At 34.3% G+C, this 72,089-nt stretch overlaps 1 protein-coding gene across 1 annotated transcript; it reads left to right on the forward strand.

Annotated features, from left to right (window-relative positions):
- Positions 1-6,927: 6,927 nt before the first annotated feature.
- Positions 6,928-50,527, forward strand: LOC132757474 (general transcription factor 3C polypeptide 3-like). The gene is made up of 24 exons (XM_060748753.1): positions 6,928-8,179; positions 14,934-15,168; positions 17,621-17,773; positions 18,081-18,115; positions 21,587-21,710; positions 22,022-22,098; positions 22,670-22,784; positions 24,375-24,396; positions 25,624-25,692; positions 26,034-26,082; positions 26,712-26,858; positions 27,442-27,622; positions 28,037-28,068; positions 34,976-35,096; positions 35,613-35,702; positions 36,979-37,052; positions 37,924-38,028; positions 41,175-41,261; positions 41,705-41,803; positions 42,273-42,348; positions 42,685-42,809; positions 45,905-45,992; positions 46,480-46,550; positions 48,696-50,527. Exons 2-24 carry the CDS (start codon positions 14,952-14,954, stop codon positions 48,804-48,806), a joined length of 2,268 nt encoding a protein of 755 aa, XP_060604736.1. The 5' UTR covers positions 6,928-8,179; positions 14,934-14,951; the 3' UTR covers positions 48,807-50,527.
- Positions 50,528-72,089: the final 21,562 nt, after the last annotated feature.

Raw genomic sequence — 72,089 nt, forward strand, 5'->3', positions numbered from 1 at the left:
AATTGTAATCTACAACAACTGGATATGTGAATGTTTCTGCAGAAAATCAGACAAATTTTCATTTGTCAAATATTTTTGTGATGCCCATTTTATTAATTAAAAAAATCAACAAAAAGGAAGCTTTGTTTTGTTCAAAAGTGTGTAGTAACAATTTATATGCTGTTTATAAATTAAAATAACTTAAATAATGTATACTTTAAGTGAGATGGAGATATATGCCAGCATGTATACGTTGGTCACAATGAATTTTACCTAAAGGGGGGGTGGGGGTGGAGAGAATCTTGAAGAGCTTGAAGAAAACAGCATAATTGTCTGATTTATGGTTTTGGAATTATCCTTTATTTTCATATAATTATTGTACAATTTTATGTACCCTCTGAATTTTTATTTTACCCCCAGTTTTCAAAGGTAAGGGGTAAAAATACCCCCAATGAAAAATAGAAGTGGAAAAACTGATAACCTGTCATTTTTTCAACAGAATTGATTAATTCATGTTCTGGTGTAAATTGGTGATAGATATATTCAGGTGTTAAAATGTCCTGATAATTTTCTTAAATGGTGGTCAAAAATTTTAGCTTGTGAATACAATTAATCATAACTATCATCTGATTAATCTGTTCTGATTGTGTTACTTGACAATTTTTCTGCATTAAAACTTGTACTACCTAAGGCTATTGTAATAGCGAAACAAACATTATGGAATATAAAAGGAAAAAGTAACAGAAGTATATATACCAGTAATATAATAAAAGGGGGCTGACCTGACCTGTGCCGAGTTTGTATAGGGTAGAGTTAGTTTTAGGGCCGAGCTGACGCTGATTCGGGTCAACTATGTTCTGGGATTTTTAAATCAATTCAACAACAGCTCTAAAGTTCAATCATGCTTATATATTCATCTTGACTTGAATTATTTTGCCTTCTATAGCAGGGGCTGTTATAGGGCTGATTCCTCAAAGAAAAATTATTAAAAATCATGCGGTTTTCCCCAAAAGTGAATTTACATCAAGTTTTTTCTGCCCCTTTTCCAAATATACTGTGTAATTTTTCCCCAAAATTAAGGGCAGGGCTGCTTCCACAACCTGTGAAAAAAAGCCAGGGGTGTGGAAATCCCATGCCCGACTTGTCCGACTCGGGACTTTATGCCTGCGGACAAGTAGATTTTTCCATAGAACTTGTCCGTGGACAAGTGAAAATCTGAGCCAGTAGGAAAAACAAAATACTGTTTTTTTGTCGCTTATCAATGGGGAACATTTATTACAGTAAGTTAAGTTATGATTCTTGGTTAATTATAAGGAAATACACTTTTTTATATCAATCATTTCAACCCATGGAATAACTCTTGTTAGAAAAGCAAGCTCCTTGATACATGCAGGTCATATGGAGGCAACCGCTCTTTAAAGTAAATTTTAAAATGCATATTTGGTAACAATTGTAAAGTTGTTTTGGTTCAAATATTTTCAAAAGGATAATTGTTTGGCTTTTATAAGAGTTGTAGATTATTTCCTTAAACTACAGAAATGATGTCTTGTCTTTACACAGCAAATCTGTTCACACCTTTATACACGAAAGGACAGTGTAACCTATAATTAACTTTTGTTTAAACACATGGCCAATGTATTGTATTTTTATATGGGCAAGTACAGTTAAGCTGCGGACAAGTAAAAATTTCTGGCCAACTTGTCCGTGGGCAAGTGGCAAAATTTCATTTTTCCACACCCCTGAAAGCCATGGGTTGTTACATCAAGTAGGTACAAAACACCCTGAAATAAGTATAACAATAGGTAAATTTAAAGTAAAATAAAGTAGGAACAATGCCTTATACCGGTGCCTCATATTTCTATGGTACTTACTGTTTAACAAACACAACAAAAGATAGAATAATAAAGTTCAGAAAAAAAAACCCCACAAAGATAGAATAATAAAGTTCTGAAAAAAACCACAAAGATAGAATAATAAAGTTCTGGAAAAAACACTACATATTGTAGGAAAGACATTTCAAATACATATTAGTTTATTCCATTTAATGTTTACATGCTGCAAACATGCACACACAAACACTCATCTGCAGCCTAAGTGTTAGTTGTTTATCACTATTTACAAGGCAGTTATGTTTTTAACAGTTTCAAAGGCAGAGTTCCAGATAACGTGCGTATCGGCGTATTTTACGCTTCAAAATCAACTCAATACGCACCATATTTCAAATTTCTTGCGTTAATTTACGCATGCTATAAATTAAATACGCAAAGAATAAAAAATCGAAGCGTTTTTGGTGTGTACTTTCATTTTCGAAACAGCTGATTCCGTTTCCGTTTAACATTTGACTGTGTTTCTTTTTATATGCCCGAAAGAATTTCGGGCATATTATGTTATACCCCCTGGCGTCCGTCTGTCCGTCCGTCCGTCCGTCCGTCCGTACGTCCGTCCGTCCGTCTGTTAGCAATTTGGTTTCCGGAGCATAACTTTAGTTCCATTTGGCCCACAGTATTCAAACTTCATAGGATGATTGCCCATATTAAGTAGAAGACCCCTATTGATTTTGGGGTCACAAGGTCAAAGGTCAAGGTCACTATTAGCTAAATACTGAAAATGGTTTCCGGAGCATAACTTAAGTTCCATTTGACCCACAGTATTCAAACTTCATAGGATGATTGCCCATATTGGGTAGAAGACCCCTATTGATTTTGGGGTCAAAGGTCAAGGTCACTTTTAGCTAAATACTGAAAATGGTTTCCGGAGCATAACTTGAGTTCCATTTGACCCACAGTATTCAAACTTCATAGGATGATTGTCCATATTAAGTAGAAGACCCCTATTGATTTTGGGGTCACAAGGTCAAAGGTCAAGGTCACTATTAGCTAACTACTGAAAATGGTTTCCGGACCATAACTTAAGTTCCATTTGGCCCACAGTATTCAAACTTCATAGGGTGATTGCCCATATTGGGTAGAAGACCCCTATTGATTTTAGGTTCACAAGGTCAAAGGTCAAGGTCACTTTTAGCTAACTACTGAAAATGGTTTCCGGACCATAACTTAAGTTCCATTTGGCCCACAGTATTCAAACTTCATAGGGTGATTGCCCATATTGGGTAGAAGACCCCTATTGATTTTAGGTTCACAAGGTCAAAGGTCAAGGTCACTATTAGCGAAATACTGAAAATGGTTTCCGGAGCATAACTTAAGTTCCATTTGGCCCACAGTATTCAAACTTCATAGGATGATTGTCCATATTGGGTATAAAAAACCCTATTGATTTTAGGGTCACAAGGTTAAAGGTCAAGGTCACTATTAGCTAAATACGTAAAATGGTTTCCGAAGCATAACTTAAGTTCCATTTGACCCACAATATTCAAACTTCATAGGATGATTGTCTATATTGGGTAGAAGACCGCTATTGATTTTGGGGTCACAAGGTCAAAGATCAAGGGATTTCTATCACCTTTAAACTGGAAACAGTTTTCGCTCAATAACTCTAGTATTAATCGAACTACAGCTGTAAAATTTTATAGGATTAACAGCTTTATACCCCTGACGTCTTGGTGTCCATCCGTTGTAGCATTTTTACTTACAAGATAACAACTTGATGGTGGTGCTTTGAAAACAGCAACTGTATATATACATGAATGTTCTTCAGCTATAAAGGAGGATTGCTTTTTGAAGGAGGTAATACTGTATTTAATTCCCATGTCTTCCTCACTAAAAGAAAGAGTACTTTCGGGCATATAATGCTCCGCCTAGCGGTGCTCTTGTTTCCATTTGATACCCGCCCAAATGTTTCCAACTATTTTTCATTCTGTAAACCAGTCAAATTATGTCTTTATCGCATAGGCGCTTCCTAAAATGGGATGCTTGATTTCCTTTATTATTGCAAGCGTTTATTAATAAAGACTTACATCATGGCTGCTTCCAAGCCAAAGCACAGGAAAATTGACAATTTTTTTTAACACGACTGAGTTGCCTGCTAAAACAATTGTAAACCCAATTGTTGAAGACATTTTAGATATTGTATTTAAAGTGAAAAGGGCTCACATAACTGTGAATCGCTATACAACACTTGAAAATTGTTAAAAAAGTTATCCGTGGCTGCAAATTATTGAAGTGCAAATGAAATGTCTGACTTGTCATAAATTTAAAGCTGGCAATGTATGGGCTAATTATACAGAAATCAGCAATTGACAGGTGATAATTTGTAATGTTATAGTTTATGTATTGTCACCAATTTTTGTTGTAAACAATGTAAAATAAAGTTAAGAATATAGTAAAAGCCTTTCAATTGAAGTGATTCACGCTGAAGCCTGAATATCAGAGAATGGTGTGTTACTTTTAATGTAATAAACCTGTGATGCAGCAAAAAAAGTAAAGTAATTTAATTGTACTCTTTAAATTTATGATATATCTAAATTTACCCTCACATTCTGAAAAGTGGGGGTAATTACCCCCAGTGTCAAAAAATTATCTGGAACTCGGTCAAAGGTAAAAACCATCATTTAATCATGACCTTAGATTTTCAGTATGTCTACAATTATGTCAAGGTCTGCAGGTCAAGATTTCCTCTGCCATTTACCAAATATTTCCCTGGTTGTTTATTGTAGACAGTTACTGTAAAAGGAATGAAAACTTTACATGTATGTGAAATGATGAAATATTTTATTTTTTTTTTTGGCTTCATCTGAATTAAATAATAATCAGTTGCGTGCTCAACATATCAGTGAAAATACAATAAAAAAGTTAAACTCCTGGCAGATGCATGAAGTCTTGGAGTCCGTTGAAACTGTAAACTGTATACCTTGGAATTATGAGTAACACGGATATATGAGGCAAGAGTATACATTGATTATTATCCATATCTTATGTAACGATAATGTTCACGTCTAGAACATAATCATCAACTTGTCTAGTGGCTGATCAGTCATTTAAACATAGCAACAGTCCTTACATATCATATGCATAATTATTGAATTAAACAAATTTAACACATTAAAAAGGTCAATATAAAGTGAAATTAAGTAGGAACAATGCATTATACCATTATAACATTTTATACAATACACACTACATCAGATTTAACCTACCATCTGAGGAATGAGTCCAGTACATCAATCTAATAAATTACACCTCCTCCTCTCTATAACACCAGTGAGTGTTAACTGCAAGGTAAAATATTAATGGTGAATAAAAGAGAAAAGTTGACTTGATAGATACATGTCATTCTGAAACTCTTACTTAATTACAAATTTCACAATCAATGGACTGGACCAAATACTTAATAGAACAGAATTACAATAATGCAATACCTAATATTTACAGCAACAGTCAGGATAAATACATACCAAGTTAAGAAATAAAGAACTTGACCACAAAACATTAATCTTTCCACTTCTCTTCACAATAACAAAGACACAATGACTTCCCACTTAGAAATCACAGTACATAAAAATACCTTAAAATCAGCCATCCATGAACCAATCATTTGATTTCTTAGCAAACTGACCACAGATCATAACCAATAGTGTAATCTCCCTTTGAAAAGTTTCAGACAAGACTGGCAGATTTGTATCCCTTTGGTTAATTATGAAATTGCACAGTAATGCAAGAGTTTTGTACCTTACACCAAAGCTTTAGTTATTTTTAGGCGATATTCGGTCATATTTCCTATATTAGTTTATTATTTTTCCAATTCACAGGAACCCCATTTGAAAGTTACGAAAATATTGAATAACAAATTTTAAAATGGCTTCTTCACTGTTATGGTGCTTAAATGTTTGAAGATGCTGTCCTAGGCAGTGATTCTTTGCATTCATTTAATCACTGCAAAATTTAAGACATGCATTTTTTCCAAATTTTTAAGAAAAGATTGCTGAAATTCCCATTTCCATGGATATGGATCTTTTTTCCAAAATCCTGGAAAAAGACCCTGCATCATGTCGTCCTTTCTTCTACATTTCTACATTGTTTTATTAGTGATAGACATCCTGCAAAAGCTGACAAATGTACTGTTTATAAAAATAACTGAAAATTACTATTTATTACTTGAATATAATATGTCTGTAAAATTGATTGACCCATTACTTCATGAGCATTTTGTGAAAAATGGCTGTTTTCATTGAAAAGTCTCCCACTACAAGTTCAAATTGCTATAATACTATAAAAACTGCTTCAACACTAATCAAACTTGGCACAAATGTTGACTGGACCATTGCCCTTGCAACAACATGCTCGGGCTTAAATTTTCTGTTACCATGGCAACGAGGGGACATCTCAAAATTGCCAAAAATCACTATTTTGCGTTGATTTTTTCCATTATAATTGTTTCAAAGTGCTGCAACTTCTCAATGGATTGAGATAGAGTCAAATGCTTTTCAGCGTTGGTTACATGTTACCTTATGATCAATCTGGGGTCATTTATAGCCTCTCACAAGTCCAAAATTTTCTTGGCCACCGCCCCCCTTCACACCCCCCTAACAGAAGGGGGCACATCCCCCTTCTGGCAACCCCCTGATGAATCTTTTGGTTGGGGGGCCGCGCCGAAAAAGTGGTCACTTTTTTTAACGACATTTCTCAAACAAAAACAAGTGTTAAGGGCCTAAATAATGCATATTTTCACCATTTGAGACAACAAAAGAGGGGGGGGGGGTGAAAAAGGCGTTAAAAGGCGTGTATATGAAGTAATGGGTTAACTGACAATAGTGAGAGAATGGTCATTTCTGATCATTGTGAAATGTACTGGGTTTATGCACTTTAAATTAATTAATTAAATTAATACGAACAACACTTAATTAGATGCAAATGGGATTATTGTGATAAAACTTGTTGTGTAATATGATATACTCTCTAGTCACGTGGGTTTAACTCAGTGTAGATTTGTCTCTCTGATAACAGTTTGATAGAATGCTGTAACATGTAAACATAATTTTTTTTTTTTATGCTCTAGTACTTGGAATAAAACTTATATATATTTAACAGTGTTATGGTTATAACTGACCATCGGTCATTCAGATAATAGTACATGGTGTCAGAAGTTAAAACAGAGAGGCACATGTGCAACAAAAGTACAGAAGAAAAACATGGACTTACATTAAATTGTAAACAATGAAAAGGATTTACATTAAATTGTAAAAAAAAGGACTTACATTTAATTGTAAATTAATAAAACACTGTTGATCGGATTAACATTAAATTGAAAATTACTAGCTTGACTACATTATATTGTAAAGAACTAAAGCATTGAATTTTAGAAGAAATTTCAGAAAAATGGAGCAGTTGCAACCTCCAGAAAACTTTGATTTTTCAAGCCCAAAAAAATGGAATAAGTGGAAACAAAGATTTTCTTTCTACAGAACAGCTTCAAAACTTCTTAAAGAAGATGAAGATATACAAGTCCCTACACTGGTATATACCATGGGAAAAGAAGCTGACAATTTATTAAAATATTTTGAACGATCAGAATGTTAAAAAAAATATGGAACTGTCTCAACAAAATTCGACGAAAAATTTTAATCCAAAGAAAAATATAATTCACGAACGAGCATAATTCCATAAGAGAAACCAAAAGCCAGGTGAAACAGTAGAGACATTCATTAGATCTTTATACAAGTAAATAAGAGATCGAATCGAAGTTGGAATTTTAGATAAAAATTTGTCAGAAAAACTGCAGCTTGAACAAGACCTTACTCTCGAAAAATGCGTAACAATGGTAAGAAACAGCGAAATAGTTAAAAACCAAATTCGATCACAAATGGATGTAGCTGTAACAGACGAGGCAAAGCCAAAACGATGTTTGGTACTGCAACCACACGTTTCTCGACAGCAGGATGCGACGTAGAAATTTCCGGGAACACAATCTAGACAATCGAAGAAAATCTATGATAAACAGTGTTCAAATTGTAATAAATATCATGCAAGAGGACATTGTGCAGCTTTTGGGAAAGTATGCCGGAAATGTGGACATTATAATCATTTCGCAGTGTGTTGTAAAACTAAAAAAGTACATGAACTGTGTGCAAATGACGCATCATCATATTTAGTAGCCCAACAAATTGTGCGCTTTAGGGCTTTTTTATATAGACATCTATGAAATATCAGATTATAAAATCGGTCTGTCTTGCCGTCGAAATATTGAGACTACATATTTAGGAACTATTGACTGTGTACCAAATGAACTTTGGACAATAAAACTTCAGGTGAGAGATTTGTTTGTCTTCTTTAAATTAGACACTGGTGCTGATTTGACTGTTATTCCTGAAAGTCTTTATAATACTTCAGGCAAGCCAAAATTGAATAAAACTCACAGATTGTTATACGGCCCAGGTAACAAAAAATTGATAGTCATCGGTTCATTTACACAGACTCTTTCACTCAACAAGAAAATATATACATTGTAAGAGACATAGATAGATGTCAGGGCCAAAAAACCCTTTTTTGTAGAGGCCGAATATAGGCTGCTTCCCCAACCAAAATAGCCTCTTTTTTCCCCCAGTTCGGTCCTCAAAACTCCCCATTCTTGAAATTTCCCATAGAATTTAGAACAAAATTAAATGAAGGTGTTTAATTAAGGTTTTTTACTGCCTTATTAGTATTTCTCAGTGCTTTTTGCTTTTCTATTTTGAAGAACTTGTTAAAAGTTTGCATTAAATTTGAGACTCCTTTTCCCAAAGTATGCCAAAATCACGAATAGATCTATTTTCCCCAAGAAAAAGGATGAGGCCCCTGCCCCAAAAATGGTGTTTAGGCCTTGGATGTTTATTAGGGAGACCTGCTATAAAGAATCTCAATTTAATTCAATTAAATTTGGACGAGATTCAAACCATTGAAAACATCAAACAGAAGCATCCTAATCTATTTTGCAAGCTAGGGCAATTAGATGGTGAATATAGTCAGTATCATTTGCGTCAAGGGCATTTACACCCACAGAGGTTATACAGTGTTCCTGAAGAAGCACTAGGCGTAGTTACTGGGGCTGAACGACATAGTGACCTTTTGATTGGAAAACATTGCCATATCAAAACTGACTGTAAAAGTCTTGTTAGTCTTTTAGGACTGATCTACCGGTAAGGTAGTCTCAATTTTTCGACGGCAAGACAGACCGATTTTATAATCTGATATTTCATAGATGTCTGTCTTTAAGGGCGACCATCGTATATATAAAAAAAGCCCTAAAGCGCACAATTTGTTGGGCTACCGGTAAGGGTACAAAGATTTAGAATGAGACTGCTATCTAAGATTCTCCTAATCGATAAGCTTTGTGTCTGGAAAATTGATGTATATGTATAGGTTAGTGTTTAATAATATGTATTAACAAAAATAATTGGTCAAGCCTGCCTGTGGCAGGGGACCAATTATTTTTGTTAATGCATATTATTAAACATTAACCTATTTAATGATCAACATTATTATGACCCCCAAAAACGAAGTTTGGGGGGTATATAGGAGTCACCCGGTGGTCGGTCGGTTGGTCGGTCGGTCGGTCGGTCCAGACGTCCGTTGCATTTTCCTTGTCCGGAGCATAACTTGAAAACTAATGATTGGAATTCAATATAACTACATACAATGGTCAAGCACATTGAGAGGAAGTGCAGTGCACAAGAACCATAACTCTATCTTGACTAATTACAGAGTTATTGCCCTTTGTTAATTTTCCTTGTCCCGGGCATAACTTGAAAACTACTGGTTGGAATTCAAAACAACTTCATACAATTGTCAAACACAATAAGGGGAAGTGCAGTGCACAAGAACCATAACTCTATCTAAAGTAATTACAGAGTTATTGCCCTTTGTTGCTTTTCCATTGCCTTCTTTTTTTTGTCCGGACCATAACTTGAAGACTAATGGTTGGAATTCAATATAACTACATACAATGGTCAAGCACATTGAGAGGAAGTGCAGTGCATAAGAACCATAACTCTATCTAAAGTAATTACAGAGTTATTGCCCTTTATTACTTTTCCATTGCTTTCTTTTGTCCGGACCATAACTTGAAGACTAATTGTTGGAATTCATTATAACTTCATACAATGGTCAAGCACATTGAGAGGAAGTGCAGTGCACAAGAACCCATAACTCCATTTTGACTTATTACAGAGTTACTGCCCTTTGTTTTTTCCTTGTCCAGAGCATGACTTTAAAACTACTGGTTGGAATTCAAAAACAACTTCATACAATGGCCAAGCACAATAAGGGGAAGTGCAGTGCACAAGAACCATAACTCCATCTTGACTAATTACAGAGTTATGCCCTTTGTTACTTTTCCATTGCTTTCTTTTGTCCGGACCATAACTTGAAGACTTATTGTTGGAATTCATTATAACTTCATACAATGGTCAAGCACATTGAGAGGAAGTGCAGTGCATAAGAACCATAACTCCATCTTGACTAATTACAGAGTTACTGCCCTTTGTTACTTTTCCTTGTCCAGAGCATGACTTGAAAACTACTGGTTGGAATTCAAAACAACTTCATACAATGGTCAAGCACAATAAGGGGAAGTGCAGTGCACAAGAACCATAACTTAATCTTGACTAATTACAGAGTTATTGCCCTTTGTTACTTTTCCTTGTCCAGAGCATAACTTGAAAACTACTGTTTGGAATTCAGTACAACTTCATACAGTTGTCAAGGACATTAAAAGGAAGTGCAGTGCACAAGAGCCATAACTCCATTTTGACAAAATACAGAGTTACTGCCCTTTGATACTTTTCCTTGTTCCGGAGCATAATTTAAAACGTACTGGTTGGAATTCAAAACAACTTCATACAATGGTCAAGCACAATAAGAGGAAGTGCAGTGCACAAGAACTATAACTCTATCTTCAGTATTTATAGAGTTATTGCCCTTTGTTCTTTTTCTTTGTCTTTCTGGACTTATTACAGAGTAATTCAATTAAACTTCATCAATGGCCAACCACATTGAAAGGAAATGCAACATACATGAACCACAATTATCTTTAATTGCCCACAACCATAACTCTATGTTTCAATTCCATTACAAGATATTCTGTTACTAGTAACATCCTCATTTTTGAAGCAGACTTGTGGGGGTATTAATCACATTTAGTGATAGTTCTAGTTTTTTCAACCAAAAACAAGGCATTTCACTAAATCACCGATAGCTCCGCCCTTTCGCTCTACAAGATGTCTACACCTTGTCAAGTTTCTAACATATCACATTTAGATAAGCTAAATAAATGCCCTCTCAACAAATAATCAGGCACATTTTTTACTGAAATGTCACAGAATTTATACCTGTCTCTATAGAATATCTGGAAAAAAAACAGCGAGGAAAATGATGCAATTAGGTAAAAACAATGGAGTTAATGAAATGTGTACATCCTTTATAAATAAATGGAAAATGTGAGAAAATACATTAGATTAATAATTTATACAAATTCGTTATTAGCTTTAAGTTATTCACTAACATTTAAAATCTCTATTGATTTGCTCATTCAATCTAGGTTTACAGGTGGAGGGGGTCCATTTACAATGAGTTTTCCAGTCATTGTATTCTTAAGATCAAGGATTGTTAATGCAGTTCATTCCATTCAACTGAAAGAAAATTATGTCTTGGTAACATTTTCTAGAAAAAAGAAAGAAGTTTAAAACAGTCAGTAATTTATAACAGACATTTTTCTTAGATTTAAAAGGAAATAAAAACGTTACTATGTAATCATTTGTCTCTGCATGCCCAACATGTATTATCTATGTAATAAATTAATTGATTGTATCCTCACATTTAGTAACATCTGACCTCGCTTAATTGTTTTTTACTTGGCATTGTTTTGCTAACCTAGATATTTTACAATTCAGAGTGCAAATCACACCTCAAACTCCTCCCTAATATAATGCATTATTGAAATTTGTTAGACTGGTTAGACGACAGATTAAGTAAATTTTATTTAGTTAGTACATATTAACCACAGTTAGACTTAGCAGAAATTTGAAAAATAGTACAATGTGATTGGACAAAAAATAATGTTGATCATTAATCCTGATTACTTGTCGCATGCTGAATGTGACACCTTAACATTTACTGACTATCAAAATTGTAATGAAACCGAATTGTATGTTGACTCAGTTGTCACCAGACTCCCAGCTACAGAAAAAAGGCTGGAGGAAATTAAATCAAAACAAAAATCTGACTATATGTGCAGCAAATTAATTGAATATACCTATAATGGGTCGCCTAATACAGAATCGTGTGAAATTGCCAAATTGTATAAACTTTATAGGTCAGAAATTACTGTGAATAAAAGTTTGTTAATGAGAAATGGCAGACTTGTTATTCCACCAGACATGAGACTAGACATTCTGTCTATGTTTACACCAAGCTCACCAAGGCATTTCAACATCATAAATGTAGAGCAAGGGCAAGGCACTGTGACATACAGCAAATGATTCAGAATTGTGACATTTGTGCAAAATTTCAAAATGACAAAAGAGAACCAATGATATCTACTCCATTTCCTATTTATAGAAGTTGGTCAAGATTAGGTTCAGATCTTTTTCATTGGCGCGAACATATGCTTTTCTCTCATCGATTCGTGACTCTTTTAATATTTGGAAAAATTGCACCTGCACAACAAATATCAGACATACATACAGTTCAATTAGTGCACTTGTTAAATAAATTCATTATCTAAAAGTTCAAAAACTTTAAATTACTTTTAAAAACAACTGCTCAAAGATTAGAGCATCTGAACATGTCAACCATGAGTGTCTTGCTCAGCTGGACGCTTACCCATCGATTCGTGAAATCCGATTCACTCTGTGACATCATCAATATATAGGGGCTCACACCACTAAATATTTGCATGGTTATTTTCAGCCCGATCTGATCAATATATGTTTCAAAGTCTTAAGTAAATTTTTGTAGCATAATGAATATTTTTTTGGCTTAATTGTAAGTGTGTTTGATAAATTAAAACATCAATATCGAATATTTTAAAGTAATGAGGTCATCAGCTGATTGTAGGGTACGCTCATTTACACCTGTTCAATTTTGCATTTTGATTGGATAGAATTGTCAAATAGAGTGTCTAATAAAACTTGTGTAGTTTACGGATGGTGTATGTCCTTGCAGAAGTATTTGTATCAGACAATTATTTAGGTCACGAATCGATGAGAAGGCACAAATCGATGAGAATTAGGCATACATATTTATCAGTAGTAGATTACTTTTCACGATATATAGAATTATTGTCTTCGGTGGCGGTAGTTCAATATTATCGAGACAATAAATAAACAATATAAACTATAAAGTACTTCAAAATAGAGAGAAAACATACTGTGCTAACGCTAAGCAAAATTTTGACATAAAAAGATGTGCACAAAATTTGCCTTCATTAAAGAAAGGGGACAGAGTACATATATAGAAGGTAGAGTAATTAAGAAAGCTTAGCGACCACGATCTATTATAGTTAAGACACCGAAATCTACCGTAGTTTAGTTAAGTTGCATAAACGAGTTGACTTTGATAAAGAAATAGGTATTCCTTTCAATGAAAATTATAAGACCTCAAAAACTTTATTGTCTACAGTACCAACTAATTCAGTGTCTAATTATGTAGATAAACAAGTGTGGTGCAGGTGTAATTACTAGATCAGGCAGGCTGAGTAAACACCCAGATAGAATAAATTTGTAATGTTGATCTTGATTTAACAAATGTTTACATGTTGACAGGATTTAATGATTATTCAATAATGTGTGTTTAAAAACATAATTGATATTTAGGTTACATTTCACATTTTCTCACAGAGTTTAAATTGTTGTTAATGAAATATTTGAGGTAATAAATGAATGAACTTACAGGCTTTTTAGTAAGGGGGTGTTGTGTAATATGATATACTCTGGTTTAACTCAGTTTGATAAAGAATGCTTTAACATGTAAACATGCTCTAGTACTTGGAATAAAACTTATATATATTTAATAGTGTTATGGTTATAACTGACCATCGGTCATTCAGATAATAGTACAAAACTTAGAAAAATCATATGATTAAAAAGTCAGTAATACATTGTACTTATTGCATGTGCATGGGTTGCCATATGATCACATTGCTGTGTTTATACAATCAGTGTGGTCACATGGTTATTTACATAATTAACTCCTCACTTTGTTCAAATTTGAATTGTTTTTAAATAAATATAAGAACCTATTTCTTTGATACATTTTGAAATTTCTTATCTAGACTGATAGATTATTAACTTATTAAGCTTCATATAGGATTTTTTCATTGGTAAAAAACATTTTTACATCAAATACTTTCAAAAATCTGTCTCTTTGCTGAATACAATACAGTCTGAAAATTCAAGGGAAACAACCCACCAGCCATTACCCCCCTTTTATACCTAGGTTGGTTCTTAAACAGCTCTGAGTTTAATTTCACAGTAAGAAACTTTAATTTACTTTAAGATAAGATTTGTCAGTGTTATACTGTTAGGACTGTATATAAGATAATATCAAAGTTACAACAATTTAAGCAAATTTCAAAACTTTGGCATAGACAGGTCAAGTAAAATGTTATCACTGCATCAATAGAAAAACGTAGTCAGGCTTTCACAGGTCAAACTGCTGCCATAAAATCTATGAACATTTACAGGATTGGTCAGTACCAACCCTAGTAGCACATAGCACCGGCATGTATCCCTTTACTGCACAAAATAGATTCTGGAGCTAAAATTATAAAAATCTTGACCGGCTAACACAGGTCAAACTGCTGGCGGGAATTTGATGTAACTTCACAGGAGTGATGCAGTACTAACCCTGGTTGTGCATATCACCAGCATGTCCTGCTTCTTTGCACAAAGAGGATGCCAGAGCTAAAAATAGAAAAATATTATCAGGCTTTCACTAGACTTTGTATTTGTAAATCTGATTGGAGATTGTTAATAGACAAGTAAGATTGCACTAACATATTCTCCCATATTTTACTATTTTGTGTAGGTACGAGGTCTGGTACAGATGTCAGATGATGAAGAAGAGCCTTTGATAGATGATTCACTTCTTGTTACCAATGTGACAGCTGAGAGTCTGGGATTCACCGTTCCTCAAGGAAAACACGATTCTGATCCTGGTCCGGGAACTTCTAAAGCCACAGTTGTACAGACCACTGATAGAACTGGCGCCACCATCCTAACATTTCCTGCCAGTATGGAACTAACATTGCAATACCTGTCTGGTATGAAATTTAACAATTATTTAATGACTCATTGTTTAGTTTTCATATATACAAAAGATTGCTTTGAAATTTAATATTTGTGAGACATGTTTTCAGTCTCATGTTGTTAGAAATTAGATAAGTGGTTCCATGTTGGCGTCCAATTATCATCTGATTGATAAATAAGTGTATTGTTTGAATTATAAATGTTGACATATCAAGGCTCATTCCCATGGGTTGGGGTTTCCCTATCCTGAGTATCCTCTATCTAACCCAATGAAAGATTCTATTAACCCTTTACCTCAAATATACGCGACACAACGCACTTTCGACCCCCCCCCCCCTTTTTTATGCCACCGCAGCATCTGCGATGCGGTGGCATATAGCGATTCACACTGTGTGTGTGTTTGTTTTTGTGTGTGTGTGTGTTTATATAGATTATATAGTGAACTTAAAAAATCTTCTTGTGAAAAACCACTAGTCCAATTTAAACCAAACTTGGCAGGAATGATCCTTGGGTGAAGGGCTTCCAAAGTTGTTCAAAGAATTTCATTCCATGCAGAAATCTGGTTGCCATGGCAACCGAAAGGAATTATAAGAATAAATTTAAAAAATCTTCTTGTAAAGACCCAAAGGCCTAGAGCTTAGATATTTTGCATAAGGCATTGTCTGGTAGACCTCTACCAAGATTGTTCAAATTATAGCCCTGGGGTCAAAATCGGCCCCGCCCCAGGGGTCATTGATTTTCACTATATGTACATATAGTAAAAACTAAAAATACCTTCTTGTAAAGACCCAAAAGGCCTAGAGCTTATATATTTTGCATAAGGCATTGTCTGGTAGACCTCTACCCAGATTGTTCAAATTATAGCCCTGGGGTCCAAATGGGCCCCGCCCGGGGGTCATTGATTTTCACTGTATGTACATATAGTAAAAACTTAAAATACTTTCTTGTAAAGACCCAAAAGGGCTAGAGCTTAGATATTTTGCATAAGGCATTGTCTGGTAGACCCTTACCAAGATTGTTCAAATTATAGCCCTGGGGTCAAAATCGGCCCCGCCCCAGGGGTCATTGATTTTCACTATATGTACATATAGTTAAAACTTAAAATACCTTCTTATAAGGACCCAAAAGGCATAGAGCATAGATATTTTGCATAAGGCATTGTCTGGTAGACCTCTACCCAGATTGTTCAAATTATAGCCCTGGGGTCAAGGTGACCTAGATTTTGATAATGTGACCTACTTTCTTGTGCTTTGATCTACAGCTATGAAATTTGAACCATGTGCACAGATTAAGATGTAAAGTGGACTTTGATATCAGCTTACCTAGATTTTGACAAAGTGTCTTACTGTGTTGTCCTTTGATGTAGTCATGAAATTTAGGCTGCGTGAAATATGACCTTCACCACCAAATTCACTAGACTCAAGTGCATTGATATATTCCTGCTCTGATCTTTTATTTGATTAACAATAGATTTAATCACTAATCTGATAATAAGAATTAGATAGGTCAGGGATCTATGCATTATGACAATCTTCAATTGTATAGAAACAAAAAAAAATCTGTTCCTACACTACTATTTAGTGTTGTATTAATGCGGTGGCATAGCATTTTTCTCAAATGCAATCTTGTTTAGGCCTGAAATAGTGAAAAAATATCCTATTTGGGCCCCAAACACATGTTTTCTTAGAGAAATGTTGCTAAAAAAAGTGAGCACTTTTTTCGGCGCCGCCCCCCCCCCCCCCCCTCCAAAAGATACATCAGGGGGTTGCCAAGGGGGATGTGCCCCCTTCTGTTTGGGGGGTTAGAAGGGGGGCGGAGTCCCCCTCATCGCCAAGAAAATTTTGGTCTTGTGAGAGGCTTAAAATGACCCCAGGTCGATCATTAGGTAACGTGTAACCAATGCTGAAAAGCCCTTGACTCTATCTCAATCCCTTGAGAAGTTGCAGCACTTTGAAATAAATTTTGATGGAAAAATCGAGGCAAAATAGTTATTTTTGGCAATTTTGATATGTCCCCTCATTGCCATGGTGACAGGAAATTTAAGACTGAGCATGTCGTTACAAAGGCAATGGTCCAGTCAACATTTGTGCCAAGTTTGATAAGTATTCACTATTGAAGCTTTTTTCATAGTTTCATAGCAGTTTGAACTTGTAAGAGGAGGCTCTTCAGTGAAAACGGCCATTTTTCACAATATGCTCATGGGGGAAAGGGTTAATCTATCTGGTGTTTTGTAATATTGGCATTGAAATCCTTTTAAGTTCCATAATCAAAGCAAGGCAGTTTTATTACCCAAAATTAATTTCAGGTTAAGGATCAGCATACATTGTGGCTTTTAACAGGTTTTGTATATAAATTAACACATTTCAAAAATGACTTCATAAATCAGTAATAAACATTTTCTGTTTGAAACTGTAACATCACAAGTCTGATTAGATATGTTAAGGTGACAGTTTTTGTTTATTTCAGGTAAGATATCATTTTTGGAGTTTAGTGAGCAAATGGAGAAAGAGAACCAGGTACCTGATGCAGCCACTGACACTGGGTTGGAGGATGTACAGGGAACTGAAGATGTGATGGACACAGGGGAGTTTTCTAAAGATGATCAGGATAAAGATAAAAGTAAATATGCATAAAACATTTATGTAGGAAAAATGTTGAATATTTTTTACTAAGTTTTATTGTAATATTTGCATTGTTAAGATGTGCAGTGCTTTGTTATAAGATAGGAATATTGACCAAAATGCCTTCTTGCATCAAACAAATGTATCAGTTTTATTTTCAAACCATTCATGTGTCCTGTTAACGTACAAGGAGGATTTCTTGGCAAGATAAATGTCAGACTTGCACAAATAATAAATCATTATAAAGGTATATAGAGGCAATTATGTGTTACATATATGAGATTTATTGTATTTTCCTCTTGCAGAACAAAAGCAACCTCAGAAGAGACGACCAGGAAAGGTAAAATTTTATATCTATTATAAGAATACAATGAAGATGTTTTAGAAAAAAAACTATGGTTAATTACTTTTCCCTTTAAGTTTCTGATTTCAGAATTTTCCTTGTCTAAAGCATTTTTAGCTCACCTGTCACAAAGTGACAGGGTGAGCTTTTGTGATCGCTTTTCGTCCCGCGTCCGTCTGGCGTCTGTCCGTCCGTCTGTCGTCCATAAACTTTTACTTTAAATGACATTTCCTCATAAACCACTAAGCCAATTTCATCCAAACTTCACATGAATGTTCCTTTGGTGGTCACCTTTGAAAATTATTCAAAGAATTTAATTCCGTTGCCATGGCAACCAATAGAAAAAACTTTAAATATCTTATTCTAAAAAATCCAAAGAGCTAGAGCTTAGATATTTGGCATGAAACATCTTTTAGTGAGTGTCTACCAAGTTTGTTCAAATAAAAGCCCTGGGGTCAAAATTGGCCCCGCCCCAGGGGGTCATTGATTTTCCCTATATGCATATAGTAAAACCATAAAAAATCTTCTTTAAAAGAACCCAAAGACCTATAGCTAAGATATTTAGCATGAAACATCCTCTAATGGGTGTCTACCAAGTTTGTTCAAATAAAAGTCCTGGGGTCAAAATTGGCCCCGCCCCAGGGGTCATTGATTTTCCCTATATGCATATAGTAAAAACTTAAAAAATCTTCTTTTTAAGCACCCAAAGAGCTAGAGCTAAGATATTTAGCATGAAACATGTTCTAATGGATGTCTACCAAGTTTGTTCAAATAAAAGCCCTGGGGTCAAAATTGGCCCCGCTCCGGGGGTCATTGATTTTCCTTATATGTGTATTGCAAAAACTTAAAAATCTTCTTGTAAAGAACCCAAATACCTAGAGCTAAGATATTTAGCATGAAACATCCTCTAATGGGTGTCTACCAAGTTTGTTCAAATAAAAGCCCTGGGGTCAAAATTGGCCCCGCCCCAGGGGGTCATTGATTTTCCCTATATGCATATAGTAAAAACTTAAAAAATCTTCTTTTAGAGAACCCAAAGACCTAGAGTTAAGATATTTAGCATGAAACATCCTCTAATGGGTGTTTACCAAGTTTGTTCAAATAAAAGCCCTTGGGTCAAAATTGGCCCAGCCCCAGGGGGTCATTGATTTTCCCTATATCCATATAGTAAAAACTTAAAAAATCTTATTTTAAAGAACCCAAAGAGCTAGAGCTAAGATATTTAGCATGAAACATGTTCTAATGGATGTCTACCAAGTTTGTTCAAATAAAAGCCCTGGGGTCAAAATTGGCCCTGCCCCGGGGGTCATTGATTTTTCTTAAATGTGTATAGCAAAAACTTAAAAAATCTTCTTTGAAAAAAAACAAATAGCTAGAGTTTAGATACTAAGCTTGAAACATCTTCTAGTGAGTGTCTACCAAGTTTGTTGTAATAAAAGCCCTGGGGTCAAAATTGGCCCCACTCCGGGGGTCATTCATTTTCCTTATATATGCAGAGATCTGCCAAGAATTTGAAAGAACTGGGCCCTGGGCCCACTTGGTCTGAAAATGATGGGCCATTTTTACCAAAGTATGGGCCTTGGGAACATAAATAAACATTGACCAAAATAACTGTTAAAAAGTAAAATTGTAGATAATTGAATTTCCCTGGTAATAAAACTTAAGTCATATTTTATGACAAGTCGTTCACTTATAATTCAGTACTTAACCAATAATTAAAAATATATGCCTACATGGTAACTTTCTAACTAATTGCAGGCAAAATATTTTTTAAATGGCTGCTCAAAAATTTGATATGCAAATTTTTTCACATAATTGCTGGTTCTTACTTTTAATGTCTTATATTGTGCATTATCCATTTAATTGTTCCTACTTTGCACCAAATGTCCCTTACCACTATATATTGACGAATTTTATTGCCCCTTGTATGCCTCTGTGTAGACAGCATACATCAAAGACATTTGCCGACAGACCTTTTGATCATGAAAAAAGTCATGCACAATGTTTTTCTGATTGGTTAATCACCCTGTCAAATATTCTGATGACGAAATATACATCTTTTTTTACACTTCATCAGCCAAAACTTGCGTGAACTTGAGTGACCTTAGGGTTGATCAAGTTGAACACCTGTCAGATTATACTGTAACTTGCAGCATTTCTTAAAATAGCAACACTTTTTTTTTTCAGTTACTGATAATCATTTTAAATTAATTTGTTTGTTTGTTTTTTTTGGATTAAATTTACGGTAGTAGAAATGAGTATCTGTGTGGGAAAGGGATTATGAGAGAAATGCTGTAAGTAGATAACATGGACAAAAGCATAGGGGAATGGATAAACTCAAGAATATGCGTAATTACAGGAGCATGGGTAACATGTTGCTGTTGGTACCAGTTTTGACTGGATGACTAAATAACCCAGCAGACAGTTTTGTTTTCTTATAAGTCTGGCACAGATTTTAGATGCGCCCATGGCCCTTTGCTGCCGATTTTCCTGCGCCATTCTCATTTTTTTTAGCGCCAATGGCGCAAAATCGCGTCCTCAGCAGATCGCTGTATGTGTATAACAAAAACTTAAAAAATCTTCTTTGAAAAAACTCAAATAGCTAGAGTTTAGATATTAAGCACGAAGCATCTTCTAGTGAGTGTCTACAAAGTTTGTTCAAATAAAAGCCCTGGGGTCAAAATTGGCCCCGCCCCGGTGACATTGATTTTCCTTATATGTGTATAACAAAAACTTAAAAATCTTCTATGAAAAAACCCGAATAGCTAGAGTTTAGATATTCAGCATGAAACATTTTCTAGTAAGTGTCTACAAAGATTGTTCAAATAAAAGCCCTTGGGTCAAAACTGGCCCTGCCCCAGGTGTGTCATTGTTTTTTAACTATATGTATAAAGAAAAAACTTGACCAGCTAGACCTTAGATGTTTAGCATGAAACATCTTCTAATGGGTGTCTGTCTACCAAGTATGTTCAAATAAAAGCCCTGGGGTTTAAACTGATATACAGGTGAGCGACTTCAGGGCCATCATGGCCCTCTTGTTATGATTATTTGAAAAAGAAATTCAATTTGTTTAAACTTAACATATTTTTAGAAAAAAAAATAAATAAAAAAAATCATGAGGTGGTAAAGTTTGTCTTCTTCAATCTCACCACTGTAAGTTTGAACCTAATCAGGGACTAAAGAGGCTTGTAATTTATCAGCTTTAAGAAAATTGAAGTAATGAAAGAAATTTTCTATGGGTTTAGGAAACACCAAACCGGCCCTTTTGGGAGAATAACCTGATATATGTCATAGGTTGGCATTTACTGTTAAAACGTCACATATCACCATCAGTATGTCATCATCATCAGCTTGTCATAATCAACAGCAACTTCTGATTATGTTAACCAGTATGTCATAATTATCACCATTTTGTCATCATCATTACAAACATGCAGCAAACGATAAGATGATATTTAACTTTTCTAGAAACGGAAAAAGAAATGGGATCTACCTAGTCATTTAGAGAATATGATGGGTGAAGTGAATATGATATTTGCTCAAGGAAAACATGAGGAAGCCATCAACCAGTGTCTAGAAATTATCAGACTTGGTAACTATTTTATACTGTTGCAGTCAAGTGTTGAGGGATTAAGTTGATAGAGAACTGATCTTGCTTCTGCACTTGTTATCTTGTTTGCTTTGAGATGTTTCTATAAAATTGTTTTGTTTGTATATTTCATTCTATTGTTCTAGTTCTGAAGAATGAAATAGAATGTATTGTAACAATAATAATAGAATTTAATTAAAGTAATAGGTCTTTAACATGAATGAAATTTTATTTAACTTGGGAAAGACCATATTGGTAAAATCTGTAATATCAAAATATGTTGTTATCAAGTTTTGTATGTATTTTTTCTTCAGCTCCAAATGCAAACAAGCCATTTCAGACATTAGGAATGATATACGAAGATATGGGAGATATGCAGAAAGCATTACAGGTGTGTTTGAAGTTTTCAGTGTCTATGTTAAAGTTACTAATAATGTGGAGGAAGTGGTCCATTTGGATTGAGGATTGTTAGTTATTAAAGGATTTTTAAAACCAAAGTAATGTGTGCAAGTCAGTCCACTTATTTCAGATGTGTTATTAAGGGGTCACTGGTTTGATCCTTGGGTTTGGGTAAATTTTTCTGTGCTGGTTGAGTCTAATGGTCATTTGTCGCTTATGTCAGTCTGATTCAGAAATCATGTTAGATTAGTAGTTGGTCACTTGCAGATAAATTAGTAATTACTGATTACAAGGGCCATACATTTGCTTGCACTGTGTCACTTCTGACCATGAACAAGTTTGATGAAATTTAACCTGAGGTATGTTTGTTATTGCTGGGTTATGTAATCTTGATATACATTGTACATAAATCATTTCTGCTAGGGATGTGACTGTTAAATGTTACAAATTAATCTTACAAAACAAGCTTTCAAAATATACCCTTGCAGGTAATTCTTCGTTGAAACTCTTTCGCTTAAGATTCTTATTATTAGAATTTAATATTTATATCTTTATATTTTCAGTATTCATTGATAGCAGCATATCTAGCTCCATACGATAGTGAGGAATGGGCAAAACTTGCAGAAATGTGTCTTGAACAGAATGATATTGGCCAGGCAACGAAGTGTTATACTCAGGGTAAGTAACTCTTGCATGGTATCCTATATTTTTTTCAGACAATTAATCACTATATAGCCTTAGTATAATGGAAATGTTGCTTAAGACTATCTTCTTTATTCAGTTATTAATAACATTATATACCATTCAAGCCATGGGTTAGAGAAAATGGTTGTAGGTGTAGATGATTTTTGACATGTAATTAATTATACCCCCGCACAACAAAGTTGTAAGGGGGGTATACTGGAATCAGCTGGTCCGTCCGGCTGTCCGTCCGTCTCCCCGTCCGTCCGTCGGTTTTTCCTTGTCCGCCCAATAACTTGAGATTCCTTTGGCCCACAGTCTTCATATTTGGCATGGAGGTTAGTCATGATAAGTAGATGACCCCTTTTGATTGTGGGGTCACTGGGTCAAAGGTCAAGGTCACGGGCCATGACTTTAAAAAGCTTGTCCGCCCAATAACTTGAGATTCCTTTGGCCCACAGTCTTCATATTTGACATTGAGGTTAGTCATGATTAGTAGATGACCCCTATTGATTTTGAGGTCACTGGGTCAAAGGTCAAGGTCACGGGACCTTGACTTAAAAAACCTTGTCCGCCCAATAACTTGAGATTCCTTTGACCCACAGTCTTCATATTTGGCATGGAGGGTAGTCCATGATTTAGTAAATGACCCCTATTGATTTTTGAGGTCACTGGGTCAAAGTTCAAGGTCACAGGGGCCTTGACTTAAAAAAAAACTTGTCTACCCAATAACTTGAGATTCCTTTGACCCACAGCCTTCATATTTGGCATGGAGGTTAGTCATGATTAGTAAATGACCCCTACTGATTTTTGAGGTCACTGGGTCAAAGGTCAAAGGTCACAGGGGCCTTGACTAAAAAAAAACTTGATTTTAAAATTTTCACAATTATAAGCATGGAGAATACATATCTTAGCCAATGCACTGGCTTAGTAAACCTCAAATTTGGCAGGGTGGTTGTCCTTCTAAAATGGCCACTTGTTGATTCTGACATAAGTGGTATGCGGGGGTAATTCACTGCCATATAAAGTCGGCAGTTTCAAGTTTGTGCTGTAAAATTTTATTTGCCACAGCTATTTGGAAATGAAAATTTTTATGGTAAGAATGTTTTCTGAAATTTCTGGTTTACTTAAACATTTTATACTAACTATCGATATATTTTCTGAACAGTTTGAAGTAAGAAAATTTATATTTATATATATATGTACTTAATTTAGCATGTAAGCAATTTCAATGCAAATGGAGAGAAAAAGATTGACTGTATCTGGGAGAGAGCCAGGTTGTAGAGAACATTGAAGGAACCAAGAAAGACTTTGATGGAATTTTCTGGATTTGTTGCTGCCTTTAAATTACCAAAAATCTGACTCCGAGAGGTACCTGAAACTAGCATGGGGCATCACAAGGGTACGTCTACTTTTTTATGTTTTCTTTATGGGACACTGTATGTCTTTTATGTTTAAGTCAACACATGTATGATCTTAGATTAACCAGAGATGTTTTAATGTACAGTATTTTTCTCTTTTTTTGTGCAATTGTACATTTTGCCTTGCTTGATCCAAATTATAGCATAAATTCATTTAACTGTTCAGAAATGATCTGCTGCAAGTCTATGTAAGTCAGGCTTGTATGATAAAGGATTTGATTGATTTCAGAGTTTTTATGAGCAAGGAGAGAAAAAGCGTGCAATAGATACAATGATGAAGGCATTTACAGACCATCCTGACCATATAACTTTTTTTCCCTGGAAAAAAAGGTTATGTTTTTCCCCTTGGGGTTTGACTCATGATGACCAGTAAGTTAGTGTTTAATGCCACAATCTTAACATGACCAGCAATGAAATGTTGAATAAAATAAGATGTTTCTTAATTTTTTTCATGAGAGACTTTTAAGCAACATTTAATTATGTGAATTTCCCAGGAGAGAGATACTTAGGGGGAATTTATTTCCTCTCGGGAAGTATCAATTTTCTTATGTTACTAAAAACCCAATAGAATTTATGAGGAAAACCAAACTGCAAGAAATTAATTGAAAAATTTAATGCCCTGATAGATATGATCATAGGGAAAAGCATGTGGGAAATAACGGGTTTTTTTTCAAATGGCACTGAAGAATTACATTAGACAATTAGTTGTGAAGCAATTATCATCTATCTTTATTAAACTGATACTGTTGCATTTAAGTAAGTCTTTAAAATCAAACCCCTTGGAGCTGACAAAAAATAAAACAAAGCCAGAACAACACAAATCAACACCTCAAATCCAAAATGCATGTAATTGGGGCAATATATTTGTTTAAATTTCAGATGTGAATTTATTGTTGGAGATTTTTGATACAAGAAAAGAAGTATCTGGAAAGTCCTAAAGTAGAAGTACTTTGCTTTCATTGTAATTTTTGCTAAAATTTTATTGAAACTTGCAATAATAATTAATGTACTGTTTGTTTGGAGAGAAAATATGAATTACAATGGAATGGTGTAAAATATGAAGTAAACTAAATTTAAACACTGAAAACAAATAGACAAAACCTATTTGAAATTGATATTGGGTTATAATGACAATTGGGATAAAAAATTTCATATGTAAGTCTAAAAAGAATAGTAAAAAACTACTTACTGTTTTATATACTAGTAATGTTTCTGTTGACACTTTATTATGACATTTACCAATGAACAGAAAGCAGGATTGTTTTTCATTACCAGATGTTAAAGACCTCCATACTTGGATAGCCCCCCTCCCCAGATTGTTTTACTTAAAAACAAGTTTAAAAAAATTTGATTCAGATATATTTATTTTGGTAGATTATTTGTAGAGCATTGCGGTGTATTTTTCACATTTCCAGGAGAGAAAAAATTGGGTCAAATACACACAACTTGCCTATAAAAGAGGTAAAGGAAAGTATACCAACAAGGTAAAGATTTTATATTATTTAGTTATGATATTATTGTAAAAGTTTACTTAACATGTAACCTTTTGATTGCTGTGAGCTATAGTAACCTTGAGATTTTAGTTGGATTTGCATTAGTGGTAGCATCTTTAATGTGTAAGGAATATATTTACTATTATCTGGTTTTGTTATTGCCCTTTCCTTTTATTATGCCTTTTGTAACTGGCTGTATAATTTTTCCTGCTCGAAATTTTATCATTTAATTGAGACGGATTCATGAGACTAGATATGTCAAAAGTTTTTAGTCAAGTCCCTTTAACTTTGACTTACCAATGTTCTACTATATGTTTAACAAATATTTTCAGATGTTCTGTACCAGATATGTTACCAATAGACCTTAGAATCAAGTTGGCTGTTTGTATGATACATTCAGAATACATCAAATTGTTGTGCAAAGGTAATTTCTTTATTGTGACTGAATTTGATTTAATCAAAACAAATGACATACTTTTCACCATTAATACAATGCCCTTTCTTTTGTAATATCTTCATTAATCTCATAGCTTTTGTGATAGGTCTCTAACTTGTTCATGTATACTGCTGATGGGATTGGCCCATGTTAGTGTAACAGACCTCAATATCAAGAGATTGAAATTAAGCATGTAACAGTTATAGTACTGACAATGATGAGGCCGTATTTGAAATGCATGATGCATCATGTCCTAGTTCTACACTTGTACTAGTGAAGATAATGCATTTTCTTACATGCCCTTAAAAGTGAAAGGTAAGACATAAATTGAGCCGCGTCACGACAAAACCAACATACTGCGTTTGCGACCAGCATGGATCCAAACCAGCATCCGCGCAGTCTGATCAGGATCCATGCTGTTCACTTACTAACCCTATTACAAGTAGAGAAACTGATAGCGAACAGCACGGATCCTGATCAGACTGCGCGGATGCTCAGGTTGGTCTGGATCCATGCTGGTCGCAAACCCATTATGTTGGTTTTGTCATGACTCGGCTCAATTATATTTATACAGGTGGTGATAGAACCATTGTTTGAGGAAGATATCGAGGTTATGGGAGATTTGTACCTGGATACAGCCGAGGCCTACATGGATAAAGGTTATTATAAACAAGCACAACCATTACTGGAAATGTTGGTTAAGTCACAAAACTACCATCTTGTAAGTTACCCTCTTAACTAATTCTTTCTATTTTGTAATTTTCATATATTTTTTTATACATTCAGAACTATAGACTTATTTCGTATAGTTGGCAGGTAAACTGACAAAACAATCTTGCCCATTAAAAATTGAATTTATTATTCTCAGTTTATTTGTTTCGATTAACAAAATCAAAAATTTGTTTTACTTCCATGGACAACGATATTAAGGTACTTTGTCTAATGCTTAACTGTAAAGAACAGTTTGACTGCATGGCTAAAAATTGCTTTCTCGGAAAATCTGACGCAATGAAGACAAAACAAATATGGTGGCATGCAAGAAATAGCTTAAGCCTGAACTTTAGTCAGATTGTAAGTGATGTGTCACATAGACATACATGAGACAAATGTAGGAAATTTCATAAAGCAAGCCAGTGGAAGAAAATGCTTGTAATAACCATATGATATTACAAATGCAGATAATGCTGAAAAATGACAATATGGTAAATTATGGTTGTGTAGTGGGTCATCACTTTATGATTGAATTTTCTGTTTGCTACTATACATAGATTAATTTATGATCAAACTTTTGTTCACCATTGTAGGCTGCTGTGTGGTTACGGTATGGTGAATGTTTGAACAATGTAGGAGATTTGCACGGGTCATGCGAGGCTTACACGAGGGTGGTAGAGTTAGCTCCCTCACATATCGGGGCTAGAATGTCCTTGTCAGCCATTCAACAACAGATGGGCAAACATGACGAGGCATTAGAACTTTTACAACATGGTATGTCTGTATTATATGTTGATAAATAGTTGGTGATTCACTTTATAAGCTTATGACATCAGATAAAAATGACAAATCTGCTGTGGATTTTTATTCTGGCCTACTATGTGCTTATTTGTGAAATATAAAAGGAGTTTATTTAACCAAATATTTGATTTTTTTGTCTCATTTAATGTATACAATATGTTGTCAATTTTTCCCAATTTTTCTTGAACATCGTAAGTCATCAAAAGTCATGTTCTGAAAGTGCTGAAAAAAAAACTCTTTGCTAAGTAAACTTTTCATCCAAATTTAATGGTAGGAAATCTTGTAAGTATTAGAAAGGTATCATTGTTTTCTGCAAAGTTTGAAAAAAATGGGTAGATTGCAATTGTTAAATGATATAATAATACTGTTGTTCAATTTGATTTTTAGATGATGGAGAACAGAGAAAAATGAGCAAAGAGGCATGTATATTATTTCTACTTTTATGATTTATACATCTGTGTCACAGTAATCAAGATAATAATAATTTGGAATATATTATATTTCTAAGTGTGAAGGGTTTACTTAGTTTTAGTGGTGGTTTTAAATTGTAATTTTTTTTTACATAAGGCTTAATTGAAAAGATAGTATTTAAGAAAATTAAATGTAACTGTATTTCAATGTATAAATACAGTATAATTATAAATATCTTAATTTTTATCAAAAGAGAATACCGGTACCAGGCTTTCTACTGGTCCCTACTTTTCCTACTTTTCCCACTTTTCCCTACTTTTTTCTTTTGATCCCTACTTTGCCCTACTTTTTTCTGAAATAGCCCTATTATCCCTACTTTTTCAATTTGAAATGAAATGAAAAAAGAAGATATTTAAAATGGTATTTCAGTTGTATTTTCAGTTGCAATTGATTAATAGTTCAGGTGTGTGTGTGTCTCCTTGTGATGTCCATCCTTGAAAGACTCATGGTCAGAGCTGCATTACTGGTACTGGTACTGCAGTATGTACTGCAGCGATTTTGCAAGTACTGGTACTGATACTGAATTACTCTTACAAAATTTTGCTACTACTGGTACTGGTACTGGTAGTGCATTAGCAGCATTACTGTCTTTAAAAAGTAGTACTGCTACTGCATTACAAGGCAGTATTTTTGGTTTTGATAAAAATGTCATTATTTTTACTCATATAGTAAAGCTGTAAATTCCATGTATTATTTTATTTTTGTGAAAAAGTAAGTTATCAAATCTATAAATAATTTGCTTCAATATTCCTTCAAATGTTAACATAGTAAGTATTCATCATAAAAAAGCACCAAAGACTTAAAGTAAAATTAAATTGAGATAAACAGAGTCAATAACTCTTTACTGGTAAAAAATCCTTATTGCAATCTTATTACAATGTATTTACTAGTAAAAAAAAAAGAGCAAAATAAACACTAATTAATTACTTCTATTCTAAATAATCCTATTTCAAGTGATATTGTTAGCACCATAAAAAGTTTTACATTGGTATAAATTGAACAGAGGTGTAAAGGTGTGAAAGGCAACAAAAAGACTGGTGGGTTTAAAATGTAAAATTATTGCATTGTATTACAGTTGAATGGTTACTCAACAATAACATATGACATGAATATATGTTGTAATTATTGTTTGTAAAAAGTATGTTCGTTCATTTAAGTTGTAAAAATGTAATGTCAACTTTAAAGTAAATGATTTTATTTCTTTGTTGAATAATGTTTGCAATTATTTTGTATGACACTGTGTATTTATTCAAACTTTGATGAATATATAAAAGTATTAGTACTGGTACGTAATTCCTTCCCTCAAAAAAGTACTGGTACTGCAGTACCAAGCTAAAATCTAGTACTGGTACTGGTAATGGTACTGCAAAACTTGGCAAGTACTGGTACTGAAGTACTACACCCTTAGTACTGATGCAGCTCTGCTCATGGTGCCTTGGCAAAACATTCAGCAACATTCTGGCTATGAGGTGCCTCACAGTCTTTCAAGCATGGACTGAGCTGAAGATACATACAGCCTGATTTGGTCTTGGTGATGGTATGTTTTGCTAATTCTTAAATAAAACGGTAAGAAATTCCTACTTTATCCCTACTTTTTAACATCAGAAATCCCTACTTTGCCCTACTTTTTGGTAAAAAAATGCCCTACTTTTTCCCTAGTTTTTTTGGTAGAGGCAGTAGAAAGCCTGCGGTACTTTTATTTTGAATGAATTATTTTACTATGGCAATGAGACAATGAGACAATGAGTTTATTAGTAATATAAGGCCTTCAGCCCAAAATACATTCAGAATTTTAATTTAACAAAGAGTGAGATACAAATATATATAATAGACATAGTTATGAGTATATTTACAAGTAATTAGTTTAATGGTAATTGAATATTTAAGTTGAAATAAAGGTAATATTAATTAATAAACATATGTACAAATGCCAATATGATTAATATCAGTGTTGAAGAGGTAACTATTAATTTATATATAATATTTAAACATAAAGGTAATTGGTTACATAGAGAAACGGTCGTTTCAACAATTTCCTGGCACATAAATAAATTAAAAACATCACAATATATATGTTTAAATGTGTTCAGTTATTTGAAGTTTTCTTAAACTATTTGCTTCATAGATAAATTTTGCCAGTTTTCTAATATTGTCTTTCGCTGTTTCTGACATTATAGTATTAAAGCGTTCATTACTGTTTACAATCACATTCCAATTACAAAAGTTTAAGTGTTTGTGTCTAAGGTTGTTGTACAGCTGACAGTCAATCAAAAAATGCACTTCATTTTCCACAACATACGCATTACGTTTAAGACAAAATGAACAAAATCTAAATTCTCTGTCAATATTTAAGTGCCTTCCTGTTTCAATTTTCAAGTCATGGCCACTGCATCTAAAATTTGCTAATGCGCGTTTATATTTATAAGGCATACTCAGTGACAAATAACATTCGTCAGAAATAGATGTTTTATAAATTCTGTAACTAATTGCTTTAGGAGATGAATTAATGTCCGACATTATCTCTTGTCTACAGCAGTCTAAGACTCGTGTCCTAAATACTTGCATGAATGTATCAACATTTCCGACTCCGTTCGCTGTCCATGCGTAACCAAGGCCTAATTGAAATAACATGCGTTTAACATGAGTTGCCCATGTGATTCGTCCTTGTTCATCTAAGTTTCTAAGCATAATATAGCATTGTCTTGGTAACCGATATTGTGGCATTTCCGTTAATTTTAGCCAGTACTTAACACATTTAGACATATATGTTACACTAATTGGAAGGCGTCCGCATTCACTAAGGGCGAAGAAACTTGCAACGTTTTGATTTAAACATGCTATCCTTTTGCAAAATGATATATGTACATTTTCGATCTGTCGGCATGTGTTATATCCCCAAATCTCTGATGAGTAAGTCAAAATGGGTTTTACCATAGCATCGAATAGTTTGAAAGCATCATTAACACTAAAATAACCAAAATGCTTCTGATAAGCATAAATAACATTAACAGCCTTGGTCGCCTATATGGCTAGTACATCTTTCATTTTAGTCCATGAGAGTTTCGGGGTAAAGTATGCTCCTAGGTATTTGTAACAATTGACAACTTCTATTTCATTTTCATTATACATCCAATGCTCATATTGTCTCAGTGGGCCGCCATTTCTGAAAACGATTATCTTAGATTTTTCAAGGTTTATACACATCCCAGTTTCAGCACAATAATTACTTATTTCATTTATTTGTCTTTGGAGATTTATAGCCGTGTCGGCAAAACTGGAGACATCATCAGCAAATAATAAACAATACAGCTCTCCTGTATGTTGTGAGATAGTGATTCCATTTTGACATTTATTATTTAAGTATTTCACAAGGTCATTTATGTATAGGTTAAAAATGATTGATGACGTCACACAACCTTGTTTTGTTCCTTTGGCGCACTCAAAGAAATCAGTCAGCCCGTTCATCGTAGGTCCTGATACTTTAACACATGACCGAAGTTGAGAATAAATATTCCGGAATAACGTTAGAAATCTGCCTTCAGGGGATATTCCCTTCCGTTCTAAGCTTTCCCATATTTTGAAATGTACACAATTGTCAAAGGCCTTAAGAAAGTCAACGTAAAACACATATAATCGTCCTCTTGATTTACTAATATATTTTTGTACTATAGATTGAAGATTAAAAATGTTATCAATAGTTGAATAATTACTCCTAAAACCAGCTTGGCATTCATCTATAATGTTATTCAATTCTGCCCACTTGGTCAAACGATTTGCGAGGATTTTCATAAAAATTTTACTCAAGCTATTTCCTACAGAAATTGCCCTGTAATTATTCGGATCGGATTTATTTCCTTTCTTGTGTACTGGGGTAACAATGCTTTCTGCCCAGGTAGGTGGGAAATGACCCGTATGTAGTATATTGTTGAATAATTTATTCAAGTATGGTATTGTTAAATATATAGTACTTTTGAACATTTCTATGCATATTCCATCCACTCCTGTTGCGCAATTATTTTTCAAGGAATTAACACTTATCATGATTTCGTCGTCTGTGACGTCACAATCAAGATCTGTGTCATCTATTCTATCATAAAGACTGTTGAATATATCTTGATTATTTAAAACTTGATTGTTTTCAGAAAATAGCTCGCTTAAGTAGGAAACCCATGTGTTTCCATCGATCGGGATGTGTTCTTTTCGTTTTACATTTCCCGTAACATTTTTAATACAACTCCAGAAAAAACTTGCATCATTTCGGTTGTTGATAAGTTCATCGCGCATCTTATTTTCATAGAATTGGCGCTTAATTTTACACATATTTTTAAAAGTTCGCTTATTTATCAAATATTCATCAAAGTCTGATTTATGTTGTGTTCGTCTAAATTTACGCAAACTGCTATATTTCAGTTGTTTCATCTTTGCACATTCCGAGTCCCACCAACGCGGTTGTTCATGATTTGCCTCCAGACTTCTGTTTTTACCTTTATATACTTTTAAAAGCATGTTTTTACCGGCGATTTTAAATAGGTCTATAAAAGTTGTACATGTGTTGTAGATATTTTCCTCTTGAATAATATCATTGTAAAAGGTTTCAAATAATGGTGCGAATTTTTGAATAAATGTATCTCTGAGCGACTCTTTCCATTTATACGTTTGATGTTCATAAAGGTTCGGAAATGAGTGAAATTCCGTTGAATTCTCGTTTATAGTATCAAGTAGAATTTCACAGGTAACCGGAAAATGATCTGATAAATCAAAGTCTTCAACACTAAAGTCTACTATACGATCAAATATGTCGGTCGACGCAATAAAATAGTCAACAACACTCAATCCTCCATTTGCTGTACATGTAAAGTTCCCGGTTGTATCTCTAAATAGACGTCCATTAAGAATATGAATCCCTAATGTACAACACATTTCAATAAGCGATATACCGTAACGGTTGCTTTTTTCATCGCGATTTTTTCTGTTCATATTAAATATGTCACTGGGATAATCTGTGCATGAGTTAAATACGTGATCAATGTCGTCATCTATTATGATATCTTCTAGGTTTCCGGTTCGAGCATTTAAGTCCCCAGCTACAATGAGGGACACATCACCAAGGTCTGAGATAATACATGTCAGTTTTTGAGAAAGGATATCTATACCGTTTTCCGACGTGTCTTGGTAAATAGGTGAATTCTCCGGTGCAACGTAGCAGAAAAATAACACAATACTCTTTTCTAATTTTGCAATATGCTTATCAATATAAAGGACAATACATTCTTTGAATTCCGGATATATACGTTTAACAATGGCATTATTACATAATTCATTCCTTATAAAGACTGATACTCCACCTGAGCCTCGATAACATTTTGATGTTCTTGAGCAATCATAATTTGTGAAGCCAGGTAATAAATTATCATAGTTATCATGCGTTGTTTGCTAAGTTTCACAAATGCAGACGACATCATATTTATTGCAAAATGTAATAAATTCGTTGTGTTTGTTGTATTTACGTAATCCTTGAATATTTAATGAACACAATTTTAAACTGTCATATTTACACGATTTTGGGCTTTGGCCGATTTCCTATTTTTTAACAGAAACGGGACACTTTTTGTGTTTGCAATATGTGTAAATTTCATTATCAACAATCAGTTTATCATACTTAAAATATGCTGATTTGCCAGAGTCCAGACATTCTTTAAAAAATGGATATAATTCGGATCTTGCTAATGATATTCTATGGGGAAGGTCTTCTGATATACGAAACGGCAAGTCAGTTGACTTTCTTTTTGAGCGAAAAGCTGTGAGAAAGGCTTTTCGGTCAGCATAGTGTGCGAATCTAGCAAAAACCATCCTACTTCCTGATTTACGATATAGGTCATCAAATTTTATATTTGAATCATCTACGCCTAGACTGTCTTTGATGAGTTCGCGGATATTTTCTTCAAGTATAGTTTGTGTCTCGTTTTCTACTTCTGGTACACCAAAAATCTTAAGATTATTTTTCTTGAGCTGCAATTCTAAACGCTCGTATTTAAGCTCAGTCGATGTTATAGTTTCCTGCAAGGTAGAAGTTCTTTTATTGAGTTCTGTTACCTCTGAAGTCAGTTTTGCATTACTCTGTTTAAGTATATCATTTTCTTTCTGTAATTCAGTTACACATTTTTCTAGAGAATCAAATTTCTTATCCATTTGTTTCACGTCACGACGTATTTCAAGTAATATATCGGTAGTGCTTTCTACTTCGACGTCCGCATCGCTGGTATCTGTATCAAGCGTCAGTCTTTCTAACGTATCCTTATCACGAAAGTTTCCGGTTCGTAGCCACGATCTCACAGATGTCTGTGAATGTGCCATTTCAGATCGCCTTGTTGTACGATTTTCTTGTATTGGATAGTGCTGGTTGGAATTCATTTCGTCGTTTAGTCCGGCGGACGAAACTGAAGGTGGTTCTACAGACTGTATGGCCTATGTATCTGAACATTAGACACATCTGCATTGACATGCTGTAATATGACCTTGACCACCAAATTCACTAGACACTACTGCATTATGGCAAAGTTCAAAATTATAGAATCAAAATATGATCTTCTTCTGTTCATACTATTTAGTGTTGTATTAATGTGGTGGCACAGTATTTTTTTTCAAAAATGCAATCTTGTTTATTATAAGTATCATATAACTAGTTTTTATTTACCCTTTTCTCCGGTTGATATATATCATAGACTCATAAGACTTGTTCTGATGATTATTAACTGTTCATTGTGAATACTACATAATAAATCACAGTGAACAAAACTTAACAAGTAAAAATGCCTCTTTGCATGAACTGATTTTCATGTTAACATTAAAAAATAGGAACAGCAGATGTTGTTACAGAAATGTCATCTTCTTCATGCCCAGGGAAAACTGGATGAATTCCTCGAGACAGCAAAACAATTATTGTTTCATGAGTGGAGGGAGATAGAGGCAGAAAACAGTTAGTCTTTATTTTTTGATGTACATATTGATTATCATTTCAATCATCTTTGCTTTATAGTAGTGTTCAATCATATGTTTATATTTAAGATATAATGCTGTCTGAAAAATAGAACAGTCGATATTCTTTCTGCTTTTGAAAATCTTTTTTTCCAGTGTACATCTAGTGCATACTTGATACTTCCAAAACAGATATAATATCTTCAATGCATCCTCAACAGACCACCCTTTTTCTCTGTAGAGCAAATTTGTCTTCTTAACAGTATCAATTTTTCAGACTTCACAGTAGATTTAACTTATTTAGAGCACACCTATTGGCAACAACCAAAATCTTCATCTTCCTAAACAGAGTTTGATTTGTAGATTTTGATCAGTATACATTATGATTTTTTTTATGAAACAGTTTTGTCTGCATTGTTTATTTATGGTTTTTATTAATGCACAGTATTTGTCTGATTGGATATTTACTAAAGAATCTGAAAAATAGACATAATGGATTTTTCTATTATTTTTACAGTGAGTTATTTACAAGCCATACGGACATACAAGCACAGAAAAGATAGCTTGAAAAGTCATTTCCAGTTTAAGGGAAAAGATACTAAACTTGGTAAGTCGATCAGAGTTTTTATGGTCTACCATCTTGTATAGAAAGTTAATGAAATTTATGGAATAAATAGATATGTGTGGATACTGAAATACCTCTGATTTTATATATGTTGATAGCTTAGTAATAGTTGATTACAATTAGATTGTTGTAAACCTGATATCATTGAAATTTTGTGTTTATAGTGATTATTTCTTTTATACAACAACAACAAGTATTTCATACACTTGTGACAATTTTGGATAATTAAAGTAGTACTATTTTTAAATGCCTTTGATAACATTTTGTTTTTATAAAAGCCACTTATCATGTGTCAATTATGCACACATCAATATACAAGGGTCATAAAGAAACATCACATGCCTGGGGCTATGTCCAGCCAGTGTCTTTGCTATTGTGTTAAAGTCTTATCTGTTTGTTAAGTGTTAATTACTACTGATCCAGTTAATGTCTCATTTAAGTACAATTACCACATTGTACATACAGTGTATAAATGTGTGATGCATAAATTTCTCCAATATATGTTGTCTGCTAGATTAGCAATAGTTACATGTTAGAATAAGTAATCATTCTTATAAATCTATACATATTTTATTCTTTTTATAGTAATGTTAAGAAAAGTCATGATTCTGTGTGTATTTTGCTATTACTATTCTTGTATTTTGTTAAAATATTATATAACAACCAGCCATATTTGATTTGATGAAACTTTAAAGGGTCAATGTTTAAACCAGAATTTAAAACACTTAATACTTACTTTACCATCATGAAACTTATATCATAAGAAAGAGAATTTTATGTAGATTATGATCCCATGCTTTATATTTTATTTTATTGTATGAGTTTAAAGATACAGCAAGTTATTCAAAATTCCTTTGTTTAGAATTAAAGGGGTGGAGCCTAATTGTTATGTAAACAAAGCCTTAGGTGTCAATCAGCTGTCAATCTAAAATAAGGCAAACTCCTTACTAGGGCTTATCAGCCAATCAAATTTGCTGTTTTATGTATTAATATGTAAAACTAATTTTGATTGGTCTGTGCAAATTAGCCAGTTACAATTCTTCTCAAGACTTTTATAAAAGGTGCTGCACAGGGCTTATTAGGGAAAAGGATTTTTAGCTGTTTGAATTGTGTTGGGTCCCTCGAGAACACTTGTGTCAAGGAGGAAGAACAACTTTTGAAATAATGACTGCCAATTTCATTGATACAGTGTGCTGAATGAAACAACTTTTTGTTGTGGAATTAACAGTTACTTGCTAAAAAATAAACTTGTATATAGTTTCAGGTTTGACGTCAGTGAAGAAGACGTCACTTGCTATCTCGTTTGCTGATTTGTGGGATGTCTTTTTACTGGTATGTTGAACTTGTAAACTTTTATTCTTTTTCATCTATTGCCTTCAGATTCAAATTCTTTTCCTCCCTCTTGATTAAATTTCTAAGTTTCTGTTAAGAATTTTTTTTAAGGAAAAACTTGTTTTTTTTTCCAGTTTTTAATTCAGTTTGCTATAAAAGAAAGATTTTGTTTTGAAAAAAAAATGTCACAGACAAATGAAAAAAATTTGCTGATAAATATCTTGAAGATTGTTTTGCCTTTTGTTCAGCTGAAATATTTCTACATTAAACTTGATGTTTGATAGGGATACACATAATTCTTTGTTTTTACTTTGAAAGGAATAATGTGACCTTATCTTAATGTGTGTGTCAGCTTTGTTTAAGCTGTATATGTGTATGACAGTAAAATGTTTATTGTTGTTACAGTTAGGTAAATCACTAAATGTTTATTGTTGTTACAGTTAGGTAAATCACTAAATGTTTATTGTTGTTACAGTTAGGTAAATCACTAAATGTTTATTGTTGTTACAGTTAGGTAAATCACTGAATGTTTATTGTTGTTACAGTTAGACAAATCACTGAATGATTAAATCTCTGAATGATTATTGTTGTTACAGTTAGGGAAATCACTGAATGTTTATTGTTGTTACAGTTAGGTAAATCACCAATGTTTATTGTTGTTACAGTTAGACAAATCACTGAATGATTAAATCTCTGAATGATTATTGTTGTTACAGTTAGGGAAATCACTGAATGTTTATTGTTGTTACAGTTAGGTAAATCACCAATGTTTATTGTTGTTACAGTTAGACAAATCGCTGAATGATTAAATCACTGAATGATTATTGTTGTTACAGTTAGGGAAATCACTGAATGTTTATTGTTGTTACAGTTAGGCAAATCACTACTAGAGAAAGGGAGATTTACAGAGTTTGAAGATGTTACATTACTCGGTATGCTGTGTCCGCTATTCAATCAAGATGAAAATTTGCTAGCTGTAAGTATACTTTTAGGTTGACTATTCAAAGAATGGTTGAGCTAGACTTCTTACTGACTTAAGGATTATAAAAAGTTTATCAATATCCAGTCTGTTTCTTGATGTAGTTTGTAGCATGGGACTCCATATTATTGACATACTTAACCCTTTACCTCATATATATGCGAAACAACACACTTTCGACCCCCCCCCTTTTTTTAGGCCTGAAATAGTGAAAAAATGTCCTATTTGGGCCCCAAACACATGTTTTTGTTTGTGAAATGTTGCTAAAAAAAGAGAGCACTTTTTCGGCGCTGCCCCCCATCCAAAAGATACATCAGGGTGTTGCCACAAGGGGGTTGTGCCCCCTTCTGTTTGGGGGCTTTGAAGGGGGCGGAGTCCCCCTCATCGCCAAGAAAATTTTGGACTTGTGAGAGGCTGAAAATGACTCCAGGTCGATCATAAGGCCATCCTTAAAAAAATGTTTGTTTGCAGTAACGCGACCGACTCAAAAAATTGCCCCTACTCAAAATTTTTTTTCATGGTCTGGATAAAAAAAAATTGTTTTGAATAAAAAAATTATGCCTTGTGCTTTGTTTTCGTTTTTTTAAAGGTTAATAGAAGAAATAAAATGTAGGTCTTCTTAAATTAGAATTCAGTTATCAATTTATTAATTGTTACCAGATTATCAAAGCATAATATATTGCCCAGCATTTTGAAATTCCATGTTTATTTGGGAGTACAGTTCAATAAAAAAAAAAAAATCGACCTACCTACCCACCTTGAAAATTCTGGGTCGGGTTACTGCAAACAAACATTTTTGTAAGGATGGCCTAAGGTAACGTGTAACCAACGCTGAAAAGCCTTTGACTCTATCTCAATCCCTTGAGAAGTTGCAGCAAATAATTGAAATAAATTTTGATAGTGATTTTTGGCAATTTTGAGATGTCCCCTTGTTGCCATGGTAACAGAAAATTTTAGACTGAGCATGTCCTTACAAAGGCAATGGTCCAGTCAACATTTGTGCCCATTTGATTAGAATTGAAGCATTTTTCATTGTTTCATAGCAGTTTGAACTTCTAACAGGAGGCTTTTCACTGAAAACGGTCATTTTTCACAATATGCTCATGTGGGAAAGGGTTAAGGTTTCCTATATATGTATGCATTGAATTTCATTGATGAATTTAATAATTAATATTTTGCATTGAATTTTTTTTGATGATTTTAATAGTTAATATTTTGTGTGAAGCAGATCAACTAATCATTACATTTTTTACTGAATAAAGTCAAAGATTTTTGGTGTACGGACATAATTCCCTTCGGACAAAATCCCCTTCATGTATTTTTGTATATCTGGACATAATCCCCTCCATGGGTGGACATAATCCCCTTCATGTGTGAAATTTTGAAGTGGACAAAATCCCCTTCATAAAATTGCTACCTAGGACAAAATCCCCCTCGGAGGAATTTTCGGTTTATAAAGTGGGTATGAGAGCGACATACTGCATTATGCTGTGTGATAAATATCTTAATGTATAAGTAAGTAGAAATTACATTATTTCAGCAGAAAAGCACATTTAATCACATTAAAATTGCTTTGTTAAATAAAGCATTCATAACAATCAATCAAGTAGTGCAGTGATCTTGGTTTGATTAAATTATCACGTTTTTATCATTGTAACAATGGATAGTATTTATCAATTAGAATTATCAACTTATGCAATCAATGAAACAATTATTGGCTAATAAAAATGTTTTTCATACTAATCAATTTAAAACAATTAAAGAAATTGCCTAATCAAATATGTGTTATGCAGTTGATAATTTACAATAACTTTAATGAAAACTTCTATATTAAATAAAGGTTAACTATTGCTACATAAAGATAAATAAAAAAACAAAAGTTCATTATTCATCAATTTTTAGGGAGTATAGTAATACATTATTCATCAATTTTTATACATTAGAAACCTATGAAAGAAGGGGATTTTGTCCGGGTAGTGAAGGGGATTTTGTCCACCCTTGCAAAAACATGAAGGGGATTATGTCCACCCATGAAGGGGATTTTGTCCGGGTAGGCGAAGGGGATTTTGTCCGAATGGGATTATGTCTGACATTTAAGATTTTTAACTTCAATGTATGCAATACCACACATGACAAAATACTGTGATACATTTCGCCTTAGATTATAGCACATGTGACATTTTATGCCCCCACAAAGTGGGGAGCATATAGCGTTGCACTTGTCTGTCCGGACGTACGTCTGTCCGTCCCTCCCGAAATCTTGTGAATGCAAGTCCTCTTAAACCAGATGGCAGATTTTGCTTAAACTTCCAGGGATGAACAACCTTAATGTGTAGATGGTAGTTAAGGAAGGAATTATTGCTGCGACCAAATTTAACAGAATTATGGCCCTTTGTTGATTTTTTCACTATATACTATGTAGAAATTTTGTGAACGCAACTCCTCTTAAACCGGATGGCAGATTTTGCTTAAACTTACAGGGATGAACAACCTTAAGGTGTAGATGGTAGTAAAGGAAGGAATTTTTGCTGCGACCAAATTTAACAGAATTATGGCCCTTTGTTGATTTTTTCACTTTATACAATGTAGAAATTTTGTGAACACAACTCCTCTTAAACCGGATGGCAGATTTTAATAAAAAGTTCCACATAAAAATCTTACATACAGATATGCATGCTCTTGTTTACGAGCACATCTGCACATTAAGGGCATCCGTGTCCTTTGGACACAATTCTAGTTTATTATCATTGAAGTGCCAACACAATTAGAAGTCCACCATTGTCATAAATGAACAAAATATTTACCCATTTCCAAGGATTTGATCTTTTTCATAGGAAACTTTATACAAGAAAAACAACACTGAATTATCTCATTCAGGTAGCTAAATAACTGTGAGATGACGCTACCCAGTTGTTTGTTGGGGGCCTTAATAGATAGAGAAGCATCTTTTGATCTTTCTCCATTAGTTTAAGTTCGACAGAAGACAGATGACATCAGTAGATATAAAAATATTAGTTTTGTATTAAATTGTTGGGCGATTCACAAATTGCTGGCTAAATATATAATATAGATTGAGAGATGGAAATGCATAGATATCATGAAAGAAAATTACTGTTTTAAGAACATGTTTTGTTTATTTGTAGGATTTTGAGTGGTTTATACTAAACGCTGCTATAATATCGGGAAACCAATTACGTTCCTATGCTTTTGGTAGACAAATAGTTCTAGATGTAAGTCACTTATATTACCCAGTATCTTTGTCTTTTCTGTAGTGTCCAAAGATATACGAGATTAAACCTGTTCGAAGTGATATTGAAATAATTTTCTTTTAAGTTGTTGATGAAGAATTGCATGATCTAAATTATTAACATGAGATTATCTTATTGGATTGCTAGGCATAACATTGCTGCTTAAAGACAGCCAAGAAAATAAACTAGTATGAAAAAAATACAAAGTGTATATGATACATCAATTTTAACAGGATTTTTTGCAATTGTACATGACAAAATGCATTAAAAAAAAAAAAAAGAATCAACCATGATATTAGTATTGTTAGTATTGTAGACATTAAATTTCATTAATTTATTATAGCAGTTTATGTTTTCTTGGGCTTCAGATTGTTTTTTTCTGCCAATCTAAAACAGATTATTTTCATTATTTATTGTTGATATAGAATTTGGAGTCGCCACAAGCGTGGAACATGTTTATGCAGGTGATAATGGTGTGTAATGATCAGAGACATAACAGGTTCTGTCTACGAAAAAGTATGACTGTAAGTTTAAACATGCAAGTTTTGCTATTAACATGAGCCACGTCATGACAAAACCAACATAGTGCGTTTGCGACCAGCATGGATCCAGACCAGCCTGCACATCCGCGCAGTCTGATCAGGATCCATACTGTTCGCTTACCAACTCTGTTACAAGTGGAGAAACTGACAGCAAACAGCATGGTCAAAAACCCATTATGTTGGTTTTGTCGTGACAAGGCTCACATATACATTTCAACTTTAAGAATGTAGATTGTGACTTTTTGTCTATAATTCTGCACACACACTATTCTCCTATTTAACAGAGCATTAATTTATTACAAAATGTATGCAAGGCATAAAAAGGAATAAACCAAATGATGTCAAGAAAACCAAAGTCCATAAACAGCGAGACATGCATAGTAATTTGGTGTCAAATGGTCATCTATGTTTGATATGTATAGTGAGCTTTGATGATATCTTTATGTTTCAGGAGCCAAACAACATAATTTTGGGCATCATGAATGGGCACAATTCAATGGCTTCTGGAACATACAAACATTCACTTGGTGAGTCTTGAAATATGGAAAAAAAACTTAAAAGAAAATCATAAAAGAAATTCATTATTGTAGAATATCTTGTCGGATTTTGCCTATGATCTTACCAATCATAACATTAAACATGTAATTCACATAGAGACATATGAATTGGACCCCAAAATGAACTTCAAACTACTTCATTGCAAACTTTATTTCTTAAACAGATTTAGATCATATTTGACAATTATGACTTACAAAACATCTTACTTAAATTTTTTGTTTTGGAAATATTATGTATTGGTTTTCTTGCCACAATATGGAAAAGCTGTAAGTTATTTTGTTTGTATAATTGTGTTGTTTTTGCAGGTGAATATGCCAATGTGTTTAGAAGAACTCCTACAGATCCAATGCTTAGTCTCTGTATTGGATTAGATTTCATACATTGTGCATCACAGAGATTTGCCGCTAAACGACAATATCTTATTACACAGGTAAAGTTACATGCTTGTTGAAGTATCTTATTACACAGGTAAAGTTACATGCTTGTTGAAGTATCTTATTACACAGGTAAATGTTACATGCTTGTTGAAGTATCTTATTACACAGGTAAATGTTACATGCTTGTTGAAGTATCTTATTACACAGGTAAAGTTACATGCTTGTTGAAGTATCTTATTACACAGGTAAAGTTACATGCTTGTTGAAGTATCTTATTACACAGGTAAATGTTACATGCTTGTTGAAGTATCTTATTACACAGGTAAAGTTACATGCTTGTTGAAGTATCTTATTACACAGGTAAAGTTACATGCTTGTTGAAGTATCTTATTACACAGGTAAAGTTACATGCTTGTTGAAGTATCTTATTACACAGGTAAAGTTACATGCTTGTTGAAGTATCTTATTACACAGGTAAAGTTACATGCTTGTTGAAGTATCTTATTATATAGGTAAATGTTACATGCTTGTTGAAGTATCTTATTACACAGGTAAAGTTACATGCTCGTTGAAGTATCTTATTATACAGGTAAATGTTACATGCTTGTTGAAGTATTTTATTACACAGGTAAAGTTACATGATTGTGGAAGTATCTTATTACACAGGTAAAGTTACCTGCTCGTTGAAGTATCTTATTATACAGGTAAATGTTACATGCTTGTTGAAGTATCTTATTACACAGGTAAAGTTACATGATTGTGGAAGTATCTTATTACACAGGTAAAGTTACATGCTCGTTGAAGTATCTTATTATACAGGTAAAGTTACATGGTTGTTGAAGTATCTTATTACACAGGTAAAGTTACATGATTGTGGAAGTATCTTATTACACAGGTAAAGTTACATGCTCATGGAAGTATTTTATTAGACAGGTAAAGTTACATGATTGTGGAAGTATCTTATTACACAGGTAAAGTTACATGATTGTGGAAGTATCTTATTACACAGGTAAAGTTACATGCTCGTTGAAGTATCTTATTATACAGGTAAAGTTACATGGTTGTTGAAGTATCTTATTACACGGGTAAAGTTACATGATTGTGGAAGTATTTTATTACACAGGTAAAGTTACATGCTCGTTGAAGTATCTTATTATACAGGTAAAGTTACATGGTTGTTGAAGTATCTTATTAGACAGGTAAAGTTACATGATGGTGGAAGTATCTTATTACACAGGTAAAGTAACATGCTCGTGGAAGTGTCTTATTACACAGGTAAAGTTACATGATTGTGGAAGTATCTTATTACACAGGTAAAGTTACATGCTCTTTGAAGTATCTTATTATACAGGTAAAGTTACATGGTTGTTGAAGTATCTTATTAGACAGGTAAAGTTACATGATTGTGGAAGTATCTTATTACACAGGTAAAGTTACATGCTCGTTGAAGTATCTTATTACACAGGTAAAGTTACATGATTGTTGAAGTATCTTATTACACAGGTAAAGTTACATGCTCGTTGAAGTATCTTATTATACAGGTAAAGTTACATGGTTGTTGAAGTATCTTATTAGACAGGTAAAGTTACATGCTCATGGAAGTATCTTATTACACAGGTAAAGTTACATGCTCGTTGAAGTATCTTATTAGACAGGTAAAGTTACATGATTGTTGAAGTATCTTATTACACAGGTAAAGTTACATGCTCGTTGAAGTATCTTATTATACAGATAAAGTTACATGGTTGTTGAAGTATCTTATTAGACAGGTAAAGTTACATGCTCATTGAAGTATTTTATTAGACAGGTAAAGTTACATGCTCATGGAAGTATTTTATTAGACAGGTAAAGTTACATGATTGTGGAAGTATTTTATTACACAGGTAAAGTTACATGCTCATGGAAGTATCTTATTAGACAGGTAAAGTTACATGATTGTGGAAGTATCTTATTACACAGGTAAAGTTACATGATTGTGGAAGTATCTTATTACACAGGTAAAAATACATGCTCATGGAAGTATTTTATTAGACAGGTAAAGTTACATGATTGTGGAAGTATCTTATTACACAGGTAAAGTTACATGCTCATGGAAGTATCTTATTACACAGGTAAATTTACATGCTCATGGAAGTATCTTATTAGACAGGTAAAGTTACATGATTGTGGAAGTATCTTATTACACAGGTAAAGTTACATGATTGTGGAAGTATCTTATTACACAGGTAAAGTTACATGCTCATGGAAGTATTTTATTAGACAGGTAAAGTTACATGATTGTGGAAGTATCTTATTACACAGGTAAAGTTACATGCTCATGGAAGTATCTTATTACACAGGTAAAGTTACATGCTCATGGAAGTATCTTATTACACAGGTAAAGTTACATGGTTGTGGAAGTATCTTATTACACAGGTAAAGTTACATGCTCATGGAAGTATTTTATTACACAGGTAAAGTTACATGCTCATGGAAGTATCTTATTACACAGGTAAAGTTACATGATTGTGGAAGTATCTTATTACACAGGTAAAGTTACATGCTCATGGAAGTATTTTATTACACAGGTAAAGTTACATGCTCATGGAAGTATCTTATTACACAGGTAAAGTTACATGATTGTGGAAGTATCTTATTACACAGGTAAAGTTACATGCTCATGGAAGTATTTTATTTCACAGGTAAAGTTACATGCTCATGGAAGTATTTTATTTCACAGATAAAGTTACATGCTCATGGAAGTGTTAATGCATTTGGTTCCATAGTTGAAGTATCAGTATGATGTCAGCTTGATAAATTTGCATAGAAAAAAGATGTCTTGTATGTATACGAGTTATTCATGAAGATTTTACAAAGCATATGAAATCACAGTAGTAGTTTTTTGGTGTATAAATGAACTGGTATACTATGAAACAGACTATGTTCTACATTTGAAACAGACAATACTTTTGGCTGCTCACAGTTGAATTTGATGTTTACACCGTCTGATATCACATGGAACAGTTTAAGATTTAAAACAGAGCAAGTTTACAATACAAATTAAGCATTGAAAGAAATAAATTTTTTTTTATCAACATTAAATTTTTTGTAGTTGAATGTTCCTTTTAGTGTGTCTAGTTTGCAAGTTGTTATGTTTAATGTTTTTCAGGGTTTGGCATTTTTGAACAATTATATCGAGCTGCGTGGAGAATGCCAAGAAACTTACTACAATATGGCAAGAGCCCTGCATCAAATAAGTAAGCATTGTTCTGTTTTCATAGAATTTTGATGGGGAAAAAAATGGTAAAGTTTGTGTAGTAAAACAGTGCACTCTTTTAGATGAGAAATGACAACTGGCAGAGCTATGCCACAATGATAATATTATAATAATGTTATAACTTCATTTGCCTCTACACCAATGTTATTCTTAACAAACTCTTAGCTGCTATTTGCTTAGTTTAATACTTTAAACTTTGACATAGTTGAGATTTTAATGGGAAATTTCAAAATGAAACCAAGAGAAGCTCATTGTGAATTCACTAGGAACAGGTTAAAAAGAGGAGATTTGTATTGTACTAATATTGAAGCACATATTTACCACAGTTTTCTGGTTTTGTTGCTTTGAATAAATGTTAAAGAACCCTGGCTAGGATTTTTGTCATCTCATAATTTTAAATGCAACATACTCTCTGTTACAATGTTAAATTTCCTCTTGTGTATAAAATAATTTTGTAATGATTTCAGACATCTTGTATGCCGCAGTTCATTACTACAAGAAAGCCTTGGAATATCCACCATGTGTTGGAGATAGAGGGGTAAGATAAAAGTGTCAAAAATTGTTATTAATTTTTATTAGCTCACCTGAGCATGCTGAGCTGGGCATTTTTGCCTCAATCTTCATCAAACTTGGTCAGGATGCTTATCTAGTTGATAGCTCGGATGAGTTCGAACATGGGTCATCTCGGATGAAAAACTAGGTCACAAGAGCTAAAAATAGAAAAACCTTGTTAACACTCTAGAGGTCACATTTTTGCCTCAATCATCATCAAACTTGGTCAGGATGTTTGTCTAGGTGATAGCTTGGATGAGTTCGAACATGGGTCATCTTTGATGAAAAAGTAGGTCACCGGAGCTAAATATAGAAAAACCTTGTTAACACTCTAGCGGTCACATTTTTGCATCAATCATCATTAAACTTTGTCAGGAAGCTTGTCTAAGTGATAGCTCAAATGAGTTCGAACATGGGTCATCTTGGATGAAAAAGTAGGTCACTGGAGCTAAAAGTAGAAAAACCTTGTTAACACTCTAGAGGTCACATTTTTGCCTCAATCATCATCAAACTAAGTCAGGATGCTTATCTAGTTGATAGCTCGGATGAGTTCGAACATGGGTCATCTCGGATGAAAAACTAGGTCACAAGAGCTAAAAATAGAAAAACCTTGTTAACACTCTAGAGGTCACATTTTTGCCTCAATCATCATCAAACTTGGTCAGGATGTTTGTCTAGGTGATAGCTCAGATGAGTTCGAACATGGGTCATCTTGGATGAAAAAGTAGGTCACTGGAGCTAAAAGTAGAAAAACCTTGTTAACACTCTAGAGGTCACATTTTTGCCTCAATCATCATCAAACTAAGTCAGGATGCTTATCTAGGTGATAGCTTGGATGAGTTCGAACATAGGTAATCCTGGATGAAAAACTAGGTCACCTGAGCTAAAAATAGAAAAACCTTGTTAACACTCTAGAGGTCACAATTTTGCCTCAATCGTCATCAAACTTGGTCAGGATGTTTTTCTATGTGATAGCATGGATGAGTTCGAACATTGGTCATCTCGGATGAAAAACTACTTCACAGGAGCTAAAAATAGAAAAATCTTGTGAACACTCTAGTTGCTACTGTTTTGATCCAAATATCCTGTAAATTGGTCTGAAAGTTTGTTTTGATGATTTCTAGGTCAAGTTTGAATATGGGTCACCTGGGTAAAAAACTAGGTCACACTGCTCAAATATGGATAATCCTATTAACACTGTGGTGGTCACATTTTTGACTCACCTGTCATGAGACTTGGTCAGAATGCTTGTCTAGGTAATTGTTTGGATGAGTTTGATGGGTCAAGTGAGCGATCTAGGGCCATCATGGCCCTCTTGTCTTTATTAGAGTATGCTTGATGAAAATACTTTATGGGGACATGATCACCATGCTTACCAGATCTTAAGCACTCATTACTCTTGACTGAGGATCATTATTAACAAATCTTTTCCACCTGTAGAACATGAGGCCATCTTTCATATCTGTTCCCATTGTGGGTGAGGGGTTACCTTTAAGTGTTGAGGCACCAGAATTGCAGCCACCATTTAGCTGTGCGTGATCGAAAGAGGCGACTAAATTGGTTCAAATTACTTCAGTACCTTTTGGTTCCAGGAGGTGAGGTGGTTTTCACCCCTGGTTATGCTTAAAGTGTGTAACACCTGAGCTTAGACAAAATCATCTTTACTGTTTAGGAGCCATATGACCAAAATTATGTTGGTATGTCGTAAAACCAAACAAAACAAGAACAAATACATATATATATAGCATTTTGAAAAAAATATGTTTTGTTGTTGGTGCTCAAATGAATTTCAAACTGAATTATAAAGAAGGGAGTAAACCGTAAGAAATGTTTAGAAATAACATGAAATAAAACTATGTTTTTATTATATGCCATGAAATTAAATACCTAAATTGTCATTGATTATGCAAATTGAAGAATTAATATTTTTGAATGGATTTGAACTAAATCTATAGAAAAAAGTTATATCTGATATAATTATTATAAATTCATAGTGTTAGCAAGGAAAACACATCTCGTATTAAGTATTGTTAGTCAGTATTGCCAAACTTTTACACATTAAGACCCTTTTGCCCATTTATTTTGTGTTATAGATGTTTTTGTAATGTTATGATAATGATGTATGTTTCAGGGAATGTTTGACTTGACGATGGAGATAGCCTACAACATGGCCTTGATCTACCAGAACAGTGGAGCCATTGATTATGCCAAATACTTACTCTACAAGTACTGTGTCATCTGAAGAGTTTGAAGAATAAAACCAACAACAAAAAACAATATATGAAATTTATCTAATAAATTTGATAACCCTTACTGCGAGGAGAGTTAGGTTAAAAGCTATTGTTCTGCAACAGAGATTGACTTTAGAGGAACTGTATCTACTAGATCAGGATTTTGAAAATTCTGTTTTGGAGAGTTCTGTCGACAGACTTGAATGGAATAGTAGGAGATCAAAGGAAAAATTCTTAAGGACCCAGGTGATTCTTTTATAAGAGGAGCAGAGAAGGACAGTAAGAGTTAATGACAGTGTGGCCGGAATAATGGGAGAGTATCCTAACATTTCTTGTCGAGAATTAAGAACAGAATAATTTAGTTAAGTGACAGGAGGAGTAAAAAGTTTGGTTGGTGTTGTAATAGTATTATTAAGTGTATACAGTCATATTGATTGAAAAACAGGTAAAGTGTTTGTAGAAAAGTGTAATCAAAGAACACAAAAGAACAAAGTATCAACAGACAGGTTTGTCTTTGAAAAGTTCTGAGTTAAGTTTTTGTTAACTGTTCACTGGTTTCTAAGTTTTTATCCTGATACACAGTTGTTGAAAAGTGATTTTCATGTTATTAAATGATAATGTCACTTTATAATTTGTATAGGGGATGAAAGCCTAGGAATTGATGATTTATTTTCTAAACCTGGCTTTTTACCAATAGCTGTTATTAAATTTTTGTGTGCTTTTCCTATTTGGAATGAAGTTTGAAACAGATGACTTATCTAAGTAAATGAAAAGATTAAAATTGATCACTATTTGCTCTCCTAATTACTGGTAATGGTAAAAAGCCAAGTTTGATAGATTATTAAAAAAATGATTATTGATGTTGATAGATGCCTCAATGTTAATGTCTAAAAAAATGATGAAGAAAGATTAAGTTCTGTACTTACATTCTTTCTATTTTAGAATGAACATTTTAAATGATATTAAAGACTATGGAAGGCATCTATGAACATAAATTAGATTAAAAAAAACAAGAAAAAAAAACAAGAAAAAAAAAAAAAGGAAAAAAAAATTAAGTAAAAAAAACACAAAACAATTGAAAATAATGAAACTGAAGCATAATTTTGGGTTGATATTTTGCAAGGATATACATGTATATACAGACTAAATTTTTTTAATGTAATGTATGAAAGTGATAAAATATTTCTGGATACAGTATACACAAAAGTCTTTCTTGATACATTATACAAAATATCTTGTTAAGGGTTGCTTTTGTTTATTTGAAACATGTTTTGTCTGAATGTAAGTCTGTATAAATATCAACCATATTCCTTTTTCTATTGAAGTTTTAAGTTTTTCTGTTTTAGTTTTTCCTATCATAGATCATATATCATTTTTTGCAAACCATTTTCTGCATGTCATAGTTTCAAAGAAATAGTGCATGTAATTCTTTGAAACAACATAGAATTTTTTTTAACACATTTGATATATTGCATTATTTTGCTATAACAATTACTACCTATGCCTAATAATGAATTTTAGAGATACAGTATACAGTGCTTTTTTAGTTTCATGGGAATGAATGGTGGCTGGTTCCATGGAATGCAAACATTGCATAGTAGAGTGGAAAATTTAGAAATAGAGAAAACAATCCATTGTGATACAAAACCATCGTCATTTCAAACTACAAATCTTTTCTCTTTTGGTAAAGAATTAATTTTTTTTAAGGAAAATAAGTTGATAGAAAAAAATGCTGGAGGATAATTTTTTTTATCAGAAAATTGGGGGGGGGGGGGGGGTTAATAAATTAAAACTTTTTTGAGGAGAGGAATGGGCCCCAAAACAGTCCTGAAAAAGCACTGATATATACATTTTATTATATTGATGTTTACTAGTAAGGTACCCATATTTTTTTTGTAAGGGTTATTTATAATATTGTATTTATTATATTTTCGTTATATTTATCAGAATTTTGTAAAACAGCTGGCTCTAATATCTATACAATTATGTAAAGTAAACTTGATAGATTATGCATGCTTTAATAGTAAAGAAAATAAGGTTAAATTTTAGCTATGGAAAATTGATGGAATTGAGTGAACAAAATCTAGAAATGGTTACTGGTTATTAAAGTTTAATACAAAGGTATTAGATAATGAGTACATTGTGTTAAATTAGGGATATTTTACTGATCCTGCACTGATCAGTGACAGAAAGTCAGATTCACAAATAGCAACATGTTCTGTTCTGCTAGATATGTTTTCGCCACCCTCTGTACAGATTTCAATCTTGGTAAAGAAAATCTATCCACACTGATATTCCAATATGTATGGTTAGTTTAGTACAAAACAATATTGCAATTCTATTCTGAGAAAAATTCTTGCAAGGGAAAGTACACATTCTCAAGTTGCAGTTTGTATGTGAACTAAATGTCTGCAGTTATGTTTGAACTAAGTTTTTATATACATGTATATGTTTAAACTAAGGGTGATGAATTGCACCATGTAAATTTAAAGACATGACATTTGTGATGTTCCAACTGGCAGCAATTCAATCTGTGCTGAACACTATAGCTAGAGCCTGTTTTTCAGTTCTTGAATACTCTGATACTTTTTCATAGATTGCTTTAAACTTTCGTTTGTATTTACAGGAATTGACATAATAATAACATCAACTTTTTGTATCCCAAATGCAAAAGGCACTAGTTGGTTAACAGTAGGTACACAATTTTCATGTTATACAAGAATATAATTGCTTTAGTGTTGATATGGCCATCAAGTTGTTTGGGGTATAGGGTCTGGACAATCTTAGCTTGTAAAACACAGTAAATGAAACAACAAATGTCTGAGTCATAATTGGACTTTTATGAAAGTCAAAACAATTATTATGTACATTTGGCATTTGATATGTTACATGAATAAAATGTCACAAGTTAGGAACAAGGTGTATAGGACTATACTGAGAGGGAACCTATTGTTAGAATTAATTCTTTTATCCATAAACAACAAAGGAATGGCTGTTATTGAAATTTAATCTTCTTGACTATTGTTTGACATTTAAGACCGATTTGCATGTAACTTTCTTTTATTTGCCACCAATATGGATTTTTTTTGCATGGTGTTTTTAATTGACCAGTAGATATATTGGAAATATTAACCTTGTATGCACAGGCCTTGTCTGTTGAATGGCCAGCCTTGATTTGGTAAAAATTACTTGTGGTATTTGTTCTTTGTCATGATATGATAATGGGTTAACTGGTTTGTTTTTAGAGGTGTCTTTGAACACTCCTTTTTGTTGCAGGGTGCCCATTTGGTACATTTGATCAATCATGCATAATAGCAATAGGTCTCAAAGCAAATTCATTTGGTTGGTCTACTCATCCTTATATCTTAAATGTATCCTTTCGGCAAAATTTCATTTGAACTGATAATTTATCTGTTACAATTCATTGCATGGGTGTTTTGAAAATCACTTAACTATATATGTTTGACAGATCACTGGAGAAACAATCTGCATTTGTTACTCTTGGAAATGTATCTGCAAATTTTGCACACACCATTCTAATGCAATAAATTATAGAGTTTCGTCTTAAAACAAAAATAACAATTTGTCAGTCAGTCAATCAAACAACAGAAAACATGTATTATCAATATACACATATTAAAAAAGGCCTGGACAAACAGATTTTCACTTTTACAGGAATGTTTGCTTTAAAATATCAAAACAAATTATTTTTGATGACTGAGTAAATATTGTAATAAATATTTGAATAAGTGCATAAAAATATATTTATATGAATGAAACCAAAAATACTTTCACAATAATATCCAAAGTTGGTAAAATTGAAATATGGAAAAAACTTGGCTGGTCTCTCTTGTTACAGAACATACATTACTATAATTCTGAAGGATGTGGCAGTGAAACATTAACAAGTTTGATCAACTTTCTGTAATTGTCAAAAAAGTAGTTGTCTTTCAACTGGCAGTCAATATGTTATTTGTCGCACCTTGTCGAACCTTTCTACTCTTCCTCAGTGTCCCTGTCTGTATGTACAACTGCACTCCTTCATGGTCCTGAATACATGTGACATGTCTCTTCTGATGTTTCCACTCCTCTTTCATACAGCGGCTATTGAGCAGAAGAACTCCAAGTGTATCCTTGCCCTTGTCTCCATCGAAAGCAGCAGTGTGGTCTTCTATCAATTGTGTTGTCTCATCCACGCCTCGTGTTGTTCTTCGGCAGTGAAGAGCAAGCTCATTGTTAGTGATAGACGGCATCACTAGACCTTCCCACGGATCACTGATGTGTTTTGCTATCAGCTCTGATCTCTTGGCTGTTTTTAGAGCTTGTAGATCATCTTTGTCCCAGGCAAAGATACAGCTGCTTAACCTCCGCATGATCAATCCATACAGAGAATGGGAATCTGTATTGCACCTTGAGGAGAGTCTCCACATAAAATGCCATACATCCAGACGCACATCAACCTCTGTCTGCCAGGCATTAAACAGGGTTAATATGCTTGCCGTACCACAACAGTCACAGTCACCCTAGATAACCTCTGATGGTGGGTGTCCTTCATCACTGAACCTCTTCATCAGACCCTGAAATGAATACCCATTAATTTTTATGTTGCTGTATCTGTTGTTTTTTTAAATATCTTTTACTGTAATTGGCATGTTATTTGGCATGACTTGCCAATCGTTATAGTCTTCTGACTAAATACTTACAAATCTCTAAAAAATATATCTTAGTTTGAAACATCTAGGACCGAGAGCTAGAGACCTTTTATGTTATGAGGACTTTATGTCATATGCTTCAAAAATAATCGGTGCATAACTGTAATATCATACGTTTGCCATCCTCATGAGCCCAAATCGACCTTCACCAGCAGTCAAAACTGACATCAGTACTTGGCCGTTCCCATAACGAACATTCGTCGCCCATTCCTGATAATTTTTTAGTGATCTTTTTTGTTGAATCTACTTTGAGAATATGACCAAACACTGATGTTATTTTCGCCTTCACCTCTTGAAGTCTCTGCATGACATCCTGAATGTAGACCTACATCAGCCATCTGTATTGAGGTACACTTGCCATGACTGCTGTGCAATAAAATGTGGTGCCTGAACTAGCCCTGATGATGCAGCTCCTGCTACAATCTTGCATGCTGACAGGTACTTTATGGTCTTTTTGTACCTATCTGTGCTGTGTTGTTCTTAAAGCTTTTTGTCGATCTGGGATGCACTATTTCCTAAACCACATTGTCTCATAAGAATAGCAACCTTCTTGTCACAGGCTTTCATTGTAGTAAGGAGACATGGGAATTGGCTGCGATGCCCAATGTCTACCTATGACAAGATATTGTGGCTCCAGTTTGCATCTTCTGCAGAGGAGAGTCTCAGACACCAGGTTGTAAAAGTTTGATACATCTAGCACATTTAAAATAAATAAATACACAATTCATTAGCTAAAGGTCAACTGTAACAAAGATAATCATAAGCGATATGAAACTTCGATAGATGAAGCAAGATTCTTCTTGTAAAAGTAGAACACAGTAGGTTTTCAGAGAACAGAAAGAAGGGATATGGAAATGACGTCACTTGGGACTGGTTCCCTGCAGTGCTGCGGGTGGACTGGTATCTGGACAAAAACCCACAAATACTACACTCCTCCCAACTTAATGAAAAGGTTTCGTTAAGAATTTAAACTATGGGAAATCCCTGGTTGTTATCATGGGTGTTATCCAGGTTTTGATATTTGTAGGGATCTTAGAAGTAACATGAAAACCTCGGAACACTATTATTAATTTTAAGGTTTGGAAAAATATTTTGAAAAAATAAGACTAAACCCAACTGGAGTATTGTAAAAAATCTACTCGGGACACACTTTTGACCTTTAAATGAAATATAACCCCAACTAAATTACTTATAATTCTACTCGGGGAATCTTATAATCTTTTAGATATTATACAACCTTCTCCCATTCTCTAAACTCTGGGACAGATCTCTTCTACCGAGCAACCTAGTATCTCCGCTACGAGAACCGCAGTGTCTCCAATGTATCTGGGGGTGTTGGTTAAAAAACCATGGAAATATGGCGAGTCTGTTTCCAAAAGAATGCAATCCCAAGGGATCCTCTTGACTCTTGGACTAGATTTAAATGGTTTACTATTCAAAATACTTTCAACACACTTTATTTACATCACTCTTTCTGTCCCAAAATTAGAGGCTGTTAGCCTCTGTTTTCTCTCTTTTTTCCAAAGTTCACTTCCTGATTGTTCTTTTGTATTTAATTCTATATAAACAGCTTCCTTTTTTGAAACTTTTACACTCTCAAAATGACTCTGATAGTCTCTTACAATGTCCAGGTTTCCAATGTCAGGGGTGGTAGGAAACTCCCATCAGTGGCACAGGAAGAGCTTGCTCCTAAGGGCTCTTCTACTGGCATTATCAGGGGAAGCTTAAAGGAAAAGAAAACAAAATATAACAGCTGACAATATTTATGCAAATTTGATATAACCATAACAAAACAATTAAATGTTAGTAGTTTTAAAGCTGCACGCCTCAAGATGTGATATAATGTAATTGCAGGTGTGTCCCCAATGGATCTGCTTACTTTTGCAGCAGAGAATCATGGGTTAAAATCTGAAGTTGACCTTCTGCAACAACAGATATCAACTTTACAGAATCAAGTTGCAGACAAAATTCTGAGAAATAAAAGTTGTCGCGTGAGAATAAAATATTACGGCAGGAAAATGGAAAGTTAAAGAAAAAACGAGAACCAGTATTTAGCAAGGGTTGTTTTCTTTGAGATATGTTCAACAGTCCAAAATAAAGAACAATTGTAAGTTCTATACAGAATTTGTGTACACACTGTTTTTGTGTATCCTTAACTTTCTTGTGCCAAAAAGGGGATTAAATGAGCTGCCATTTAAATTACAAAAAACTATATCTAAGGCTTTGAAAATGAAGGCTGAAGACCAGCTGCTTCTTGTTCTAATGAAACTGAGGCTCAACCTACAGTTTCATTTTCTTGGAAATCTATTTAACCTATCACCGCAGGATACTGGTGCGATTTTCCGAGAGTGGATAAAGTACATGTATTATCGGTTTGGTTCGGTTCCACTTTGGCCATCTAGTTCCTCAATAATTGACATGATGTCATTGACATAGTCTGATATAGAGTATATTTTGTGTCCGGTCCATAACTTTTTCACAGATCAAAGGATTTTGTAAATATTTGCCACAAATATTCACTATAAATACGCATCACCTGCATCCCTACCTCCAAGTTCAAGATCACTCTTAGTGGTCAAAAATTAACATAGTCTGTTTTAGGGTATACTTTGTGTCCGATCTAGAACTTCTTCGGGTTTTTAAATAACTTGGCACAAATTGTCACATTAATAAGAGGATATGTCAAGTAGAAACCTGCACCCCTACCTCCAAGGTGAAGGTCACACTTAGAGGTCAAAGGTTAACAAAGTCTGTTAAATGGTATATTTTGTGTCCTGTATATTGATATTTTCTATTACTCTTAACCCTTTACTCACCATAACCCTCTATTACTCTATTACCCAGTCTATTACCCACTTTCATATTTTCTATTACCCTCTATTACCCAGTCTATTACCCACTTTTATATTTTTCCAAAAATCCTATTACCCTCTATTACCCAGTCTATTACCCACTTTGATATTTTCTATTACTCTTAACCCCTTACTCACCATAACCCTCTATTACTCTATTACTCAGTCTATTACTCTTAACCCTTTACTCACCATAACCCTCTATTACTCTATTACCCAGTCTATTACTCTTCTATTACCCACTTTTATATTTTTCCAAAAATCCTATTACCCTCTATTACCCAGTCTATTACCCCCTTTGATATTTTCTATTACTCTTAACCCTTTACTCACCATAACCCTCTATTACTCTATTACCCAGTCTATTAACCACTTTCATATTTTCTATTACCCAGTCTATTTCCCACTTTTATATTTTTCCAAAAATCCTATTACCCTCTATTTCTCAGTCTATTACCCACTTTGATATTTTCTATTACTCTTAATCCCTTACTCACCATAACCCTCTATTACTCAGTCTATTACTCTTAACCCTTTACTCACCATAACCCTCTATTACTCTTTTACCCAGTCTATTACCCAGTCTATTACCCACTTTTATATTTTTCCAAAAATCCTATTACCCTCTATTACTCAGTCTATTACCCACTTTGACATTTTCTATTACCCAGTCTATTACTCTTAACCCTTTACTCACCATAACCCTCTATGACTCTATTACCCAGTCTATTACCCACTTTCATATTTTCTATTACCCTCTATTACCCAGTCTATTACCCAGTCTATTACCCACTTTTATATTTTTCCAAAAATCCTATTACCCTCTATTACTCAGTCTACCGCCTCCGTGGTCGAGGGGTTAGAGTCGATGACTTCTTATCCAGGTACCTCTCTGGCGTGGGTTCGATCCCCGGGAGATGCTTTGGAAGTTTAGCGCGGAGGAAGGTTGTCTAGTACTGGTGTAACTCTCCAGGAACGATGGTTAGGAAACTACCCGCCTATATGACTGAAATACTGTTGAAAAAGGCATAAAATGAAACAAACAAACAAACAAAATTACTCAGTCTATTACCCACTTTGATATTTTCTATTACTCTTTACCCCTTACTCACCATAACCCTCTATTACTCTATTACTCAGTCTATTACTCTTAACCCTTTACTCACCATAACCCTATATTACTCTATTACCCAGTCTATTACCCAGTCTATTACCCACTTTTATATTTTTCCAAAAATCCTATTACCCTCTATTACCCACTTTGATATTTTCTATTACTCTTAACCCTTTACTCACCATAACCCTCTATTACTCTATTACCCAGTCTATTACTCACTTTCATATTTTCTATTACCCTCTATTACCCAGTCTATTACCGAGTCTTTTACTCACTTTCATATTTTCTATTACCCTGAACCATATGAATTTGACTTACGATACGGGACATTTCTCCTATGAGTATTCAGATTATCCTGTATGATATTTAGCTTTGAGCCGTGTTGTACCTACTTTTTTGTTATTGTTGGCCACTAGACTTTTAATTACCGACCTTAATTTAATATTTTACAGCTAACCATGTCATCTTCAAACGAGATGCTTATTTGATCTTTGTTGGATGAATGCCTTGGAACGGCTTTAGATGAGGTTGACATTGCTTATATGTTCAAGAGAGGTCACTTATCACCGGTGAAGAAAGCAATATATGGGGAACCTAGCCCCGTAACATGTGAAAGTTTGTGCGGTGGTCCCAGTTTGTGCGAAGTGTGCCAGTTACCTATGGCTGGCGGAGGAATGGCCTTGTTCCAGAAATGCAACTCATCACCAATGAGAGGTGCAGTAATTGAACCGCCTAGCTCCGTAACATGTGAAAGATTTTTCTGCGGTCCAAGTACTTGCAAGGTGTGCCAATTACCTATGCCTGATGAAGAAATGGACTTTCCATTAGAAGAAATGGACATGTCTTATTTAATGGTGTGCAAACCTTGCGTTTGCTGCAAACGATCATGCAGATTTAAGAGGTTATTGTTTGACGCTATTGGTGAAGCTCTAATCTATCAGCACGACGATGTACGTAAAACAGCAAGACAGCTACAGCACGTGAGGGGTGTTCTCAAATTGGCACTGAGAGAAGTCACCAGTCGGCTATCGCACTTAGAGAATAAGACAGTACATTGAACTTGAAAATGAAATGTGTTTTGATGATACAAAATCTAGATGTCACATGCTTCCTTTATGACTTTATCTACCAGGGTCTTTTTTTTTCTAACGCCACCTGCGCCTTTCTGTTTTTGGATAAGTTATCATTCTCTAATGCTTGATCCATTTATCCTAAATCTTTCCGTAATGATCACGGAGAGATATTGAATATTATTTGTTGTCTACTCTTCCGTACAATATAAGATATCCTCTATGAAAATAGATTTTGCATTTCAGAATTAAAATGTCTGACTGTTGTCTATTGATAGCAGCTAACAGGTGCTATCAATGTTCACCTCCGCGGGACGATGACCCCGTCAGACAGGCGGAGGAAAAAGTTTTTGATTGAAAATGATTGTTACAATTTATTACAACGAACTATTAATTTATCTCCAATCAACGAATAAAATCACGAATGAAAAGGTCTACGACAGTCCTATCTGTTAAAGACTATTGCACATTTCCCAAATTGGCCGATTAAAAATGATTACTTACAATGTTAATTTACGAAAGATCCAAGAATTAATTAAAATCAACGATGGAATCAACTGTTATAATTAGAAGGTCTACGACAGTCCTATCTGTTTAAGACTATTGCACATTTCCCCGAATTGGCCGATTGAAAATGATTACTTACAATGGTAATTAAGAACAAAACCAAGAAATAATGTAAATCGACAAATGAATCACGGAAAAAAGCAGAGTCCTGTGTGTCAAAACACCAATCACATATTTCAACTCTTTAGGGTTAGGTGTATCTAACTGTGAATTTTCACCATGCTCATTTAAAGTTGAAAGAGCGTCCTCTATATAAGACTGCATCCTGTCATGTTGGTTTGCCATCATCTTTTTCCTGTTGGCAGATTTCTTCTCATTTTTCAATCTGTTCATTAAATAAGTTTCTAAATCTAAGTCCGAAGAAGAGAAATCCTGTGTCCACACTCTCTCCTCTACCTCTTCCCTAATTAATTGGTTAACAAAAGCAGTTGTTGCTGTTGAACCGGTATTTACTAGCTCCTTTGCTTTCGCCTTGACAAAAGCTCTTTGTATGTTATTTAATTTGTCTTTATTAGCCTGTTTGTCAGTAGAATAAAAGGGCTCGATCATCCTCCTAGTCGTATCTGGAAGCTGTTCCAGAGAGGTGAAAATCCTGAAAGAAGAGAACAAGGTAAGAGTTATCGCCCTTTGATAGATGTTATATAGGCTATAACTGCAGTGAAATAATAGCAGCAATTGTTTAACAATTTTCTCTACCTCTTGCAGATATCTTCTCCTGAAATCTAGCAATTGTTTAATGAAATGTAACAACGGAAAAAGTGACAATTACATACTTTGTTTAATATTTTGTCCGTCTATCTGGATGAGTTGAAAGAAAGAAGTGATGACATGAAATTTGTGCTCTATTCTGGCACTAATGTTTATTGGTGAGGTTAAGAGATATAAAATAGAAATGAGATACACTTAATGGCGAAGAACAATACACTGTAGACGAAGTAAGTTATTAATAAGTTAATGTATTTAGGATTTAAAAGAGTATAATACTTACATGGGCGCTTGCGATGGAGGCATCTTTCTTTTAAGACTCAGGCGATCTCGTTCAGGAAGGCGATTGATGTGCACCAAAGGAGTACTAGTTGCCGTTGGTTCAGACAAACTCTGTGCCAATGCCTGCATTGAGTCCATAGAAGCGGAAGCCCCCATCACTGAATGGAGGCCTGCTCTGAATGCATTCTCCATCACTGTAAGCATAGAGGACTGCTGAGAATCTTTGGGAAGGTGAACCTCTTGCTCTAAATTTACCAATTGATTTTCCAGTCTTTCAACCTTTTCATTCAACAGGTTATTCTCAGCCTGGAGCTCCTCTATTTTGGCGCTATCTATTTTTTCTTTCTCAATCAGTGTTCTAACCTGATTTTGAACTTTTGCTATCTCTGAAGTAATAAACCTTTCAGACTTCCCAATCATCTTAGAGATGAAATCTTCGTCGGAAATACTCATCCTGCAATACTGAAAAAATAAGCCTAACTTTAATATTCCCCAGTCTATGTGTATTACTCTCCTATTACCCACTTTCCTATTTTTCCAAAACCTCTGAAACTATCTTTATAGATCAAGGGATTTTGAATATACTTGGCACAAATAGTCACAATGATAAGATGATATGTCATGCGTAACACCTGTGTCCCTACCTCAAAGGTCAAGGTCACACTTAGAGATCAAAGATTTGCATAATCTGTTATAGGGTATATTTTATGTCCAGTCCATACTTTTTAGCTCACCTGTCACAAAGTGACAGGGTGAGCTTTTGTGATCGCTTTTCGTCCGGCGTCCGTCCGTCTTCCGTCCGTCCGTCTTCCGTCCGGCGTCCGTCCGTAAACTTTTACTTTAAATGACATCTCCTCATAAACCACTAAGCCAATTTCATCCAAACTTCACAGGAATGTTCCTTTGGTGGTCACCTTTAAAAATTGTTCAAAGAATTTAATTCCATGCAGAACTCTGGTTGCCATGGCAACCGAAAGAAAAAACTTTAAAATATCTTCTTTTAAAAAAAAAACCATAAGAGCTAGAGCTTAGATATTTGGCATGAAACATCTTCTAGTTGAGTGTCTACCAAGTTTGTTCAAATAAAAAAGCCCTGGGGTCAAAATTTGGCCCGCCCCGGGGGGTCATTGATTTTCCCTATATGCATATAGTAAAAACTTAAAAAATCTTCTTTTAAAAGAACCCAAAGAGCTAGAGCTAAGATATTTAGCATGAAACATGTTCTAATGGGTGTCTACCAAGTCTGTTCAAATAAAAGCCCTGGGGTCAAAATTGGCCCCGCCCCGGGGGGTCATTGATTTCCCCTTTATGCATATAGTAAACACTTAAAAAATCTTCTTTTAAAGAACTCAAAGAGCTAGAGCTTAGATATTTGGCATGAAACATCTTCTAGTGAGTGTCTACCAAGTTTGTTCAAATAATAGCCCTGGGGTCAAAATTGGCCCGGCTCTAGCTCATTGGGCTTTTTAAAAGAAGATTTTTTTAAAGTTTTTACTATACACATATAGTTAAAAACATTGACACCCCTGGGGCCGGGCCAGTTTTGACCCAGGGCTTTTATTTGAACAAACTTTGTAGACAAAGTTTCATGCCAAATATCTAAGCTCTAGCTCTTTGAGTTCTTTAAAAGAAGATTTTTTAAGTGTTTACTATATGCATAAAGGGGAAATCAATGACCCCCCGGGGCGGGGCCAATTTTGACCCCAGTGCTTTTATTTGATTTCCCTATATGCATATAGTAAAAACTTAAAAAATCTTCTTTTAAAGAACCCAAAGAGCTAGAGCTAAGATATTTAGCATGAAACATGTTCTAATGGGTGTCTACCAAGTTTGTTCAAATAAAAGCCCTGGGGTCATAATTGGCCCCGCCCCGGGGGGGGTCATTGATTTTCCCTATATGCATATAGTAAAAACCTAAAAAAATCTTCTTTTAAAGAAACTCAAAGAGCTATGGCTAAAAGATATTGAGCATCAAACATGTTCTAATAGGTGTCTACAAGTTTGTTCAAATAAAAGCCCTGGGGTCAAAATTGGCACTGCCCCGGGGTCATTGATTTTCCTTATATGTGTATAGCAAAAACTTAAAATCTTCTTTGAAAAAACCCAAAATAGCTAGAGTTAAGATATTAAGCATGAAACATCTTTTAGTGAGTGTCTACAAAGTTTGTTTCAAATAAAAGCCCTGGGGTCAAAATTGGCCCCGCCCCGGGGGGTCATTGATTTTCTTTATAATGTGTTTAGCAAAAACTTTAAATCTTCTTTGAAAAAACCCAAATAGCTAGAGTTTAGATATTAAGCATGAAACATCTTCTAGTAAGTGTCTACAAAGTTTTGTTCAAATAAAAGCCCTGGTCAAAACTGGCCCGGCCCCAGGGGTGTCAATGTTTTTAACTATATGTGTATAGTAAAAACTTTAAAAAAAATCTTCTTTTAAAAAGCCCAATGAGCTAGAGCTTAGATGTTTAGCATGAAACATCTTCTTATGGGTGTCTACCAAGTTTGTGCAAATAAAAGCCCTTGGGTTAAATTGGCCCTTCAACGTTGGGGGGGGGGTGGGGGGTGTTGGGGGTTGGGGGCCTATATACAGGTGAGCGACCTCAGGGCCATCATGGCCCTCTTGTTTCAATAAATCAAGGGATTTTAAAAATACTTTGCACAAATAATCACAATAATAAGACAATATGTCAGGCGCAAAACATTGGTCCCTACCTCCAAGATCACACTTAGAGGTCAAAGATTAACAGGGTCTGTAATAGGGTATATTTTGTTTCCGATCTATAACTTCTTCATAGTTCAAGGGATTTTGAAAATACTTGGGACAAATGGTTACAATAATAAGACAATGTGTCATGCACAAAACCTTCTTCCCTACCTCCAAGGTCAAAGTCACACTTAGAGGTCAATCATAACATGATAGATTTTTAAATTCCGTGTTTCATTTTATTTCTTTAAAAAATTTATTATTACATTAATTTTTTGCAGATCTAGCATTGATCATAATTTTGGACTGAAAGTCCTTAGAGCCATACCTCAATCTTTTGAAATAGCACAATTTTATGCTTCATATAAAACTTCCCTGAGGTGGGGGATGTTGGTAACTCTGTTGCAAATTCTTGTATGTTTAGGCATTTTTGCCAGCAATCATCTGCTCAACAATGAAAATAAAATTTGGAATACTAGTAAAGTGCACAGTTCAATACACATCTCCTGTACCTCTTCATTATATGCCCATGCCATTGAAAGAAACACTGTTCCATTTATTCACTTCAAGGCAAGTCAGATTGACAGTCTGACATTTTAGCCTTTATCTCTCTTGATTTCATCCTCATTATCCCCTGCTGAGTTAGAGCTTTTGAAATTCCACGAGTCACAGAAGCTAGTTTAACTCCCTGCTTACAAGTGTCTATTTCTGCATAAAGCTTAAATCGTTTTGAAACATAGCTTCAGCTCTTGCACTTTTGATTCTTGATCATATCCCACAGTTTGCTGGTATGAAACAGCTTGTAGCAGTCATTTTTTGTCAGTGAAATTGATATATACTTACCAAACATGCTGTAATGTATCAATTTTGCAATATCAAAGAAACCATAAAAATACAATAACATATTTATTTGTTTTTTTTTTATTATATGTGCCTTTTTGAGTTGTCTCCCTTTGATTTAGAGACACCTATGTATCAGTCTTTCAACTGTGTTTTTAGTGTTTTTAATTGTACAAAATGTTTAAAATTCATTTTTGTTTATCAATTTCTGCATTGATACCTTAATATAACCAATAAGATATAGATTAATATATATATATAATTAATTTTTTAAGTTTTATAGATTAAATTTGTGAGAAAATCACTAATAAATGGTTAAAAGTGTGATATAGATTGCAAAAATTTAAATATATGTTTGCATTTTTGAAACTTTTAATATCATATCTGATTGCAGAATAGTCTTACCTTTGGTGCTGTTCATCGTCCGACATAAATTGAATTTTCACATCATCTTTGCGAGGTCTTTGAAGGAGTTTGTAATTTATCGGCTCCTGGTCCGAGTTCTCGGCTGAACATGACGCCTTAGGTAATAGCGGGTTCGCCTGTACAAGAGTCTTCATTTTTTTCTCAAGTCTGACATATTTAATTGTCCCTGTGCCTGAATTAAATCCACCAGTACGTGATGAATGGTTATGACCCTTTGCAAATCTCGACTTGCATGTTTTGAAATTGATTTTTCCCATCTGCTGAAAATAAAAAAGAAACAAAAAAGTATTGAATTCAAGCTTAAACGTTCAAAAAGAAATAGTCTTATGTATAAATTACATGAAAGTACCAGAGAGAAAAACAAATATGTAAAAGGACAGTTACTGAAAGACTTTATTAATAATTTAAGTCAAAGACGACGTAAACAAAACTTGAATAAATATGAAGAGTCAATGCCATCTACCAGTGACCATGGAAGTTATACACGTCCTTTCTGTAGCCGATCCGGTAAAAGACAAGGGGATTTGTGCCGGCAGACATAGATACTATGACCTAAGCAGTGTATCCTAGACACGTTTGTCTCATGCTTCTCTCTAGTACTAAGTGCCTAGAGTTTACGCAACATTTATTATTGCATGTATGGCTAACATCTAGATACTACCAATCTGGTGCTAGCTGTGGCACATCCAATGCTGGTCCAACATATATGCCAGTCTATGTGCACTTTCAATGGTCTGAAGACCATTTGGCCATTTAATTTTTTTTTCTGCCATATCCATACTTATCTGTACTCCCTATCTAGATTTTACAGTCAATTTCCCCATCAGCATTCATAATAATTGATTGTCTCTCTAAATTTTTCTGCAAATTTGACCAAAATTGGTTTAAACCAGCCATTTTGTTATATGCCCGAAAGAATTTCGGGCATATTATGTTATACCCCTGGCGTCCGTCCGTCCGTCCGTCCGTCTGTCTATCCGTCCGTCCGTCTGTCCGTCCGTCCGTTAGCAATTTGGTTTCCGGAGCATAACTTAAGTTCCATTTGACCCACAACATTCAAACTTCATAGGATGATTGCCCATATAAGGTAGAAGACCCCTATTGATTTTGGGGTCACAAGGTCAAAGGTCAAGGTCACTATCACCTTAAAACTGAAAACAGTTTCCGGAGCATAACTTAAGTTTCATTTGGCCCACAACATTAAAACTTCATAGGATGATTGTCTACATTGGGTAGAAGACCCCTATTGATTTTGGGGTCACAAGGTCAAAGGTCAAGGTCATTATCACCTTAAAACTGAAAACAGTTTCCAGAGCATAATTTAAGTTCCATTTGGCCCACAGTGTTCAAACTTCATAGGATGATTGTCCATATTGGGTAGAAGACCCCTATTGATTTTGGGGTCACAAGGTCAAAGGTCAAGGTCACTATTACCTCAAAACTGAAAACAGTTTCCGGAGCATAATTTAAGTTCCATGTGACCCACAGTGTTCAAACTTCACAGGATGAATGTCCATATTGGGTAGGAGACCCCTAATGATTTTTGGGTCATAAGGTCAAAGGTCAAGGTCACTTTTATTTTAAAACTGAAAACAGTTTCTGGAGCATAACTTAATTTCTATTTGGCCCACAAGATTCAAACTTCATAGGATGATTGTCCATATTGGGTAGAAGACCCCTATGATTTTGGGGTCACAAGGTCAAAGGTCAAGGTCACTATCACCTTAAAACTGAAAACAGTTTCCGGAGCATAACTTAAGTTTCATTTGGCCCACAACATTAAAACTTCATAGGATGATTGTCCATATTGGGTAGAAGACCCCTATTGATTTTGGGGTCACAAGGTCAAAGGTCAAGGTCACTATTACCTCAAAACTGAAAACAGTTTCCGGAGCATAATTTAAGTTCCATGTGACCCACAGTGTTCAAACTTCACAGGATGAATGTCCATATTGGGTAGGAGACCCCTATTGATTTTTGGGTCACAAGGTCAAAGGTCAAGGTCACTATTACTTTAAAACTGAAAACAGTTTCCAGAGCATAACTTAATTTCTATTTGGCCCACAATATTCAAACTTTATAGGAGGATTGCTATTGGAAGGAGGTAATACTTTATTTAATTTATGTAATGTCTTACAAATGCTTCATCCTTAATATATAAAAAAATCACTTTCGGGCATATAATGCTCGGCCTAGCGGTGCTCTTGTTCATTTTGTATCTAACAAATACATATTCATAGCTCATTAGTCAATTATTTTCAAAACAAGACATATTTACTACATCATTGGCATGAGATGTTTCCTACCATTTTCAGCCTTTAGGTCAGACACTCACATTAATTTTCCATAGGCTTACATTATAAGAAATGACCCCAAAACAGACCTTAAAATAGAGTTTTCATCATAAAGATGTGATTTTTCTGAGAGAATGACATGCCTGACACATAAAACTCATCTTGTTATATAGGGGTAGCCAACCAACTTTATTGTAAAATGACTTCAAAGAGGATTAACCCCCCCCCCCCCCCCCCACCCCCTCTTTTATCTGTAATTCACTGCTGATCACAGGACTGACGTATACTTGTTTAAAAATGTAAATATCAGTGTAAAAATTTATCCTAAAGGCTTATAAACTACTCATTTTTTCAGAAAACAATGTACTGTTAGTTTCCAAAATATTTTTTATACTTATACAGAATACCTTCTCATCTAATCGCCCAATGTCCCATTGAATCTTTATAAGCCGTGTACACCAAGTATGCTCTATGTATCACCGGTTATATATGGTTCAATGTATTCACCAAATTTTGTGCACGAATAATATTCAAACTGTGCAGGGTGTCTGCCCAACGTACAAAGCGTATAGGCCGTGTACACCATGTATATTATATGACAGTGCTAAATGACTATATACATGTATAACCTCATGCATATATATACTATATGACAGTACCAATGAAAGACTACATGTTATAAGTAGCGTTAAATGATGCCACACATATAAAGGCTACATGTTACATGTTGATATTACTGAAATATCATCCATATTTAACGTTAAACATATCCATGCTGCATGATACAATATTATTACAATATTGTTTATTGAATATAGTTGACTGGAGTTGATGATAGATTGTAAAAATGAGATGAATTGACGTGTACAAATAGAGATTTAAGAGATCGAGATAAAAGACAACTTGTTGAAGTGAAGTATTGACGTTTTTACAGTTGACTGAATTTCGGAGTACAATTATTGAGACCTTTGAGTCTTTCGTTCGATATAATTGATAACCACAACAGAAAAATATTATACTGTCTAACAATCATTCTAGTAGCTTTGCTCAGATCGACAACGCGAGAGAGCGTCGTTGGGAGGGCGCAAGTCTATCTCTATTCACACTCCTCGTAGTAACTCAGCTGCTCATCCAACTTCACATCACTGTTGACCCTGTACCTTGACCCTACATGGGCGCTCTTGACATAAGAGCACTCTTGCCCATCGGTCACTTGTGTCATCCCTTCTGATCTGGTCAACTTCTTACAATCGGCTTTACCCACCAGAATCACTGTTACTTCACCCTGTAACTTAAGATACTCGTACAGTCTTTCTTGAAAAATGTGAGATCCTCCCTCACTCCTGACGATGACCCTACTGCTGCTGTCCACTTTTCTGCGACAGTTGAGTCCCTCGTTTTCTCTGAACTTGAGTTTGAATGAGCAGCTAGGGACTCTCGGGAAGTCATTCTTAAACATAGTACGCTTATTGTCATACTCGCATATGACCATTGGCTTCCTGGTGGTGGGTGGAACCGTTGTTGGATTGTCGTCAGTACTGTTCTCGGTGGTGGGTGGAGCGGTGGTTGCATTCCTGTCATTACTGTAATCTCTTGGAAGACTATTCAGTATCATAGCTGCAGTACTTATGATAGCAGCTAGCACTATCAACACCACTACAGTCACAAAGGCACAAATGCACCTCTTTGCCTCCTTTCTTTCCATACTGGCTTTTGAGCTTTTCTTTCCAGTCTCAACATCATCCTGAACCCTTAATGGCTCTTCCTGATCAAATCTTTCCTGCATCTCGATAGACATCTTGACCTGTTACTATATTTGCGTTGAAAAACATAGTGATGTCACTTATTTAAAAACCGCCTCCGTGGTCGAGGGGTTGGAGTCGATGACTTCTAATCCAGTTACCTCTCTGGCGTGGGTTCGATCCCCGGGAGATGCTTTGGTAGTTTAGCGCGGAGGAAGGTTGTCTAGTACTGGTGTAACTCTCCAGGAACGATGGTTAGGAAACTACCCGCCTATATGACTGAAATACTGTTGAAAAAAAGGCGTAAAATGAAACAAACAAACAAACAAACACTTATTTAAAACAAAACATAAAATACCAGGCTGAGTTAGCCCAAACATACTGAATAAATGTTCCTGTTCATTTATGCATAGGGTATTGATTTAATTGTAAGGAGATATTTTACAGTGTGCACAGGGCCTAAGGACTATATATTATACAGTAGTTTAAAGAAGTTCTAAAAATGAGAAAAAAATATTTCTAAAAACACAGATGTACTGATTTGTGTTCCCCTTATATCACTTGTTTTTAGAAATAATATAGCAAGTTGTAATCATACATGTTAAATAGATGCTGATAGTTACAATGAAAATATTCAAATTTTAAAGTGCTCAAAACATATTTTATTTTATGATATTGAATATGAATAGAAATTTATAAGTGTATTTTTCATTCTATATGATTATCAGTAAATCTTTATTAATATTTTCTCTTTAACAAAAAATCAGTAATTATCCTGTGGAGGTTCTGCAATACTAAGTACTTCCCCTCCAAAGTCTACATCGCCTCCTACATAATATTTTCGCTCGATGTTGTTTTATTAGTGCTTGTGCACTTCTGATTGGTCTGTCATTACATGTGCAGATGCAAGTCAGGCCTGAGTGATCAATATACAATTTTTTTATCCAGTGTCTTCATGAACAGTCCAAAAAGTCAGGTTTTGTGAATCTGCCGGCGACTGTCCTATTTTGACCTTGGCCCTCTGCTTGTTTCCCTCGGCGAGTTTATTGCCTAGCATGTCCGAGTACATGTCAATGGAAAACCCCGAAATCTCTCTTGTCTTATAAGTGTATTTTTCATTCTAAACATTTGCTTTAGTTATTTTCTTAAAGGTAAGAATACTGCTAATTAAAAAAGTTTGTCAGCTCCATTTGGGTGTTTTCATCTCCATTTGGCTGTTTGTCACCTCTATCTGGCTTTTTGTCATCTCTATCTTGCTGTTTGTCATCTTTATCAGGCTGTTTGTCAGGAGAAATGTCTGCCACACAAATATGTAGTTTCATCTTTCATATTTGGTAAAAGAAATCTTGAGTTGTCTTTTTAATGTCCATTAGGTAACTTGTCACTAATGTCAAGGCTACTGTTGACATATCATAGAGTCATATAACATTTTTTTTTATACATTGATTTCGACCTATTTGGAAAGTTACTTTGATACCTTTTGTGGTGAAAAAAATGACTAAAATCAATATTATTTTAACAATGGTTAAACAAAGAATTGTACATTCTTATCACTCAATATGAAAGCTATAAAAATTAATGTTTAATTGTGTTACCTTTATTTGTTCTTTGCAGTTTCTCTCTTGCAAGTTTTCTTTCGTTAAATATCTTAGTACGGAGCCTTTTTATTTTTTCTCCTTTTTCCAAATCTTTCAAGACTTGTGGAAATTCACCAATAAATGCCTTCAGTTCTTGAACACCTTAATTATATAAAAAGTTAATTATATAAAAAGAAGATTTATTAAAGGAATCTTTAATATGTATTATTTTCTGCTATGTGCTAGAAGATAATGCAACACTAGCCTATACAGTGCATATAAGCTAGCCTTACGTGACTCACTGGCCGCTACAACTTTTGTTAAGAAGTACGGGCCCGTATGGCTAGCCACTTATATACAACCATATTCATTTTAATCTGCAATTTTGAATATTAATGCGACTTCTACTACATTAAGTCTGTAAATTTACAGACTTTAAAAGTTATGAAATTTTAGATCTGATCAACAAATTGACTGTTTCTATATTTAACGAAATCGTAGACGATCAGAAATTTTAATTAGCTTGAAGAAGTTGAAGTGTTTGCTGATTTAAATGATAGAATTGTAATCAGAAAAGAGATGAATATTACAATAGTTACACAGCAAAACGTAATAAGTTTTCTATTTAAAAGAAAATCAACAAGTTACATAAAACGTACTTGGCTTTAGCCATTTCATCAAATGATTTCCAACACTCCTGTCTGAAAGACACAACATTTTCGTATCCAATATTTGTCTGGATGATGGCATTAAAGTACCGGTGGTTGTTCTTTAAAACCTGTATAGGTGATACGTATTGGATGTATCCGACTTTAGACACATATTGCTTGTTTTAGCTCACCTGTCACAAAGTGACAGGGTGAGCTTTTGTGATCGCTTTTCGTCCCGCGTTCGTTCGTCCGTCCGTCGTCCGTCCGTAAACTTTTGCTTTAAAAGACATCTCCTCATAAACCACTGAGCCAATTTCATCCAAACTTCACAGGAATGTTCCTTTGGTGGTCACCTTTAAAAATTGTTCAAAGAATTTAATTCCATGCAGAACTCTGGTTGCCATGGCAACCGAAAGAAAAATCTTTAAATATCTTCTTTTAAACAACCCTAAGAGTTAGAGCTTAGATATTTGGCATGAAACATCTTCTAATGAGTGTCTAACAAGTTTGTTCAAATAAAAGCCCTTGGGTCAAAATTGGCCCCGCCCCGGGGGGTCATTGATTTTCCCTATATGCATATAGTAAAAACTTAAAAAATCTTCTTTTAAAGAATCCAAAGAGCTAGAGCTAAGATATTTAGCATGAAATATGTTCTAATGGGTGTCTACCAAGTTTGTTCAAATAAAAGCCCTTGGGTCAAAATTGGGACCGCCCGGGGGGGGGTCATTGATTTTCCCTATATGCATATAGTAAAAACTTAAAAAATCTTCTTTTAAAGAACCCAAAGAGCTAGAGCTAAGATATTTAGCATGAAACATGTTCTAATGGGTGTCTACCAAGTTTGTTCAAATAAGAGCCCTGGGGTCAAAATTTTTCGGGCCCCGGGGGGTCATTGATTATCCCTATATGCATATAGTAAAAACTTAAAAAATCTTCTTTTAAAGAACTGAAAGAGCTATGGCTAAGATATTGAGCATCAAACATAATAGGTGTCTACCAAGTTTGTTCAAATAAAAGCCCTGGGGTCAAAATTGGAACCGCCCAAGGGGGTCATTGATTTTCCCTATATGCATATAGTAAAAACTTACAAAATCTTCTTTTAAAGAACCAAAAGAGTTAGAGCTAAGATATTTAGCATGAAACCTGTTCTAATAAGTGTCTACCAAGTTTGTTCAAATAAAAGCCCAGGGGTCAAAATTGGCCCCGCCCCGGGGGGTCATTGATTTTCCCTATATGCATATAGTAAAAACTTAAAAGATCTTCTTTTAAAGAATTCAAAGAGCTATGGCTAAGATATTGAGCATCAAACATGTTCTAATAGGTGTCTACCAAGTTTGTTTAAATGAAAGCTCCGGGGTCAAAATTGGCACCGCCCTCAGGGGGTCATTGATTTTCCTTATATGTTTATAGCAAAAACTTAAAAAATCTTCTTTGAAAAAACCCAAATAGCTAGAGTTAAGATATTAAGCATGAAACATCTTTTAGTGAGTGTCTACAAAGTTTGTTCAAATAAAAGACCTGGGGTCAAAATTGGCCCCGCCTGGGGGTCATTGATTTTCTTTATATGTGTATAGCAAAAACTTAAAATCTTCTTTGAAAAAAACCAAATAGCTAGAGTTTAGATATTAAGCATGAAACATCTTCTAGTAAGTGTCTACAAAGTTTGTTCAAATAAAAGCCCTGGCCGGGCCCCAGGGGTGTCATTGTTTTTAACTATATGTGTATAGTAAAAACTTAAAAAAAATCTTCTTTTAAAAAG

This window comes from Ruditapes philippinarum, unplaced genomic scaffold (genome assembly GCF_026571515.1).
Source record: "Ruditapes philippinarum isolate M1 unplaced genomic scaffold, ASM2657151v2 ctg691_1_1_1_1, whole genome shotgun sequence".
NCBI classification, from domain to species: domain Eukaryota; kingdom Metazoa; phylum Mollusca; class Bivalvia; order Venerida; family Veneridae; genus Ruditapes; species Ruditapes philippinarum.

Excerpts from the sequence above, each read along its gene's own strand:
- LOC132757474 (XM_060748753.1), top strand. The coding sequence starts at position 14,952 with ATGTCAGATGATGAAGAAGAGCCTTTGATAGATGATTCACTTCTTGTT. Across the intron at positions 26,083-26,711 it reads ACCTTAGAATCAAGTTGGCT|GTGGTGATAGAACCATTGTT; the intron begins GTTTGTATGATA and ends ATATTTATACAG. Across the intron at positions 42,810-45,904 it reads GACAATATCTTATTACACAG|GGTTTGGCATTTTTGAACAA; the intron begins GTAAAGTTACAT and ends AATGTTTTTCAG.